This window comes from Schistocerca gregaria, chromosome 6, assembly GCF_023897955.1.
Source record: "Schistocerca gregaria isolate iqSchGreg1 chromosome 6, iqSchGreg1.2, whole genome shotgun sequence".
Lineage (NCBI taxonomy): Eukaryota > Metazoa > Arthropoda > Insecta > Orthoptera > Acrididae > Schistocerca > Schistocerca gregaria.
In genome coordinates, this window is record NC_064925.1 from 542254348 (window position 1) to 542326436 (window position 72089).

Below are 72089 nucleotides of genomic sequence, written 5' to 3' on the forward strand. Positions count from 1 at the left end.
TCGCTGGTGTACGCAGCAGCGTACAGATTCTTTTGATTAGTATAGCTCATTTTCGTGTGTCAGTTTTCCTCTCACTATTTTCAATAATTCAGTTATCTAATACTCGATAGATCCTCTACGTTGACTGGCGAACCGACGTAGAGGGAACACTAACTAAATTGTTTTTCTTTGCTTATGACTGTCTTGTCACCTCGGAATACTTATGCTTCATGGAATCCTAAATATTAGATTCATTGTTAAAAAAAGGCAGCTGTTCTTTGCAGCGAGCAGTACTAGGTTCATAATTAATTGAATTATGTGAAATTTCCAATAATTTTTTAAAAACTGAATTGAAACCCATCCTATAGATGCGAGTCGTAATACTATAATGAATCTGGGGTATTTAGTCTTAGAAGTCGACTCAATTAGCATCGAGAACTTGGCGTATCATTGTAAGCACAAAATTTCCCGTTGAACGTGTCATTTGGCGAATGTTACGCCGAGAAACATTAAGATGTATCCAGAGTCATCGTAGAGAAGAATGCTGAAGCTTCGAAGGGTCGAAGTGGAGAGAAAAAAACATCGTGACGCGGGCTTACTAAAACAGGAAATATGTTGCACAGGACACATTCTGGAGCATCAAGGAATAGGTCCCTTACTATTGAGGGTGGTATGAGAGAGAGGGGCGGAGCGGAATCAGAGAGATATTTGTACACAGTAAGCCAGTTCAGGTGATGTAGTTACGCAGATTGGAAAAGATTTGCGAAGATACATCAGCGCGAGGAGCGGCAATCCAACCATGTTTTGGGCTGAAGCCTACAATACTGTGGTCTTATATCTTTAGGAACAAAATTATAGAGGACGACAGAGCAGTCTAAACTCCGTATTTTTAGCTAAGAAACTAATGGCTGGAAATTAATATCTGATTTTTATTCACGCAAACAATTTACACTTTACCTCAGCAACTTATGGATCAGAGTTATTGCCTCCAAATATCAGTACTTGCACCGTAAAGGTGCATAAGATTTTGCCGCAAAACTTCAAACACCCCAGATATATGTTTTACATTCAGACTGACACCAAGGTCGCTACGGACCTAGACAGTGTCCGTTTGAAGCTGGTTGTCGTCAGTATTAAATCGCAGTGATGTGCCCGGCAGCAGTGGCGGATCATGGGCCTAAATTCTGGAGAGGCCAGGAAACATATTGGAGAACTCCCTTTCGTTCCGTTTGAATGTACATGTACTTAGCGTAACTAACGACGACCACTACCGCTAGTAGACTACTACTACTACTACTACTACTACTACTACCGCTAATAATAATAGTGATGATGATAATGATAATAAAACTAAAACTGTCCGAACGGTACTCGGAAGACCCAAAGGTGCTGACCGACCGCCGTGTCCTCCTCAGCCTATAGATGTCAATGGATGGAGATATGGAGGGGCGTGAGGTCAGCACACCGCTTCCCAGTCAAGTAGCTCCTCAGTGTGCCTCACAAGGGCTGAATGCACCCCACTAGCCAACAGCTCTCGGCAGACCCAAGTGCTAGCCAAGCCCGACAAGGCTTAACTTCGGTAATCTGATGGTAACCCGAGTTATCACTGCGACAAGGTCGCTGGTCACAGTAACAATGACACTCACTTTTATTTGCAAACAAACTGGCAGATTGGGCGTTTGAGCGTTGTTACCTGTAAAACAAGTTAACTCGACGATCCTTCTTCTTTTCGTATTTTTCTTTGAAATCGTCATACCATGTGTCTTTGCTTTCAAGTATACGTAGTATTGGTTTTTCAACTGAGGTAAAAACAAGAGCTGATAAGCGATCCTGGGCCATATTGTTTCTTCCTTCCAAATGAAACACTTGTTGCAGGAATGGAAGCAATTAGACAGAATAGTTTGAAAGCTACTGGAAGAATGTGGCCCGTCCGATCCTCAGTCATTCTTTTGACAGCATATCCGATGCTGACAGATTGAAATGTTTGTTCATGGCGGGAAGAAATTACAGTCTCCAGTTTTTGTACGTATAACCGCGAGCGATTGAAGGATGCCCTATAATGAATTCAGACTGTCTACAGAGAAATACTGAGCATAACTGGCGAACTGAGTAGCATCGCCCAGTTTAACGACGAGCTGTTTATCACGCTATGAAAATCTTTGTCTCCAGCTATGTTACAATATCATCCAGAAGTACACCTGTTTGTATTTTGACATCAAAGAATTGCCAACGCATTCATCCATCATTTCACCTCTGTCCGTAGAAACTTCGGGTTGCAAATTAGTCGAGCGTTTCATAGAATTTAAAAAGGCGATCAATTTATATTCATTTCTTCAGTTGTTCATGTAAGATATGCATTCTGAGACAGCATTGTAGCACAATTGCGGATCATTGGTTTTGTTCTGAAGAATGATGAAAAGCAGTTCAGTTTTCAAAACCATGCTTTGAAAAACAGAGTGAAGTAATATGCTAAAGGCTAGGAGATTTTTTTGCGAAACACAGACTTGTAGTCGTTGAAGTAGAGTCTGGACTGCCGATTATTTCATGTAAAACCTCAATTAGCCTGGGAAGGTTTTCGTGAATGGCAGACAGTGCACTGGCGCTATAGTTCCATCTCGTTTCGCAGTTTGAAGGAATGCGTTTACCAACAACAGTGTCGAGAATTGCTGTGCGTTTGGAAGACCGCTGGAAGAAAGCGGGAAAAATAAGGCTTTGTGATTTTATACAAAAATAGATCTGCTGCATAACAAAATCCAAACGATGTGCAAAAAGTGAACGAAAATAACATGGGGGGAGGGGGGGGGGGGGCAATTTCACAGATCTTAGTTTGCAGGTAATTTAATTCCCCATATGCACTGCATATGACACAAGTAACGTATGAGGAACCTAGAGAGGAGGCACATTGCTGCTGGCCTCCTGTGCCACCGAGCCGCACGGCAACACTGCTACGCCAGCCTCTGCCACCTCTTCTGTTTCTAGCAGTGGCATCGTGGTCACCAAGGCAACTGAGCGTTCGCAGGTGGCCTGGAATGGCTCTGGCCTCCTCGCCACATGCTTTGCATCCCTGGCAGCCTTATGTTAAGCTTTCGCACTTTGACTTGCTTTCTAGAGTGATGTAGCCAGAATTTTATCAAAAAGAGGGGGGGTCTGATGTGTTAAATAGGATCTTAAAATGGCTTATGTTTTTCATTTTATTACGAAAACACATTTTTTTTAAATTTTTATGTGTATGCTTTCGAGAGGCCATCATAAAATAGTATTTGGTCTATAAAATCAAGCAGAAAAATCTTTTTCTTAAAAAAGTATAACTGTCAAACAGATATCAACTGCGTTTTTTTAAAATAGGAACCCCCATTTTTTATTACATATTCGAGTATTACGTAAAGAAAAATGAATGTTTTAGTTGGAATACTTTTTTCGCTTTGTGATAGATGGCGCTGTAATAGTCACAAACATATGGCTCACAATTTTACACGAACAGTTGGTAACAGGTAGGTTTTTTAAATTAAAATACAGAACGTAGGTACGTTTGAACATTTTTTTTTCGGTTGTTCCAATGTGATACATGTACCTTCGTGAACTTATCATTTCTGAGAACGCATGCTCTTACAGCGTGATTACCTGTACATACCACATCAATGCAATAAATGCTCGAAATGATGTCCGGCAACCTCAGTGCATGTGGCAATACGTGTAACGACATTCTTCTCAACAGCGAGTAGTTCGCCTTCCGAAATGTTCGCACATGCATGGACAATGCGCTGACGCATGTTGCCAGCCATTGACGGTAGATCACGATAGAGAATATCCTTCAACTTCCCCCACAGAATGAAATCTGGGGACGTCAGATCCGGTGAACGTGCGGGCCACGGTACGGTGCTTCGACGACCAATCCACCTGTCATGACATATGCTATTCAACACCATTTCAACCGCATGTGAGCTATGTGCCGGACATCCATCGTGTTGGAAGTACATCGCAATTCTATCATGCAGTGAAACATCTTGTAGTAACATCGGTGGAACATTACGTAGGAAATCAGCATACACTGCACAATTTAGATTGCCATCGATAAAATGGGGGACAATTATCCTTCCTCCCATAACGTCGCACCATACATTAACCCGACAAGGTCACTGATGTTCCACTTGTCGCAGCCATCGAGGATTTTCCGTTGCCCAGTGGTGCATATTATGCCGGTTTACGTTACCGCTGTTGGTGAATGACGCTTCGTCGCTAAATAGAACGCGTGCAAAAAATCTGTCATCGTCCCGTAATTTCTCTTGTGCCCAGTGGCAGAACTGTACACGACGTTCAAAGTCGTCGCCGTACAATTCCTGGTGCATAGAAATATGGTACGGGTGCAATCGATGTTGATGTAACATTCTCCACGCCGACGGTTTTGAGATTCCCGATTCTCGCGCAATTTGTCTGTTACTGATGTGCGGATCAGCCGCGACAGCAGCTGAAACACCTACTTAGGCATCACCATTTGTTGCAGGTCGTGGTTGACGTTTCACATGTGGCTGAACACTTCCTCTTTCCTTAAATAACGTTAACTTTCCGGCGAACGGCCCGGACACTTGGATGATGTCGTCCAGGATACCGAGCAGCATATATAGCAGACGCCCGTTGGGCATTTTGATCACAATAGCCATACATCAAGAGAATATCGACCTTTTCCGCAATTGGTAAACGGTCCATTTTAACGCTGGTAATGTATCACGAAGCAAATACTGTCCGCACTGGCGGAATGTTACGTTATACCACGTACTTATACGTTTGTGACTATTATAGTGCCATCTATCACAAAGCGAAGAAAGTGGTCCAACTAGAACATTCATATTTCTTTACGTACTACAAGGATATGTCATAAAAAATAGGGGTTCCTATTTAAAAAAAACGCAGTTGATATCCGTTTGACCTATGGCAGCGCCATCTAGCGGACCAACGATAGCGCCATCTGGTTTCCCTCTTCAAGCTAGACGAGTTTCGTTCTTTGTAGTTTTTTCGTTTGATGCTTATTTCGTGAGATATTTGGCCCTGTCGCTATCAATGGACCATCCTGTATATATATATATTTGGCAATACGAAATCTTAACTCTGCTGCCAAACGAAATAAAATTCGAATATAATGCAATGCTTCTTTTCTAATAAAACACATCTCAGTCTTCTAATATAAGTTTCACTGTAGCAAGCAGAATAATCTTGCAACATTGGGCTGCGTTGAATAATTTATACAGTTAAAGGGATTCAGATCTGTTTTGACAATACGTATCTTTCTTCTACTACAGTTGTGTATTTGAATTTACAACTTACCTAAAATCTATCAGAATTGCTTCAGCACTTCTAAGCTTTCCAAGTACCTCAAGTCAAACACAAGTTTTATTACGTATCTTCCATTTCATAAAAAATCTTCATTTTCTTTGACTGATCAAGAATTTCTTTCAAATCATTATTTCAACAGTGAATCTTAAGCTATAGCAACCAAATTTGTTTATAATATGAAACGGAATGCACAAGTATTGTGACGTAAAGTTTTGTGCCATTAACAATGATTCAGACATTAATTTCAAATAGATTTCTAATCAGTTCGTATGTATTCATGACAATGCTGTTATGCAGTCTTTGACGTTAGTAAACTCGATAGAATTGTAAGGAAAATCAGTATTGGCCGTATTTTGCTGTTTTATTGTCAGCAACGTCGATTTTCAGTCACTTAGTGACCATCCTCAGAGCTAGAAGTTAAAAAATTTTCCACATAACGTTCAGACAGTAAAAAACAGAAAATCACAACTACACCTGCATTATGAACATAACAGTTAGTAGGAACATACCTGTAATATACAATTAAAATTAGTAGGCACTGGTATCAAGCTATGACCACAAGCTTAAAGCGGTCACATAAACTGAGGCCGCTTACATACACCTGTACAACAGACCGCGATGTGCCAGGGTTTGGATCGCCCTTTGTGTGACTTGTGTCACGTGAAGACTTAATATTACTGGTTTTGCAAGATATTTACACAAAATACCTCTTGTGCATTTGTGAATCATGAAGTAATTCATATTTAAAATGAACGTAAAAAAACATAGCTGACGAAGGGGGAGGAAACATCTAAAATACACTGGCGTATTGTTTTTAAAAAAGCAACTTAAAAAACATAAAACAGATCGATAATAAGTTGTGAGGGTGCAGGACAAGTAAAAGAGAAAAAAAGGAAAAAGAATAATATATGAATAACATGAAATGAGGTATGACACAGTTTTTTTAAAAAAAAAAACATAGTACCCACCATCTGGCGTGGGAAGTTAGAAGTATAACGTTCGTGATTTACGTAAAATGCTGCGTTAAGACTAAGGAGTCAAATATATAAAATAGTAATAGTATGAAAATGCCACTAAGTAACAATTCAAATGCCATGAAACAATATTCATGACAACAGCAAAAAAAGGTTTGAGGGTGTGGACTAACAATTTTGCTATCATATTTAACGACGCGATGATGTACATATCATTCGTCCCCTTTGGACAAGCTAATACTTTTTATAACACTGGTTGTACGTTTCTACATACGCCCTGGGTCAGAACCCATACATACATTAACAGGTTGATAAAACAATAATAAAATTGTCAAGCAACCGGTTCTGAATACTAATAAAAATAATTTGTTTTTACATAACTTATGGCAGCAGTGGGACACATATGAAATAAAAGCAGACTTAAGAAATACCTATAATTCTAATTGTGTTATTGAAATAAATTTAAAATACAAGGTGTGAGCAAATAGTATACATCATACATCGGGAAACCATCATTAGGAAGGACAGATAATTCTATCCACTATTTGGTCGTGGTGAACACAACACTCCATGGAATCGCCAATCAATAAAATTTTGCCTACCTGGGCATGTGCAGCGTATTTTAAATACAAGAAGTTAAAAATCAAGCTGGCGATCACAAGTCAACATATCCAGTTCAACAAAGAGTGTATCAAGAAAAATGTTCCCCCACGGTATGAACAAAGTTACTTCAATAGACGAAGACAAATGTGCGCAGTTACAATGACAAAATGCGAATAGGTTTTGATGAGAAGTGAAATTAGGAAACTGTTTTTTTTAAGTGTTGTTAATTCTCAGCTGTTCGAAGCACACACCAATTTGGTTGAACTTGTTTCTCCTTTAACCTTAGATTTGTTACTCTCAAGCGTGAATGAGATCGTGTATAATGCAGTTAGCAAAGTAAGAGATAAACATGTCAAAAATAGCTAAGCTAATGGGACAAAGGAAAAGACAAGTGTTAAATGGCGAACATAAATATAGCTTTTATCCTACAGTTAAAAATTTAACCGATATAGTATTTAATCAAGAAGAGGATGAACTTTTGAGGAAGGGTTTAAAATAGAACGCACATAAACAATTGGATAGTAGGGCAATTAAGAATACACTGGTGCAGATAAAATTCGCGATGGATAGTTGTCAAATAAATAAGGTAGAACATAATAAAATGGCTGTAGCAGTAGAAAAGCTATTAAAGAACGAGGTAGAAAAAGCAAATAATAAAAACAGGATGGATCGTTTGATAGTAAAAAGCTTGAATAATAAATTACAAGAAAGTAATGCAATTGTCACAAAAGCAGACAAAGGGAATTCTGTTATTATTGTTACAAAAGAAATGCATGTAGAAACAACTTCACATTTTTTTCAAGAAAACGGTATTACATCAGTTGCGTGAGACCCAAGGAATGAGATTCAAAGAAAGTTAAATGAGAAACTCAAATCACTTTCAAATTTAATAGCCCCTCGTGAGATACAGTATCTCAAGGTAATGAATCCAAATATTCCTAGGCTACGATCACAAGTCAAGATTCATAAGGAGTTTAACCCCATTAGGCCTGTAGTTGATGGGAGGGGGGGCCCATTGGTGAATATTGCGAAAAAATGCCTTACTATTTCGAATAAGCATTATAAATTTGAGCAACAGTTCTCGGTTAGATATAGTGCCCAATTAGTAGAGAAAATAAAAGATATACCTATTGAAGACTCTATGACGCTTCTTTCGCTAGACATTGTCAATTTATATACGAATATCCCGATTGAGGAAACAGTACAAATTATTGACGCTAATCTCAGAAACCACAGTAATATGTCCAGCGTGGAAGTCAATGAGTTCATAGAACTGTTATCATTCTGCTTAAAGTATGACTACTTCTCATTTAATGACAAAATTTATGTCCAAAAGGACGGACTCAGCATGGGAAACTCTGTGTCAGGGATCATGGCAGACATCTTTATTAACTATCTTGAACTGAAATTACTAAAAAATTTTCCCACATTAGCTCAAAAGATCGTATACTACTATAGATATGTGGACGACACACTATTGCTAATTAATGGCAGTGAATCTGATATTGAAGAAGTCGTCAGTACATTTAATGGTTTACGCAACAAGATTACTTTCACAGTTGAAAAAGAACAGAATGGAGTTATTAATTTTTTAGATCTAACCATTAGAAGGTAAAATGGAAAACATACATTTGCCATTTACAGACAGTCAACATTTACAGATATCATCTTAGATTATGGTTCACGACACCCTGACCAACACAAAAAAGCGTTTATCCATTTTGCATTTAATCGTATGTTCCGATTACCATTATCCACTGAAAACCATGATAAAGAGTTAAACATAGCCAAACACATTGCAAGAAATAATAATTACCCGTTAAAATACGTCATGGACATTTATGAAATGGTATCCAAAAAATATAGTAAAGATAATTTAAGTCAGAATAAGACAAGCGAAACTAAAAACCAAAAATTTATCACTTTGCCTTTCTATGGTCCCATTAGCAATAAAATTGCCAGAGTATTCAAGAAGAGGAATATTAATGTAGGTTTCTCAACGACGAACAGACCAGGCGTGCTTTTAATGAATAACATTCATGAACGCAATTTCTTGCATGAATCAGGTGTTTACAAGCTTGTGTGTGCCACGTGTAATGCAGGTTACATAGAGCCAACGGGAAGAAAATTAGAAACGAGGTTCAGTGAACACGTAGTACTTGAGAGGAAAGAGATAGGGGAAAAATAGAATTTCGCAGCCCATCTGATAGCTACTGGTCATACAACTCCAGATTTAATATCGCATTTGAAGTTGTTGCACAAGGGTGAAAAGGGACGCTTTCTCGACCTTATGGAAGAGATGGAGATTTTTTGCCACGAGAAATCTCCAGATATCCGGCTACTTAACGAGCAAACGATATCCATGAGCACGCATTTTTGGAAATGCTTCTGCGATTTCCTATGAAAAAAGTTGTTAACTTATTGTCAATCATAACAATTGGAAATTCGTAGTCAGTGGCTTGTTATCCCTTATATACAACGCCTCAGTCACAGTCGCTACGAGAATACTTACAATGCTCGCAATTCCAACTATCTCTACACATAGACACAATCCTCTCCGTTCCACTGCATCGCTCAGTCACCGTCTCCAAGTCCTTTACAGTAGCGGGAACCCGACTCTGGAATAACCTCCCTCGTTATGTTAGAGAACTTAAAAACATGTCCAGCTTCAAAAAACAGTTAATGACGTATCTACTTAAGCAACAGTAATGCCTTCCTCTGTACATGAATGCACTTCACCTCATTACTTCCCTCTTTCCCCCTCCTTAAATCTCCATTCCCCAAAACACGCTAAACTAGTAAACATCCACTTTACACACATCTGCACAAACCTTCATTACTATTGCCAATCCTTCTCATGTTTGTCATTATTATTTGATTTTTTTTACTGTTATTATTATTGCTTATTATTGCTTTTATCATAATCTGTATGTATAGACCTGCTGTAAAAATACTGCCAGCATTTAATTTATTAAGTCTTAGTCATGTTTATCATTACATTTTTTACTGTTATTATTATTGCTTTTATCGTAATCTGTATGTATAGCACCTGTTGTAAAAATACTGCCGCATTTACTTTATTAGGTCTTAGTCACTACTCTTTATTCATATTGTCACTAGAGTAAGCTAATATTCTGATTTAAACTATGGTCATGAAGTAACTCTGATGTGTGAAATGCTGCATGTGTGGAACACTGGTCCGATGTAAGAGAGGGCCTGATGGCCCTAATCTGATCAGGTTAAATAAATAAATAAATATGTTTCGGTTTGTTCTAATAACGTTACTAATTTTTTTTAAAGTATGCTCCCTTTTGTTCCTCAATTTTTAGAACTTCTGAACGCCTATTGGACATAATTTTACTACAGTCGACATCTCTTAGGCGTTGTCACAAAGTGATTTGAACCTGTTTTCACTTTTACGTAATTATTTTTCATGTATGTTAACAATTCCTTTTCTATTTGAATAAGTGCTGGATATCGCGCATAACCTGTTTTTAATTTCTCTACAGTACGATGTACATTTATGGAATAAGTGGCACTATTACCTGTCTTTCCTAATGATGGTATCTCGATGTATTATGTATACTACTTGTTCACACCAAGCGAGGCGTCGTTTTACCGGCATGATGTGTGGCTTATGAGCAGCCGCTCCACCATGAAATCCAAGTTTACTTACCTCCCGCCTGTCATAGTACTTGCAGTGGATCCAGATGCAGTTTGGAATTCCTGTGTGATGCTCTGGATAGATGCCTGTCTATTAAACATTACGACCCTCTTCATCTGTCGGTGGTCTCTGTCATCAACGTACGATGTCGGACTGTAAGCTTTTCTCCCTTCACGTTACCACTTCACTATCACATCGGAAACAGTGGACCTAGGGATGTTTAAGAGTGTGGAAATCCCGCGTGCAGACGTATGACACAAATGACACCCAATCACTGACCACGTTCGAAGTCCTTGAGTCTTGCGGAGCATCCAATTCTGCTCTCTCACGATCTGTAATGACTACCAAGGTCGCTGATATGGAGTACCTGGCAGCAGGTGGTAGCACAATGCACCTAATATGAGAAACGTATATTTTTGGGGGTGGCCGGATATTTTTGATCACATAGTGTATGTCTCTTGGGAGGTTTTTAAAAGTTAATAATAATCAACATCTATATTATAATATGTTCTGCCATCACACGTTGTGATTATTTTGATACCATATTTATCAGCTTTAGAGGTAATCTAAATACGGAAAGGACATTTGACACGAAGTCGTAGAAGCCGCTCATCAATTGTTGCGTACTTACGGAGAGAATATCTTGACTGGGCAATTGGTTGCAGAGTTGAACAGGGCTTATGGACGGGTGAAAATTTATCGTACGCCTATCTGTTTGTCTTATCATCAAATCTCGGACAATTTAGACGAGAGAGAATGTATTTGTACACTCATGAGCAAGACATCAATGTTGAGGTGATCATCTATTCTGCTACCTTATTTGGGTTTCCTCATTAAAATATGATACAATCATTCCAGCTATACTTAAATAGCTGGCAGCGGGAGTAGACAACATTCCATTCACTCCATTAAAACTGCTTATACCCTTCGGAGAGCCAGTCCTGTCAAAACTCTACTATCTGGTGAGCAAGATGATGAGACAGGTGAAATACCCTCAGACTTCAAGAATAATATAATAATTCCAATTCCAAAGAAAGCAGGTGCTGACAGGTGTAAGAATTAACGAACTATCAATTTAAAAAGTCATGGTCGCAAAATAATAACACAAATTCTTTACAATCGAATGGAAAAACTGGAAGAAGCCAGCCTCAGGGAAGATCAGTTAGATTCTGTACAAATGTTGGAATTCGCGAGACAGTAGTGACCCTACGACGTATCTCAGAAGATAGATGGTTCAAATGGCTCTAAGCATTATGGGGGAGTTCATCAGTCCCCTAGACTTAGATCTACTTAAACTACCTAAGGACATCACACGCATCCAAGCACAAAGCAGGATTCTAACCTGCGACCGCAGCGGTCGCGTGGTTCCAGACTGAAGCGCCTAGAACCGCTTGGCTACCGCGGACGGCAGTAGACAGATTAAGGAAAGTAAAACGTGCGTTTCTAGCATTTGTAGACTTACAGAAAGCTTTTGACAATGTTGAGTAGAATACTATCTTTCAAATTCTGGAAGTGGCAGGGGTAAAATACAGGGAGCGAAAGGTTATTTACAAATTGTACAGAAACCAAATGGCAGTTATAAGAGTCGAGGGGCATGAAAGGGAAGCAGTGGTTGGGAAGGGAGTAAGACAGGGTTGTAGCCTATCCTCTATGTTATTCAATGTGCATATTGAGCAAGCAGTAAAGGAAACAGAAGAAAAATTTGGAATAGGAATTAGAATCCATGGAGAAGAAATAAAAACTTTGAGGTTCGCCGATGACATTGTAATTCTGTCAGAGACAGCAAAGGACCTGGAAGAGCACCTGAACGGAATGGGCAGTGTCTTGAAAGGAGGATATAAGATGAACATCAACAAAAGCAAAACGAGGATAATGGAATATAGTCGAATTAAATCAGGTCATGCTAAGGAAATTAGATTAGCAAATGAGACACTTAAAGTAGTGGATAAGTTCTACTATTTGGGGACCAATATAACTGATGATGGTTGAAGTAGAGACGATATAAAATATAGACTGGCAATGACAAGGAAATTTGGTAACATCAAGCATAGATTTAATTCTCAGGAAGTCGTTTCTGAAAGTATTTGTGTGTAGTGTAGCCATGTATGGAAGTGAAACGTGGACAATAAATAGTTTAGACAAGAAGAGAATAGAAGCTTTCGAAATGTGGTGCTACAGAAGAATGCTGAAGATTAGATGGTGGACTACATAACTAACGGGGAGGTATTGAACAGAACTAGGGAGAGGGGAAACTTGTAGCACAATTTGACTAGAAGAAGGGATCGGTTGGTAGGACATGTTCTGAGGCACCAAGGGATCACCAATTTAGTACTGGAGGGAAGCGTGGAGGGTAAAAATAGTAGAGGGAGACCAAGAGATGAATACACTAAGCAGATTCAGAAGGATGTAGGTTGCAGTAAGTACTGGGAGATGAAGAAGCTTGCACAGGATAGAGTAGCATGGAGAGCTGCATCAGACCAGTCTCTGGACTGAAGACCACAACAAGAACGACAATAAACTTATGGGCGATGTTCCCTTTGAAAAGTCTAAAGACAGATATTGTGTAGCAGGGAGGCTGTAATAAACCGTAGATGGGTTGCCATCGCTTCCGATATATTGGGACTGTCACAGTTATGGACCTTCTTGTCCCAACATCCCGACAAGACACAATTTTGTCCAGATTTTCGAACTGTTTGGCTCAAGTATGGAGGTAACCCCAAATGTTCACGCAACATGCAAATGAAGCCCCAGGTTTATTTATATCAGCTAGTTCATGTTGACAAGCTCATCTCGCAGTTGACGTCGCATGTTGCGTATCCTGTATCGACGATGCGAGCACCTTCTAGATCCAGCGCCAACATTCCGGAAAATACTAGATTTCTCCAGTAATATGGGGCTATAACTATTTACGCAGCGCCACGCGAAAGAATCGGGCAGCCGCCCCCGCCCCCCTCCCCCCCCCCCCCCCCCCCACACACACAGCAAAAAAAAAATGGCTCTGAGCACTATGGGACTTAACATCTGAGGTCATCAGTCCCCTAGAACTAAGAACTACTTAAACCTAACTAACCTAAGGACATCACACACATCCATGCTCGAGGAAGGATTCGAACCTGCGACCGTAGCGGTCGCGCGGTTCCAGTCTGAAGCGCCTAGAACCGCTCGCCCACACCGGCCGGCGGCAGTTCCCATTTGAATAGCTATCTGATAAGACGATTCTTTCTAAACGTAATACGAACAGTGAGTCGAAGTTAGTAATGTTTGGAAGTCTAAACACTACGTGGAAGAAATGTGGATTTACTTCCGAAAGGAAATCGAAAATCCTGAATGCGAATGCCAACAGATAGAACTATACGAGTACTTGTTTTGTATACCCGCATAAAAAGCCACTGTGGAAAGAGTATTTTCGTTGCTGTCGGCCTTGTAGACTCATGCAAGAAATCAATTGCTGCCAGGGACTGTGCCATCCGCCTTAGAGTGCCAGTTTAACTACACTAACTAATACGTAAAATGGAAAAAAAGACTTGCTGAAGAAGGTAAAACATTCCGAAAAATATGGTGTACCAACTACTTCTGCCACAATAAGTACCCTGCAACTGGGTTATAAATAAATAATAGCTGTATTACATAAATTTGTTACTTCATTTCTGCACACTCATCTCAAAGTGTCTCGACGAGGTCCCACCTAGACATGGCAACCCTAACCGTAGACCATGGGAATAAGTATAAATTTAGGTGAGATAAAATATCTAAAATAGTGTGGACAACTGTAATAGAGAGTCAAGGGCTCCCATTCGATAGTTCGTAGGGTGTTGTAAGGGATGGTTAATGGAGGTATGGTGTATTTTTAATATTTTGGGAGACGAATGGCGACTTGGAAGTAGCCATAAACAATTTTCATGTCCGACCATGTTGAAAAACTGTGAGTTTTTAATCGTTTTCTTGAAAGAAAAAATTCCTGACATCCTAATTTTTTCCTTTTCCCTAGAGCTAGAGGGAGCTGGGGGACTCCCTTTTTCCCTAGGTATGGGCGTCCTCGTAGAGAGTAGCGGTGATGCTTCCATACTTAATCACGTAACTCCGTTCCAGCTGTGCCTTGGGCAACAAATCCTTTTGGAAATGCAGCATAAAATAAAATATTTCAGATCTCGCTCGTATGCTGCGTGTTTTGGATCCCTGTTACTGGATAACTGCATCTGCCCGCCAGTCATCATTTTCATTGTTACACTTTCGTTCGCAAATATGTATCTGTAGTTCTTTACGTTTACTTTATCTGATGCGTTAATAGTTACGTATCAAAGACACAAATTCATTCTATTTCTGTGTTAATTCTCTATGACAATTTCTCAAAATATGTTAAAAATTAGATACATTTTAGTAGCACTGTAATAAATCTATTTCTTTTGCAGGTTGTGCCGAACCCGTCCGGCCTTGACCATGACTAGAAATGAAGAACAAAAATTCAAGAAAAAAATACGTCTCCAACGAAATGTTTTCGAATTCTGTGTGATTTATACGTTAAAGGTTTTGTAACGTAATACCCATATTAAGCTGCGAATTTACAGTTCGATATTACCATCAGTAATATTAAAATGTATTGTCTGTTGTAAAATCTGTTGAATAAACGAATAAACAGAATAATGCTACCAAGAGCTCCTCAAAGAAATCGGGCCACGTTAAGTTGGAACGATCAGCTGGCTGCACGCCGGTGACTAACGACTATTTCCGTAGGCGTCATTAACGTAATTATGGCTTAGCGGCACTACCGCCGTCTGCCGTTAAGACGGAATACAACGGCGATATTTTTGTCATTGATGAACAGGACTAGAGTGAAGGAATAGTGCAGAAATTATACACAATAATCAGTGAACCAACTGTATTCGATGTACCTGCTAAAATTACTATTCACTCTACAATGAACTTGTTGGAGATAATAAATTTCTGTAATAACACGAAAGGGTTTCAGCTGAGTTAATGAGGCTATCTTCTGTAACATTTCCTAACTCTTTGCAGGTTAATCCTGATGGGAGTGTATTACGCAAAAAACACTCAGTTTCGGACTTCGTATCAGCCGGAGGCCACGCAGGCAGTGTGGAATTGTGAGTGGCCTGCTCTTGGGTTTCACAGTAGTATTAATCAGTAGGTTAGTCGTTCTGTTGCAGTGTTTATGAACATGTACGACAGACATGGGTGTACGGCATTGATGGCCTGGGGAAGTTCAGCCGGCGAGTTGCAAGTCTTTTGAGTTGATGTCACATTGGGTGACTTGCGTGTCGCTAATGATGAAATGGTGATGAGATTAACACTACACCCAGTCCCCGAGCGGAGAAAGCCTCCGAAACTGACGGGAATCGAACCCGGGCCCGCTGGCTGGCAATCAGAAGCGCCGACCACTTAGCTAAGAAAGTGGAAGACCTTTCACTCACAAGTAAAAGTATGAATTTGTGACTATTTGTAGACGAACAAAATTCAGACTAATTTCATAACACAAAGAATAAACGTTGTTGCAGATAGGCACAACAAAAAGACTGTCACAAAATGAACTTTCGGTGAGCTTTCGGCCTACAATGCCTTTATCGAAAACAGGCAACACACACACACACACACACACACACACACACACACACACACACGCGCGCGCGCGCGCGCGCAAACGTAACTCGTACACACGTGACCACAGTCTCTAGCAACGGAAGCCGGACTGTGTACATAGCTTAACGCATTTCCAATATCCTGAAACAAATGTAAGTAATTTTCATTGTGACAATAGTATAATTAAAAGAATTAACATCAGGCGTCAATGATATCGGACATTTACTTTTTCGAATCAGTGCTTTGTTATTGATATAGACATTACTGTATCACAACCCTTGTACTGTTCAAGAGGTACAGCTTAGCGAGCATTCAAATTTTCTGTAGCTATTGGTTCTACAATGTTACTGAGTGGCAGAAATGTTTTCCTTTTTTTGTATTTTATTTCCCATTAAATGTAGATTGTTTCTGACAAGTATCAGATAATTGAGGAGCAATAATTACTAATTAATTTCTTGCTATTCAGAACGGATTGCTGCATATACCTACGCGACGCGCAATTTTTTTAAACTGATCCTCACAGTAAGACCGATGACTGTTTTTTTGTTATTATTCTTTCTGCAGCAAAGGATCCCTTAATTAAGGACAGAGTTTGTCTGAAAAGGATGGTGACGCAGTAGTTAAATGAGAATTAGTCTCAGTCTGCAAATCCAAAGGTCGGTGCTCAGCGCTAAATCCTCAATGATCCTAAGATTTGTCTGTCACTAATACCGCCTGTTCTCTCTGATAATGATTTGTGTGTGCGAAAAAATGCGAAATTTCACTGAGGTTCTGAGTCGACGTAGAAATGTAGGGTCTGCCTACAACAGGCAGGATAAATTATTTCAGAGGTGGAAGGAAGGCAGAGGCTTCGCCACCCTCAGTAGTATCCTGCCTGGTAAAGAATTATTAAATCAGTCATCGGTTATCTTATGATTCAACTACAAGGTGGTAGCTATTAGCCTGTGAGGACAGAAATCTAAGGGCGTGGTTTCCCGATTACATTCTCCACCGCAGGTGTCACATGTGCTTATTCAATCTCATGTGACAAGATAACATTCATTTCTAAAATGTTTGCCTTTATGTAGTATATAAAGCTGTCATCTTTGTTCATCGTGACAGTAACATTTTCCTAATTATCGCTGAAGTTTATATCTTTAGGCTTCCTTCTGTTCCAGGTTAATTTATTGCAAGATGAATATGTGTAAATGTCCTGACGATTCGTTTGCTTTCTTTCTATAAGTTACTCGGGACTACAGAGGTTCAAATCCCCGCCACGTCACCAGATTTAGGTTTACAATGACGTCCCTAAAAAGCTTCAAGTGACTGGACGGATGATTCTTTTGATATAAACTTATTTTCTTCCCTCCTACCCTGCCTTTAATGTTGTTGTAATTAAGAAGACTCTATTTTACATTCTAACGCTGTTGGAAACCATTGAGGTACAACAAGGAGATATGGCGCCACCATGGAGGTGCATGGGTAGTAAGGGGAGCTGCCGTGCCTTCACAGACGTCCGCCATGTTAGTGCGCCCAGACATTTGCTTCTAATGGAAGTGATCTGCTCAAAAATGTCAGTTTATATCATTTACGGGTGTACTAATCGATCCGTCGAAAGCGTAAAGGAGTCACTTTTCATTTGTATTGGACTCGTTAAAGCAATATTTTCTTAGCGTAAACGAAATATGTTTGGCTGTTTACTTCTCCTGTAGCCGTTTTATTTGTATCATCTGACTTTAGATTTCCTACCAGTCCAATTATAGAAGCTCTCTGAGTGAACACTGTGAGAAGGGGACTGAAAACTGGCCAAACATAACAAAATATGTTCTCAGCATTTTCGGTGCGAGGACGTAGACCGAACATCAGTCTCGTCAATCTATATTAAGAAAAATTCTGGGTTATAAGGCAGCTTTTTCACGTCACGCACTTCTCCTTTTGATTATTCGAAACGTACAAGAAAAGGAAAGTTACGTTAACGAGGCGAAATGCATCGCATGACTGGACCAAATATGAATTTGAGACCAGAAAAACGGCTGAAAATACCTTGCTGACGCTGTATTATTCACGAAAGCACTGCTACATTTTCTGTTTGAAAAAACAGCTGTATGTGCATGAAAGAAATTAAGAACGAGAAGCAATCGTAAACAATAGTTTGGTACCCCTAGAGTTGCTACATTTCACCCTAATGTTACTTTCCATTGCAGGAATGTACAAAACCATAAAAACTTGTGTTATGTGGTTAAATCCTGCATTGCAAGTTTAAAACACGCGATTCCTTGTGACCCTTTTGTCCCTTTCGGCCACACTCGTTTATTTCAACTCCGTAGCGCTCATGGAAATGTTAATAAGGGGAACCATGAACCGCCATGTCAGTTCCCCAAAACTACTTTTTACACTTGCTTCTTGTTCTCAATTTCTTTCACGCGTACCCTGTGTTTTCGTGAATAACACAGCGTCAGGAAGGCATTTTCAGTCGCTTTTCTGGTCTTAAATGCATATTTGGTCCGGTAACACGACACATTGGCGTCGTTAATGAAACTTCTTCTTGTTATACGTTTCGAATAACCAAGAAGTGAAGTACGTGATATAAAAAGGCTACTTTCGTAATCCAGCAGTAATGACTAAGCCGGCCGGAGTGGCCGTTCGGTTCTAGGCGCTACAGTCTGGAGCCGAGTGATCGATACGGTCGCAGGTTTGAATCCTGCCTCGGGCATGGATGTGTGTGATGTCCTTATGTTAGTTAGGTTTAATTAGCTAAGTTGTAGGCGACTGATGACCTCAGAAGTTAAGTCGCATAGTGCTCAGAGCCATTTGAACCATTTGAAGTTATGACTAACGGAACTGATGTTCCGTCTATGATGTCGTGCCGAAAATGCTGAGAAAAAATTTTGATATGTTTAGTCGGTTTTCAAGCCTTCCTTCTCACAGCGCTCACCCAGAGAGTTTTTCGAACGGGACTAATAGGAAATCTAAAGTCAAATGACAGAAATAAAACAGCTACAGTAACAGAAGACAGTGCAACCAAATTCGTGAACCTAAAAATGTCCGCGTGGATTAAAATGTGATTAGTTTACATTCTAGACTATAATCAGAATGATTAGTACACCCGTAAAGCCACGAAATCTGGCAATTTCAATTAAAACACTTCCACAGAAGCTAATTTTTGGGTCAACGTGACGGACGTCGCCTTCAAGTTTGTGACGTCATGACAGTCCCATTATTATACCTCCATGTTGAAAAGTGATTGATGTTAAATAGCGAACTCTTCTAAATTCAATATACTACTCCGAAGAACTCAAGTGTTAACATCTGTTTGAATATGATAAATGAGCAACAAAATTTTAACATTATCGTTTCAGGGAATTGCACTGTCTCGACGCGATTTCTCACGTACGATAGGTATCCTTCATTGGACATTCGTAGCCAGTTAAGTAAAATTTCAAGAACTGCAGATACCAGTTATTTCAAAAATTTAATTGTTTTGAACGCAATCTGTCTTCCACAACTGGTTTCATTTATTTTTAGTATAACGACTTCAGGAATACGATTCCGGAATTTTCGATGGTTTGTACGTTACCTTTTCTCCGCAGAAGCACAGATCTCTAAAGTACTTTCGTAAAGCGCATGTCTTTAAAAGCTTATCTACTATGCTTATTAAAGGACATATTCGCTATTTGTACATCGCACCATTAGAACTCGGCATCTGAAACAATTTAGCTACCTGGCGAGCACGCAGATCCGTTCATCCTATTTACACGTACAATGATCTTCTTCTCGAATTCGATAAAGCGCTTTAAAAATGGTGTGGTTATTCGAATACCCTTGTTGAGTGGTTAGTACGTATTAAGCAATAATTAAAGCGCTTTAAATCTCATTTATTGGTATCGTAAAATTTTCCAGAACTAAAAATAATCTGGAATATCACTTAGCCTTCACGTACTTATGAGCCCCAAGGATTGCCGCATTTCACGCAAATGTGCACAACCATAAATAACGTCTGTGATGTGGTTAAATCTTGGTCATACATGCATTCTTTGTGACCCTTCGGTCCCTTTCTGCCGCCTTCGTTTATGTCAAGACTGTATGTATTCTAAAGGAATCATTATTTGCAAAATTCCAGACAAAAGGTTCCAGCTGTAGGTTTTCTCATTTTAATAATTTGATAGAATTTAAAAATTCAATAAATTAATTCAACTGAGATCACAAATCCTATTTTGGTGTCAATAACGAAATTTTCTCACTTTATTGGGGTGGTATTTCCTTACTAGGAACAATAATTGATCCTGATACAAACAATGCACAAATTACCACCTCATTGTTTGTAGTTTGCAGTTTGAGTTCGTGTCACGAGAAAGTGCGAGAACAGGTAGCCATCCTTATACACAATTGACCTCGTGTTACGCCGTGCTCTGTTAATCACTGAAGACAGAATTTGTTCATAGGTACCCTATCATTTTTCTATTTCAGTTACTGGTAGTGATATAAAATCTTACAGGCAGAAGACAGAAAAAATACTTTGAGAGGTGACGATACCTTAACTATAACGTTTCCACATTCTTGCAATGGCAACATCTGTAATGTAGGGTCAGATACACACTCAAGTTAGTATACAACTGACGGGTTAGGAAAAAACAATCCATGCAAGAATGGCTGAAAGCCACAAAAATCTGCACTTGCAAATGGCCTAAGTCCGAAATTGCAATCGTAAAATAAAGAAACTGTTGCAGTCACTGTCGTAAATATGATGTCTTTTATAAAGTTTTACATGACTGTGAATCCCAGGTATAAAATGTTAATTAATTTTCTTGATGTTCCCATTAATTTTGCCTTGCACTTGCTCCTTCATCTGCACCAAGATACACGAAAAGTGTTAAACTGTGATGGGCCAAAACATTTTGACCACTGCCAACCAGGTCGATTTAAGAGGAAGAGAGACGAATGGACAGTCATTATAGCGAAGATACGGGCCGCAAATGCGGAAATTCGCTGATATAAGCGGTTTTGACAAAGGGCACATTGTTGTGGCGCTGCGGTTGGAAACTGCGATCTGGTCGGATGTTGGCGTACTAGTGTCGTGAGGACCTATGTGAAGTGGTTGAAGGATGGTGTTAGACGACCACTCTCATAACAAAACGTACAGGTTGGAGGCTCCAAGATAGACAGCGGTCTACGGCAGAGTGCAGCGATGGGTCAGGTCATTTACACGTTCCTGTTCCATCGTATTTCTTAATTGATTTTTAATGCGCTTTAATATTGAAAAAGAACGTTCTCCACTGCAGTTGGTTATCATTAAAGATAAGTAAATGCGTACGGTTATTTCTAAATTTGGAAAACACGATCCAAACGAATTTCCCATTAAAAATTTGTAAAATTGTAGTTCCAAAGCTTCGTACCTTTTGATGTCAATGGCAGCAGCGATATCCGTTTTCAGCAGCTCAGCGAACTGCACCAGTTCGTCGCCTAGCGACTCTTCTAAATCATCTGGGTAAGCATTCACGATATCAGGAGTTCTTTTCAACATCTGTTTTGCTGTAAGACATTTAAAGTCCGGTCATATTTCATACTAGGGGCACGAGACGAGCATTTTTTTTTGTCGCGATCTTATTTTAGCAGACAGGTCATTTTATAGACAAGGTGTACTGACGGATGTTGTGAGAAGAAGTGTTTTCCAAAATCATTCAAGATTACAGTACATTAGTTTTCATTCCATAATAGTTTTCAGGTCACGAAACCCACTCAATAAATGAAGAACGTGGAACTAAAGTAACTTCCTGGCAGACTGTGTGCCGGAACGAGACTCGAACTCGCGACCTTTGCCTTTCGCGGGCAAGTGCTCTACCAACTGAGCTACCCAAGCACGACTCACGTCCTGTCCTCACAGCTTTACTTCTGCCAGTACCTCGTCTCCTACTTCCAAACTTCACAGAAGCTCTCCTCCGAACCCTCCACACAGTTTTGCCAGGAAGTTTTTTTATCAGGGTACACTCCGCTGCAGAGTGAAAATCTCATTATTGAACTAAAGAGTCTGCCGTTTCCGGAATGGTGATAAAACCAGGTGGAAGAAGATTGCCTATTGCTTTAGAGTTGCCATAAGTCTGGCTTTCTCCGGAGTTTTCTTCGCATTGAATGTGTCCAAGGCTGTCCGTTGCGGGAAGGGAAAACTGTCGGGAAGGGAAAACTGTCTGAGATAAGCCCCGACTTGTTTCTGTTGTTAGAGAAATCAGAATGATTGAAAACAACACATTAATAAACACTCTTTGCTAAAATTTACTAAATGGTGACAGTTGTGTGCATTGTTTCGTTCAACTGACATTAAAAAAAAAAGCCGGCCGCGGTGGTCGAGCGGTTCTAGGCGTGGAGTCCGGAACCGCGCGACTGCTACGGGTGCAGGTTCGAATCCTGCCTCGGACATGGATGTGCGTGCTGTCTTTAGGTTAGTTAGGTTTAAGTAGTTCTAAGTCCTAGGGGACTGATGATCATAGCTGTTAAGTCCCATAGTGCTCAGAGCCATTTGAACATTAAAAAAAAGCCAGTGCCACGCACATTTAATCGCTCTCCTGTACACGAATTTTCACGCCACTTCCCATGAAATATAGTTTTGAGACTGTTCACGTGCTTTATTAGTCTGTAACAGGTGCCAGAGACATATTTGCTTTGTACATTTTTATACTGCGATACTCGTGACTTCGTCTGCGAATAAAAGACGCCGGCGCTGGTGGCGGCTCACAGAGCCTTGCCGTCCTGCCGGCGCATTTGATTGTTAGCAGCAAGCGACAATGTTCTATGGTGTGTAACAGCACGTGCTTTTATGGCAAAACTGCGACAACTTTGATTCAAACCGGTGTGACCAAATGAAAGCTGTATCACATTTTAAGTTAGACAACTGAAAATCGCATACAATTCCGTGCATTGGTTTTTTCGTTGTGTGCGTACAGACATACCCAAAAAATGCTAAAAAATATTTTTTTCGCTTCGATAGCTATTGTAAAAAAAAACACCCTCATATTCAGTTTTCTTCAATATCTCCTACGTGCAGACGTCTCCAAGTTATAATTTTATTATTTGTGTAAATTCACAATGCAGTGGAAACCACTTAGCGCATCAATCAGAGTACCGGTTTATTTGCAACAAAGCTGTGTCCAATATTGAATGGCTTTCACTGCCAATTTCTTGAGTAGCTGGATGGACGTCACTCTAGACGACCATACTTTGAAAAATTGTTAGAGGTACCGTTAAGGGAACACTTCCTTTGAATTGTAAAACTGAAAATATTAACGTGAAGTACAGTTTGAACAGCTACACCATTCTTCAACTCTACAGATTTGTAAATTGTAAATCATTAACCTGTTATTAAAACAAAGGTTTAACCAATTAGCTGTGTTCGTGCTTCACGCTTTATCATTAAGAGGGTACAGTGGGGTGGGGTACGGAAACGTGCTAATGCTTAAAATGTACGTCAAAGGTGGTCAAAGCTGCCCATTAGCAAAATTATTGCTGAAATTTTGACGCAAAATCGATTGCAGGGTTGTTATTTCACCATTGATCTGCTTTTCTCTTTAACTTATGACTTCAAGTCGATGACGTTCGCCGGCCGGGGTGGCCGAGCGGTTCTAGGCGCTTCAGTCTGGAACCGCGCAACGCTAAGGTCGCAGGTTCGAATCCTGCTTCGGGCATGGATGTGTGTGATGTCCTTAGGTTAGTTAGGTTTAAGTAGTTCTAAGTTCTAGGTGACTGATGATCTCAGATGTTACATTCCATAGTGCTCAGAGCCATTTTTTCGATGACGTTCCATTGTGATATTAAAAACTCTCATGTACATACCAGTAATCAGGGCGAACAAATTCCGAGCGCTAAATAAATGTCTGCTGTATTCGAAATCATCCAAATAAAAACCAGTGTTTTATGATGATGTCAAACACAAAGAGCTGATTCCTTCATAGTTGCATGCGGTGAACCAACATATTTTTTTATTGTTTAGACTTCGGGCTATGTATGAACAAACAAGGGCTTCAGTGGATCCCTCTTTTCAGTCAGCAACTCTGGAACCACTATATCAAATCGATATCACCCACTTAACAATCTTCAACTTTGTAAAAGAAGTTTGCGGATTGGCCTCCAAGCACCGATTGTTAGATGTCTGTACCTCTTGGGACTTGTGTTGACTGCCCTTTTTGAATCGCTGTTGTCAACGTGAACACTCCGCCGCTTTTACATTTCTGTTGTTGTGCTGTGTGGTGTTGGTTGCATGCAAGGGCTTTGTTGCATGAACTAAATGTCACTAAGAAGCTATTGCTGGCCGTCGAGGTTAGCTCCGACACACCGATTATCCTGCTCTTCGTCGTGACGCCGAAACATTATTAACGAGTTGGCAGAATGTTGCGAACTTAACCAAATTCTAAGATAATTCACCTTTTTCACTAGTCTACTTGCAACAAATAAATGCTATACTTTAAATGAAGCACATTACAGGTGCTAGAACTTCGATAACAGCTGAGGGTTAAACCCTCCACAATGTGCGCGGCGGCGGCGGCACTGTTGGGAGCACACCGTTCAAAGGCATTGTTGAACATGGAGCTCCACATCACACGATCCCTACGTGTTCTGTTGTTCATCCAACGACATCGTCACTTATGATTGCAGTTGGCATAGCATCACTGAGAGTTCCCCGTGGATAAATAGAAACGTGTCACCTGTCGAAAATCGCATTTCTTGTTACATCAGGTCGATGGTTGCGTCCTTATATGCTGTCATCTAGGCGAAAGGTTGCACGAAATATGCACCGCGCCACAGACGCAGGCCGGGAGGGCAGATTTATGCTATGGGGTACACTGAGTTGGGCTTCCATGGGATCTGTGATGGTAGTCGAAGGAATCACGGCAGCAGTGAACACCTGCAACGCTTCATGCTTGAAGTCTCACTCTACGGCGACATCATCCAGCAGGATAACTGTCCGTGCTGCGAGACCAGAATCGTGCTTCAGTGGTTTGAGGGGCTTGATAGTGAACTCACATTGACGCCTTAATCAGCAAGTTTGTCGTATCTGTACCCATTGGAACACATATCGAGCGCCAGTTGCGTGCTCGTATACCACCAGCTCGCAATTTGTGGGGATTACTTGACCAGTGTGTAGCCATCTGGAGTCACATACTTCTGGAATCCTGTCAGGGACTTGTGGAATCCATGACAAACACAATCTCTGTTGTACTGTGTTCGAAAAGTGGAACAACACGCTACGAAACAGGCAGTCATAGTGGTGTTAACTGTTGTGTGTAAAACCTTGCTTTTATTAATAATAGTTCCAGATTTCCACATTGTCTCTCTACACAGTCATTGGTACGAAGAGTTTGAGATGTAGGAGACTTAGTTGTAGTGTGCAGGGGTGCTCTTGTGAAGGATTACGTAATAAGGGGCAGGAGATGTATTGGCGGGAGAAAGGGACATTTAATTAAGACTCTTTCATGCTACTGCAGAATCTGTGCACGAGACACGATAACGCCTTAAGAGGAGGGACAATTAGGACCCTTAAGACGCAGTTGCACAATACGCAATTGCTGTTCACCTTCGGCTACCATTGCTGCATCATCAATGAATCGTATCTGATTTTATCAATTGGAAATGTGAAGGCTTGTGACTGTAAAACCAAAGGGTTTGTTAAAAAAAAGCATTTCTGCTTCTGGTTCCGGTTTTCTTCTAAAATATGAATAAAAGAAAATCGTGACTGTTAGCAGAAAAGCTATTTATAAAAAAAAACAATGAATCGAATTGTACTAATTTAATGTTCTAGACGAACAACAATCTCTTTAATTCCCTCATTTCCTTCTCAACGACAAATGAACAACAGCAGTGACTATGAAATTGCCCTACACCTTTCACGGTTTAGACTTATTATTTAAATTTTGATCATGATGAGCACCACAGCTGATACTAATTTTAATGATTAATGAAAACCACCACAGCTGTATTATTACACATTTATTGTGTTACGACCTGTTTCATTCGTGGAACGTCTTCAGATTGCCCACAGTTGAACAAAACAGGAAATTAGGTTAAAGCTCCAGTACCTTAATGAAAAAAATAAACAACTCACACTGCTAACAGCACTACACTAAATCCTGACCGATTTCTGCCGAAGTCATGACACAAATTGTTGGTGAAGAAACAATACCGCGTAACTAATAGATTATCGATTTTGCGTTTTTCAGTCAGTTGATATCCTTGACTCTCAGCGCATCTGCTCTTATCGCCAGAATACCGATTTTTAAAAATTGTCTACAATTAAAATGAACTAAAACAATACCGCGTATATGACACAGCGAAAAAACAGGTGGAAATACCGCGTAAGTGCACAAGAAAGAAATACTGCGTAATGAGATTGCTGCATAACTAGACTGTTTTGGATGTAGTAAACAATACCGCAGAGTTGCCAAGTTAGCGGAATTGCGGCTAAATTTGACGGATTTTACACAGTGTCAGCGGGTGAAATTTGCATTTAGCGGTCAACGGTTTTTTAACGGATGTGTGGATTGATGTCTGCAACAATATTTTTCCGCTTAGTTCAGTCATTCCATTATACGATCTGAAATTATATTTAGCGTGAAAAATCCTAAACTGGCAACAATATGGCTCCAGCTAACTCTAAATAATAAGCTATTGATATAGTGTATCCCCTGCCTTAACGCAACAGAACAATCAGTTCCTGTCTTAGTTCTTTGCTTTTAGCATTGAAGTTACAAGTTACCGTGGATCGAAGTCGGTACAGTGCGTAGTGCTGAATTCTTTATGTTTATGGTGCAGTTAATCGCGTCGTAATCAGTAATTTTCTTTACTTTTTTATTAGTTTTCTCATCAAGATGTGGAAGCAAAATGACAAAAAATATATCCAAAAGTTTAGAAAAGAGTGGCTTAGCAACAAACAATTGAAAGACTGGCTTCTTGAGATTCCCGCCGATCCTTCTAGTGTGCCATGTAGATTTTGTCAGTTCAATTTAAATTTGAGTCTGTCGGATTTATTGAATCATTCAAAAAGCTAAAAGTATGTAAAAGCTACGGCATCCTTTTCTTCGCAGGGGCAGTTGAAACTAGATGTACATGCAATTAGGCAGTTCAATGAACTCTCTGTTGCAGAAGCTGCGTTATGTTTATTTGTGGCTAACCATTCCACAATAAGATCTGTGGCTCACCTCCACAGCCTTTCAAAAAGGTGTTTTATAGGTGCTGACCATGTCTCTCAGATACGTATGCATAGAAGCTAGTGTAATGGTGTGATTAAAAACATTCTATGTCCACTTTCAGTGTACTTTTGGATGAATCTACAGACATTAGTGCCAGTAAATTGTTAGCTGCGTGTATGATATACTTTTCTGAAGCCCAAGGTCGCATTGTTTCCACATTCTTGAGAAGGGTAGAGCGGCAGTAGCCAATGGTTTGAAATCTTTGCTTAATGAGTACGGCTTGAACAGTCATTTAATGCACGGCTCGGGTACTGACAATGTAGAAGTTGTGGTAGGCATCAATAATGGTGTGTATCAGAATTTAAAAGAGAAGTTCCTCATCTTGTCTTAATTCCTTGTGTCTGACATTCCGCACAGTTGATTGTATCTTCTGCCGCAGCTGAAACTTTTCCCCGGAATTAGGAATTTTTGTTGTCAGAAACGTATTCTTGGTTTTTCAAGTCTTCATCTCGTCAAATTGCTTATAGAAGGCTATTCAGTGCAATAAATGACGGAGCTAATCCATTGAAATCGCATCAAAAAGTTTTGCATCATCCCAGTTCCCAGAACTCATGAAGATAGACTTCGACTGTGGATATTGTATCACAGACATAGTCCCTTTGACTGTTCAGAGATCTAAACAACCATGCAAGAGCAGGGCCTATTAGACGGAGGTTCCGACAGCCAATCAGTTCCAGTCATTCCACCAGGACGGAAGTACCCGGCTCGTGTTATCTGTAGTTCAACGATATTTAGACGGTTAAAACCGCCGGACGATCGTGTGCGCATTGTTACTTTATGGCAGGAAGGTCTCTCAAGACGGGAAGTGTCCAGGCATCTCGGAGTGATGTTGTCCGGACATGGAGGAGATGCAGAGAGACAGGAACTGTCGATGGCATGTCTCGCTCAGGTTGCGCAAGGCCTACTACTGCAGTGGATGACAGCGGAACCCTAGCAGCGAAGCCACCATGTTGAATAATGCTTTTCGTGCAGCCACAGGACGACGTATTACGACTCAAACTGTGCACAAAGGGCTACATGATGTGCAACTTCACCCTCGACGCCCATGGCGAGGCCCATCTTTGCAACCACGACACCATGCAGCGCGGTACAGATGGGCCCAACAATGTGCCGAATGGACCGCTCAGGACTGGCATCATGTTCTCTTCACCGATGAGTGTCGCATATGCCTTCAACCAGATAATCATCGAAGACGTGTTTTGAGGCTGAACGCCTTAGACACACTGTCCAGCGAGTTCAGCAAGGTGGAGGTACCCTGCCGTTTTGGGGTGGCATTATTGGGGCCGACGTACGCCGCTCTTGGTCATGGAAGGCGTCTTAACGGGTGTACGATACGTGAATGCTATCCTACGACCGCTAGTGCAACCATATTGGCAACATATTGGTGAGGCATTCGTCTTCATGGATGACAATTCCCACCCCTATCGCGCACATCTTGTAAATGACTCCTTTCAGGATAACGACATAGCTCGACTAGACTGGCTAGCATATTCTCCAAACATGAACCCTATCGACATGGCTGGGATAGATTGAAATGTGCTGTTTATGAATCACGTGACCCACCAACCAGTCTGAGGGATCTACGCCGAATCGCCGTTGAGGAGTGGGACAATCTGGACCAACAGTGCCTTGATGAACTTGTGGATAGTATGCCACGAGGAATAGAGGCATGCATCAATGCAAGAGGGCGTCCTACTGGACATTAGAGATACCGATGTGTATAGCAATCTGGACCACTACCTCCGAAGCTCTCTCTGTATAGTGGTACAACATACAATGTGTAGTTTTCATGAGCAATGAAAAGGGGGAAATGATGTTTAAGTTGATCTCTATTCCAATTTTCTGTACAGGTTCCGGAACTCTCGGAAGCAAGCTGATGCAAAACTTTTTTTTGATATGTGTAGTTCAGAAGTGTAATACACGTTGGATATCTATTTTAGATGCTGTTTCTCGTGTTTTGTCTCAGTGGCTTGAACTAAAAACCCACCTTGTGATAGCAGGGCTTCATGAGAAATGCTATACTACCGAAGTCCTCCACAATATGCCCAGTGATTACGTAAACAAAATTTGTCTTACTTTTCTGAAACCTTATTTGCAAGATTGCCAGCTGGTAAATAAGGAATTCCAGTCAAATTCTGCCGACCAATCACGGTTCCTAAGCGATTCTGTTTTACTAATCAGTGGGATCATAAGGAGAATTGTTGTACCAGGGTACAGAGGCGATCTTTTAACAGCAGTTGTTCGCAAATATAAGTCGCCAAGAATATACTTAGGTCATGAAGTCGAAGTCTTACTGCAGGATATGAATACTTCCAACAAAATTTCATCAATGTTTGAGAACGCCATAAGGAAAAGATGTGAACATTTTCTTGTTTCCTTTGCTTCCAAGTTGCAACGGCGCTAGCCCCAAAATGTAAAGGTGTTGCAAAAAGTATCCTTAATTGATCCAAGACAATGTTTGAGAGTGATAAAAGTACCAATAGTATAGCTGGCTAAGGAAATGGGCTTGTCAGACAGCACAGCAACAAAAACTGATTTTCAGTAGTCCAAGCTCACTACTGTCCAATGGAAACAAATCAACAATACTGCGGCTTTCTGGAATGAAATTAGTTCATACAGAGATGCAAGAGGCTTAAATCCTTTCCAAGAACTCTCACATCTGGCTATTATGCTATTGGTTTTACCGTGGCCCAATGCAGAGTTGGAAAGGGCCTTTAGACCAATAAATTTGATAAAAACGTCTCTCCAGATCAGACTAACTACTATTATGGTGAACACCATAATTACAGTAAGAGCTGGTCTTAATCGTGTTGGTAAGTGCTGTCACAATTACGAGGCACCGGAGAATGTTCTCCAAGAAATCGGCACCATGAGAGCGTATGCCCCAGGGACATCTTCGGCCCCAGTACTTCAGCAGTGAACACAGAAGACAACCTACTGCACGATGAGGATGAAAATGAAATACTGTGGCTTGAACTACGTTAATGTGGCGAATGGAATCTGAACCTAGTAAACTTCCTTTTAGTAATGATAATAATAATAATATCATGATGATGACAAAAAATTTCTTTGTAAGTTATCTGTGCATTGAAATTTCGTTTTTAGTAGCATAAATTACAATAATAAGCATTTAGCGGATTTTAGCTTTATTGTAACTTCAGTTTAGCGGAATAAATTTTCCTTTGTTGGCAGCGCTGCAATACCGCGTAAATCCAAAAGAGCGCGCAGCCACAGCACATTGTTACTGTTCATTGAGTGTCCTCCAGTGTTCGAAAGTTGGTTCTATCTTGAGTTCTTGAAAATGGACGGATTTATACAAGATGCTTTCTTTATTGTGGAAGAAATTTTTTGTCAGCTGAAAGCGGAGAATCCTTCTTGAGAGCGATTGAAAGTGATAAGAAAATTGTTATGTTTTTTACCTCGCATTAACAGAAGTTCGCTAAAACTCTAAAATTTAGTAGTACCACAGCTGCTTCATTGCAACGCTACACTTCACTTACTGTGCGCGTCCTTTTTGCTAAGGATGTTTTGAATACCCACTTAATTATAAGTTCTCATGTAAATCCAAAACGAACACAAAGCGTGAACGTTGGTAACAGTGAAATTTCGTATATTGGGTTCTCAGTCACTTTTCCTGGGCCATCTAATTACACAGATAATTTTTATTGCGACTGTTTGTGTTATCAATGATATTTTAATCGTCGGTACCGTAAAGACATGAATTTGCACAATTCAAATTTGGTCTTCTTCAGTTGATTTACACACGTTTCTCGTCTAGAACGTCAATGACACAGAAGTCACTGGAGACAACAGTACTTCTTCACATTTATTGCTACACGATGGTGCTGATATTTTACCTTTTTTACCAGACAATTCAGATAACTTACCGGAAGTTGACGGAAGCAAGGGTGTTGGAAGTGGAGGCAAAGAATTTTGTTCAAGTGGTTCAAATGGCTCTGAGCACTATGTGACTTTAACATTTGAGGACATCAGTCCTCTAGAACCTAGAAATACTTAAACCTAACTAACCTAAGGACATCACACACATCCATGCCCGAGGCAGGATTCGAACCTGCGACCGTAGCAGTCGCGCGGTTCCGGACTGAAGTGCCTAGAGCCTCTCGGCCACCGCGGCCGACAAAGAATTTTGTGGTGACTTAAGCAGTGACAGGAAAAGGAAATGTAAAGCCTGCCCTGAAGACTGGAAGGAAAACATCAACAAAATTCTGAGAAATCGAGGACAAGCGTGCACTGGATATGAAAGAAGCTGAAGTGGCAAAATTGCTCATAATAGTCCAAGAGATGTACGAAAATGAGTTCCGATGTGTACTTCAAAGATGTTTCAGAAGTCCGTTTAAAGGAAGTTATAACACTTCCGTCTGCTACCGCTGTACCATAACCTTAAAGCTGGAAGCAGGTTGTGTGATAAAACTATTTTATTAAAGCAATTATAGTACAACGCAACAGAGCAGTGTTACCCTCTGAGAGGAATTTTGTTGTGTTGACCGTGTTGTACCTAACGGAGGTGGCTTATCGGAAGTGAAAGTCAGAGTTACGGAAATATTTGAACAGTAACAAACAAAATTTTGCCTATCTGCACTGTTTAACAGGTAAAGAAAACGGTCGCCAGCCTAACTAGGCAAGAGAATGATTAACATTCTCGTTCAAGAAAATAGTTATTAGTAACTTGAATGGATAAACACAACCTATACTTTGTCACACGCGAGTGCAGTGAACTCTTGACACATACATATGTGTACGGTAAGATTAAAACAAACAGTTAAAGCAGCACAAACTATTTGCAAAATGATAACAGATACCGAAACACACTATTACTTTCAGAGCTTACACAAACTGAATGGTCTTTATAACGTTATTATTACTATTAACTGCAGAATCATTAATTGGATATAGGTTAAGTCTCTCTCAGTTAAATACGTTACTATTTAAAATGAAAGTTAATTTGAATCCACTTACAGGTTGCTCCTCACTATCATTTGACTAAAGAAATTAAGGTTTTCCTAATTAGTGGTCTTTCCGTTACTTGTTACCAAGCATTAACCCAATAGACAAACTGTGGATCCTGTTATATTATTAATAAGCACTTCTAATACACAGGAGAGACAAACACTTAGCAAACTGGAGTATATAACGTTCCACACTGCAGTTTTCCACTTTTACTACATTGAGACACAAAATTAACATATATGTAAGATACTGACTCACCTTCTGCGATTTACAACAGGCAGTAATGTGATCATTTACTAAGGAAAACTTTATAAGCCTCAGTCTTCAGAACTTTTAGCTTGAAGTTGGCAACAACACATTAATAAGCAGTTTTAATAAAAAATTATTTTCTGCAAGCATCAATTACTTTAGTTCACTTTCTTGCCACTTTAACTTTCTTTTTACTATGTTCAAGAAGCATCAATTAGCAAAACACAGGGCTTTAATGTTCTTTCAGTAAGGACACTTGGAAATCACTTTAGTTCAAACGGAGAGGAACCTGAGAGGTGTTATGATAAGGAGAAAAATCAAGGTAGGTACATAAATGCAGTTATAAATTACCTTAGATTTGAGCACACTAACACATCCATTTAGCTGATCCTTCACTGTACATTATTATAGTACTCTTTTACAGTGATTGCGCAATGTGGTGGCGATTGCATGTCGGTAGGTGGAAATGCAGGTAGAATTGCTGGACTCAGTCATTTCTTGGTGGCGATGATAGATACAAATTCCAGAATAGTTCCAGCTATTTATCCATCCATCCGAGGCATTGGAAAGTAGCAGAAAAAACCTCTCTCGGAACCAGCACAGTATGCAACATTTACATGGCAGTGCACAATTTGGTAGCTCGTCCCCGACTGGTAGCTTGTCCACGACTGACTCTTGTTCCACCTTTTCTACCTAGGCCAACCACAATTTGCGCGCGCTACACAGTTCCGTCGCCGAGGGGAACCACAACACCTTTTACATACAAACTAACTAAGAACCCTAAGTGAGGATCAGCAGTTTACATAACAGCAACCAAATTCATTGAATAAAACAGAATATTTGCACACATTGACATTTCTACAAAAAAATTATTCACACAGAAATTACAATTGTATACAGTAAGATTTGTTCCCTCCAAATGGGACAAAGAATTTAAATGACAGTTACACTACTTTGCATAGAACCAAATCATGACATCAAAGATTGTACAAACAAAGGAGTATACAATTTTATGTTATCGATTCAAACAGACACATTTACAGAAGCTCAATGATGTAACATTAAGTAAAACAAGCAAAATAAATCAGTGGAGTAATAGAGCTATGGTGTTACAAAGTGTCATCAAATTTCTGCTGGTAAGGCGGGCAATTATTAACACTTTCTGGGAAATGACGTTATCGGTCCAGAGGAAGATTTACGTAGTCAGTCTTGTGAACATAATTCCAGCCAAATGTCCAGTGAAGATCACAAGTGAATCCACGAGAAAAGGCACTCAGGTTTATTACCTGAGAAATGACACTGGAAAACATCATGTACGCAAAAAAAGCTTCTCAGTACACTTGGCATTGACAGTGAGGTATTTTCTGGATAATTCCAAGCATGGGATGAGCCCTGATTCATAATAAAACAAACGAAGAAGAAAGATGAGAGAAACTTTGTAAAAGAATTCCTGGATTGACTTCCGAACCTGCCATCACATTACTGCAGGAGATCCTCCTTGAAGCTGTATCTTGAGCATGTTGTACAAAGCAAACAACAGCTGTATGTGCTCTACACTGAAAAATGTAGTAACGAACAGGTTTCAGGATTACATCAGGCCACCTATAGCTTAATTTTCGAAGAGGGTAGTCTTATCTCATTTTGCTCCAAGAAAGAGAAGAGCGACTTGTAGTTACAGTCTCGGAAACTTGAGTGAAGACATGTGGAAGCAGTGCATACAACGGAAAGAGTAGACAAGATTGCAGAAAGGTCTAGATAAGAAAGAAGCCCAGCGGAAACGCTGCACGGTATACACCATGGACTTACAGGCCGTGAGAGTAGCGCCACTCTTACAGGAAAGTGTACATTATTATAAAACAAAATTGTAGGTCTGAATCTTAACAATGCATAATTTAGAAAGCCATGATGCAGTGTGTTACATGGTTCACATGGCTCTGAGCACTATGTGACAACTTCTGAGGTCATCAATCGCCTAGAACTTAGAACTAATTAAACCTAACTAACCTAAGGACATCACACACATCCATGCCCGAGGCAGGATTCGAACCTGCGATCGTAGCGGTCGCTCGGCTCCAGACTGCAGCGACTAGAACCGCACGGCCACTGCAGTGTGTTACTGGTTCGATGAAATGCAAAGTGAATTGGTTGCACCAAGTTTTGCCTCGTGTGTCGTGGACACACTGTCCTAAACGATTAAGGAAAATCCTGTTCAAAAATGGTTCAAATGGCTCTGAGCACTATGGGACCTACCTGCTGAGGTCATCAGTCCCCTAGAACGTAGAACTACTTAAACTAACCTAAGGAAATCGCCACACATTCATGCACGGGGCAGAATTCGAACCTGCTACCGTAGCGGCTGCGCGGTTCCAGACTGTAGCTCCTAAAATCGCTCGGCCACCCCGGCCGGCCGAAAATCCTGTCCCAGTCATTTTGTATTCTGATGTACATACAAGAATAGAAACGTGATATTATCAAACGCTCTTTTAAGTTTAACTATTGATTCACGACTATTGATTATGCAAATTTTTGGAGAAAAGTCATAATCAGATGGAATGTGATACAGTTCGCAGTTCCATCGAGTGCAAGCACAAAAAACGTAAAGTTACACTTCCTAGCCAATACGCCTTGATATCTAAAGATGCGAGACGAAAGTCACGACCCTGCGAAGCATATCACCTAGATTACTTCGTTTTGACTAACTGTCCAGAGAAACGTTTGTGGTTGTATGACTCAATTAGGAATGGAAGAGTTGCAAAGAATGAACGAACAGTTACGTACCTGAGGGCCATACTGTACTGTCCACTCGGTAGTATTTACTGCAAGTGTACTTTCTACGAGGTGTGGCAAGAAGTACCAAGATGTCCGGGAAAAGTTTCTGGAAAACTTTACTTCCCCGAAGCTATACAAAGAAAGATTGGGAATCAAGAAAGCGAAACAGGATCATTTAGAACAATTTAAAGACGTTGTTTGTAAGGATAGTCATTGCTATTATGTATTATGGCATCGTTCCTTACGAATGAACATCGTCTTAGACGTTACTGCTTCAGTGACAGTCCGATGTAGTTCTTTTGTTCAGCAGTGTTTTCTTGAATAAATCTACAGACATTATCCGACCTATGTGAACCGCGTACCTGAAGTTGTTTCCCTGAAGTCTTTCAATAAAGTCTTTCTAAAACGATGTTGTTATTGTTTTTTCAGCACCAAAAACAACGTAAAAACGGTAAGTCGTACAGGAGAATGACAAACAAATACCACGAAAATAACATTACTCTTCCATAAATACTGAGACACTCCGCGTATCTGCTATGATTAAACCTTCTAAAGAGTTTGTTTCAATTTTTGTAACGATTCGGAATATCACTGTAGTGCAACAATGAATAGTTCGTCTCTTTATGAAACTATAAAGTATTCAAGACATTTTTTGTCTCTCCTGTAAAGTTCGTGTTTTGGTACTTACGCGGTGTTGTTTCTTCACCGACGAAATGTTCTGGTTCTCGTATGTAATTTAAAGCCCAAATCCGAATACACTGATTATGAACATTCTGCTTACTATCTGGCGGAAGTACGGCGAGGAGAGATGGCATGCTGCGTACAGCAAACTGTCCGAACAGGGCCACTCCGTAGCAGAGGAGAACATGTGAACACAGTACTTGGCCTCCGTCGAGTGCAATAGTAGACTGTGCCATCGTAATCGTTAACAAGTAATGACTAAACCTTAAGTACCACCATTTTTTTTTTTTTTTACATTTTCAGAGACAATGGATCTTTCGTAACAACTACTTTAATGACACATGATCGTTCTGTGGGATCAAAATTAGCGTTTCTGATATATTTGAAAAGAATTTTTTGCAACTTTACTTTATAATTATTCGCTTACTGTCGTAGCGGTCAAACGACGATGTAGTGTAGTGTCACCTGTTCCCTTGTTATTTTGCGTAATTGTGTTGTTAACTTTTATTCAATTATGTTTTTCTATTCTTTGGATTAATTGTGCACTCTTCAATATCAGTACTGTCCTCAGGGTTTTGTCATTGCCTGTAATGATTTTGATTCCACAGTTCAGTATCGCACTCGACAGAGGCCAAATTTTATGTCTAGATATTTTCCTCTGTCTTGGAGCGGCCTTGGCTGCTAAATATACAGGTTGTTTATAAATGAATATAAGGGTTTATAATATTTATTACATTAAACTCACAGTTATAAATGATACCTCAAGTGAAAGAACAACTCAAACAGTTTGTCACACGGCACACATCAAGTCTATAGCCGCGTTCTTCCCAAACGTTGATAAGTGTGTCTTCAGTGATCGTAGCAACAGCTGCTTCAATCTGGTTTCTTAATTCACGAGGTCTGCTGGTAGCGGAGGCACGTACACACGCTCCTTGATGAAGCCGCAAAGGAAAAAGTAGCATGGCGTAGGTTTGGTGAACGTGGAGGCCTGGCAAAGAGAGCCCTGTCATTGGGCCCCTTGCGGCCTATCCAGCGCTTGGATACAGTGACGTTCAACCAATCGCGTACTTCGCTATACCAGTGAGGTTGCGCACATTTATAAGGTTCTACGTAAAACTGTTTGAGTTGCTCTTTTATTTGACATATCATTTATAACTGTAAGTTTAGTGTAATAAATATTATAAAGCGTTAAAACCCCGATATTCATTTATAAACACCCTGTACTATACGCCAGGCGATAGGCAGATGCTTATAATCAGTGTTTGTGGATTTGGTCTTTAATACTGCATGCAACAACCAGACCACTTGTGTCACGACTTCAGCACAACTTCGTGAGAATGTAATACACTGAAACGACAAAGAAACTGGTATAGGCATGCGTGTTCAGATAAAGAGATATGTAAACAAGCAGAACACGGCGCTTCGGTCAGCAACGCCTATATAAAACGACAAGTGGTTGGTTGGTTGGTTGGCTTGGGGAAGGAGACCAGACAGCGTGGTCATCGGTCTCATCGGATTAGGGAAGGAAGGCGGCCGTGTCCTTTCAGAGGAAACATCCCGGCATTTGCCTGGAGTGATTTAGGGAAATCACGGAAAACCTAAATCAGGATGACCGTACGCGGGATTGAACCGTCGTCCTCCCGAATGCGAGTCCAGTGAAAACGACAAGTGTCTGGCGCGCAGTTGTTAGATCGGTTACTGCTGCTACAATGGCAGGTTATCAAAATTTAAGTGAGTTGGAGCGTGGTGTTCAAATGGTTCAAATGGCTCTGAGCACTATGGGACTCAATTTCTCCGGTCATCAGTCCCCTAGAACTTAGAACTACTTAAACCTAACTAACCTAAGGACATCACACACATCCATGCCCCAGACAGGATTCGAACCTGCGACCGTAGCAGTCGCACGGTTCCAGACTGTAGCGCCCAGAACCGAGAGCCTGGTGTTCTAGTCGGCACATGGGCGATGGGACACAGTATCTCCGAGGTAGAGATGAAGGGGGGTTTTTCCCATACGATCATTTCACGAGTGTACCGTGAATATCAGAAATCCTGTAAAATATCAGATCTCCGTCATCGCTGCGGCCGGAAAAAGATCCTGCAAGAACGGGACCAACGATGACTGAAGGCCGGCGTTCAACTTGACGGAAGTGCAACCCTTTCGCAAATTGCTGCAGGCTCCAATGCTGGGCCATCAACAAGTATCAGTATGAGAACCGTTCAACGAAATATCATCGATATGGGCTTTAGTACCCAAAGGCCAATACGTGTACCCCTGATGACTAAACGACGCAAAGCTTTACGCCTCGCCTAGGCTCGTCAACACCGGACCACTGATGACTGGGTTTATGTTGCCTGGTCCGACGAATCTCGTTTCAGATTGTATGGAGACAATCTCAAGGATTAATGGATCCTGCATGTCAGCAGGGGACTGTTCAGGCTGGTGGAGGCTCTGTAATGGTGTGGGACACATGCAGTTGGAGTTATATGGGGTGCCTGATACGTCTAGATACGGCTCTGACAGCTGACAATGACGTAAGTATCTTTTCTCATCACTAGCATCCATTCATGTCCATTATGCATTCCGGCGAACTTGGGGTATTCCAGCAGGACAATGTGACCCCTGCTGCAGGAATACTCCTCTGTATTTAGCCACTTCTGCTGGCCACTAAACGCCCCAGACATGAACATTATTGAGCATATCTGCTTTGCAACGTGCTGTTCAGAAGAGATCTCGACCCCCTGCAGATTCATGGTGACAGCTCCCTCCAGCACTACTTCAGCCCTTATCACGTCGTGTTGCGGCACTTCTGCGTGCTTGCGGGGGCCCTACACGATATTAGGCAGGGGTACCAGTTTCTTTGGCTCTTCAGTGTATAAGGCACTTATCAGTTGAGGTACCATTTCATTTGTTTTGGTGTTTTAGTTTTAATCTAGTTTTCTGTTTTGTAAAACTGCAACCAACCTGAAGACGTTCAGCGAATGAAACCGATCGCAACATAATAAATGCGTAAGCCTTAATAGCACTAAAATGATCTCCGAAACACGATCTCAGTTGCATTTTGAATGTGATTGTCGATTCCATTAAAACAAGATACAGCAGTTCTACATTGTGTATATAGTTAAACCCTATCTTCCTTCCTGTGTGTTTATAAATGGTACCGAGGTTGCAGGAAAGTGGTGGGAGTTTCGTCACTCGTTATCTTGGACTCTTGGCATGACTCCAGTAAGCAGTTTCAAATGGTTGTAGGTTGTACAAATTATGCACAGGTGAAGAGGCTGCAGAAGATATAGTAGCGTGGAGGGCTGCATCAAATCAGTCTTCGGACTAGAAAACACAATAAAAATATCTCACCGGACAAAAGAATTACAGATGGCGTAACGATCGAACCACGTGCTCAAGCGCGAGCGCAATGCCTCTACGTGAACACAAGGCAATACCAATCAGTGAGACATTTATGCTTCAACCGGACATCGTACTTAAACATGGGTAAATATAAGGACGTGACAGAGTGGCGAAAAGAGGCAATCGTATTGGGCCGCATCCATGGCCGAAAGGCGTGTGAAGTTGCTGGATTCGTTGGCGTTTTGCTACTGTTCGACGTCTCTACAAGCAGTGGTGTAACACTTGTGGCCACGAAATACGACGTCAGAAATGTGACGGAAAAAACATCCAGACTGAGAGGGACCGGAGACATGTTTTATGACTTGTGAAACAAAATCGCTACCAAACGCGACAGGAATTGCTGCAGGCAGGTCTATCCCCACCTGTTAGTGAGAGAACATTGCGACGGCATGAACAGTTGCAGTCGGCAACATCGCAAGAGGCATTTGCTCACACAGGCACATAAAGCTGCACTTCTTCCGTGAGCTATAAACCGTCGAACGTTGACAGTAGCTGGCTGGCGGAACGTAATATGGTCTGACGTTTTTTCCTATATTCAGTTGACGCACGTCGTTTAGTGGACAGAAGGTCAAATGAAGCATTTCGTCTTGAATGTGTGAAAGGTCAGGTTTAAGACGGACGTGGGTCTGTGACGTTTTGGATCTGTTTCTCTTCTCATGAATCGAATTGGCTCACTGAGGTGACCTCTAACATTAAGCCAGCGTTTTTGTTTAAACATTCGGAATGAGAAGGTGTTGCCTTTCAGTCAACATTATTTTTCAAGACGACAACTGCCAAGTTCATAGCGCTGGAAGAATGTGTGACTGGTTTCCTGAATTTTCCCCCACCCTATTACATCTCGAGTGGCGTACAAAGTCACCTGACTTGAACCCTAAAGAAAATTTGTGGGACCTGTTGTAACAACGGGTGAAACGCCGACATTAGCATAACCACAATTTTATGGAAGTTAAGCAATCAAATTTTCAGCGAGTGGCTAAACCTGGGTGCAACATCCCTGCAAAATTATGTGGACTCATTCCCTAACCGAATGCAGGCGGCTATCAAGCCCAGGAGTGGAATTACACGAAACTGAATGAGGCGTTTAATGATTTCTCAAAGGGGTGAGCTTAGTTATGTTCCTGTTATTACTAGGATACCAGCCGCTTCATTCTACCTTCCTTAGAGCCTTAAAAAAGGTTCCCAACAATTTTGGCTTGCGAATATATTCGTCTTTTTTATGCTGGGAGGAAAGAAGACAGTCGCAGTGGTGAAGAGACGGAAAAGCAATAAATAATGAAAGATAGTAGACAGTGGTTGTGTTATAGAATGAGCAGAGGAGACAGTGGCAGAATGAGAGAAAAAGAGGCACATAGTGGTAGTGGAACATAACGACAGTGACAGAACATTTGTAAGTAGGCTGTTTAGGTTTTTTTATTGGTAACGCCACATAGCGCTCTGAAAATCACTGGCTGTGCCGTGTGCAGTCTGTGGCTGGTTTGCATTGTTGTCTGCCATTATAGTGTTGAGCAGCGGCAGCTGGATGCTAGCAGCGCGTAGCGTTGCGCAGTTGGAGGTGAGCCGCCAGCAGTGGTGGATGTGAGGAGAGAAATGGCGGAGTTTTGAAATTTGTAAGACTGGATGTCATGAACTAGCATATATATTTTGACTATTAAGGTAAATACATTGTTTGTTCTATATTAAAATCTTTCATTTGCTAACTGTGCCTCAGTAGTTAGTGACTTCCGTAGTTTGAATCTTTTAGTTAGCTGGCGGTAGTGGCGCTCGCTGTATTGCAGTAGTTCGAGTAACGAAGATTTTTGTGAGGTAAGTGATTTGTGAAACATATAGGTTAATGTTAGTCAGGGCCATTCTCTTGTAGGGATTATTGAAAGTCAGATTGCGTTGCGCTAAAAACTATTGTGTGTCAGTATAAGACCTTCGTGTATAATTGTTCAAAGAGGACGTTTCACATGGACCAGTCTTGTATAATTTTTCTAAGGGGTCGTTTCATATGTCGACCCTTAGCCAAGGATACCTCACTGGAATATTCTGATTTTTTCTTGTAGTTTGTGTAATTAGTGTACATTTTGTTTATTGCTAGCGCGTAATTGTAGAGAGAATCTCCTTTGTAGTTGCAGTCTTTCATTGTTGTACAGTAAAACAGGTGTGGCACGCATGTAAATTTGCACCAAGTATTTCGCAGCTGCGTTTGCAATTAACTAGTTATTATTTTCAGTGCTATGTTAATGTGTTCTCTTATTTTTGCTCTTCAAATTGTGCTTTTATGTGTTATCGTGCGAAATATTGTGACAATAATGGCGTGTGAAAAACGTAATACTAGGCTACAAAGTAAACTGAGAAATGACAGTGAAGACGGAAGCAATGTGTTAGCGCCATCATGTAATGAATTCACAAATGTTCAAAGTAGTAATCTGGTAATAGTGCATAGGGAAATGGAGCGGGCTGCAAATAATGGTGTAGGAAGTGAAACAGTTAGTGAACAGGGAAGCGTTATCGAACCATCGGTCGGCAACAGCTCGCCTCAGGAATCCGAAATGACAGAACACAATATTGCAAATACTGTAGACTTAGGTTATGGGTCCTCACCGTTTTCTCAAACGAGTCAAGACACATTTTCTGCCTGTCAAAACGTAAATGTTGCCGGTGAAAATGCACTGCCAAAAAGCATAGAAAAACAGATTCCAGACACTAATACACTATTATTGCAATTAATGCAACAAATGGAACAAAATCAGAGACAAACACAGCAAAAGCTTCAAAAGTTAGACACAATGGAACAAAATCAGAGACAAACACAGCAAAAGCTTCAAAAGTTAGACACAATGGAACAAAATCTGAGACAAACACAGCAAAAGTTAGACGCAATTGAGCGAAAGCTTCAAAAGTTAGACTCAGTGGAACATGCGCTTGAACAAACACGTGAAGATTTAACTACTGAATTACATAAAATCGAATCGAAATGTCAAAAAGTCTGTAATGATGTAAAAACACAAATTTGTGAGCATTTCCAACCTATTTTTTCGCGGCATGAAAATGCATTACAGAATCACGAAGCAGCCATAAAAGAACTGCAAACAATTGTTCATGAAAATCATGAGACCTTGCAAGCTAAAATTGACTCAGTTGCATCTACCGATTCGGTTACGCAACTTGCAAAAACTCAAGAAAACTTAAAGGACACAGTAGATACTCTGAAAATTGGTTCAGAAAGACACATGGAGGACATTAGTTCATTATCAGAGAAAGTAGTTGAACTTTCGGATCAGCTAAATAATTTATCTACGAAGGTAGATGATAATCTGAATGACACAAAACCGGTAGTCTTTAATGACACAGAAGAGTTCGAACAAATTAGGAAATTCAAACAAAATCAAAATCAAATTAATACGCAACACCAAAGAGAAGTCCGGGAAGTACAAGATCAGCTGACACAGGTAATACAAGAATTACGTATTTCAGAGGACTCTCGCACACCAATACGGGAAGAGGGACATAAAAATACGGAACTGACACAAACTAATAACACAGGGCACTTTAGAGATTATGAAAGAAATTGGCAAAGTACACCGAATTTTGAGATGGAACCGCAGAAAAGACGTAACAATGACCGACATGCGACCCGCCGACACGATGATTTTGACTATAAGCTGTTCATTACTACACGTAAATTCAAAACATTTAAGAATTCTGGCAACGACATTCATCCACAAGCGTGGCTTCATCAATTCTTTCATTGTTTCCCCCCCCAACTGGTCATTAGAGCACAGATTAGAATTTATGTGTGGATATTTAGAGAATGAACCAGCTGTAAGAATGCGATAGGTCATTCACGATTGTCACAGTGAAGGAGAATTTTACCATGCCTTCCTCTCAGCATATTGGTCTCAAGCCACACAAGACCGAGTAAAACATGGCATCATAATGATGAAAAATTTCGAACAATCTGAATTTTCAAGTCTTGTGAAATATTTTGAAGACATGTTACATAAGAATCAGTATCTTTCAAACCCATACAGCCCGTCAGAACTCATCCGCATTTGCTTAATCAAATTGCCTGAACATTTACGGCATATTATTTTGGCAGGCCGTTGCAAAGACGACATTGAAGCTTTTCAGGGACTCTTACAAGAATTAGAAATTGACACTGACAGTCGCGGGATGCGAAAACAGGAAAAAAATCACTACAGGTCACATCCGTCACAATTCCGCGATGAACGAAATAATAACTGGACACGACAAGGCTATTCTTACAACGCAAATCGTGACCAAAACAGACACCACCCGTATGACAACCGTTGGCAGGTTAGTAATAATTATAGATAAAGATCGCATTTCTGTAGTAATGAATATGACAGAGACAATCATAGAAACAGACAATATGGCAACCAGAACTATTATAATCATGGGAGACGGAATAACTTCAGACGCAACGGTCCACCACGCAGTGATAATTCATGGAGAAATTCTCCACCACTTAACCGACAAGAAAGAAACTACAGGAACTACCGACATGACGACAGATGATATAATCATAACGACAGACCGGAATTTCGTCAGAACTGGCGGGATTCAAACAGAGCTGGGCCCTCTCGGCAAGGTGAATTTGTAGAAGTTAGGTCTCCTAATCCCAATAACGACGCACGCCAACAAAGAGATAGCAGACAATGACTCGCACCGCAGGCAGCCAAGTGCGCTGGCTGGCTCAGAGAAAAATAACATAGGCGCTAACCTTAAGAAAAACTCCAGTACTCTTTACCGACGTATACCGCATGATAATTGCGTTCAAGTTGAAACTCTGTGTACTAGGAAGAGTAAAGGTTTACACTACATTTCACATGTAAAACCGTTTATTGAAATATAATCTGCTTTTTAACTTTGTCTTTGCCATAAAACATTTCACTTCACATTTCTAGTATGCTTTGTCACACTGAGAAACTGTTAACATGCAACAATGTTTTGAAGTTAACTATACAGTCTTGAACCAAGAGAACTTATTTAAACAGAAATTACGAATGCATTGTTATAGTGAACAGACGTCACAGTGTTATTGTGCGTGTACATTCTTGCTTGTTAGTTGCACGATTACGTAATGACTATAAGGCTGACGTACTTAGAACATTTACCAGTACTGCTAATGAGATTTTAATGCAACATTTGGGTTTACTTGAAAATAAATTCTTGATTTGAAGTACTTTCTGTGAGATTAAAGATGACTTAGCATTTGGTTTCTTTGATAGCTACACGATTATATCACGACGCTACTAATGTGCACAGTTTTTCTGAATTCTTCTGGAAAGGAAAACATGTTTTAGTAGTAACTTTGTGGTATAGCTACAATGCAACAGTCTTTTCTGTAGCGCAACAATACGTTCCAGTGCAGTACTTACTTCATCACAGGAATAAGCGTAATAACTAAGATATTTATACGCAAAGCTTCACTTCGTTTATTACGAGGTAAGTACATTGACTTCAGCAGAACTTTGCTTACAGAGGACGATAACTACGACACTTCCACATAATTATCTTACAACAAGACGCACATTTAGCGCTACAGGACACACATTTGAGAGATTAATTTTGTAATTGAACCATTTATTTTTCAAGATTTTTGAATTACAAAGGTTTTCCGCGATACATTTCATTCCATTGCTGTAATCTGTAACATCTGAGGATATAATTACATTAATCCTCAGGGGGGTACACGCTTACTTTGTGTACCATGTGTATGGCAAGCACAAGGAGCCCTAGCTAATATGGTATTTGCTTATACAACTTTACACATCGGCACCATATTTCTCTAACACATAAATTACACAGCTATCTGGTTATTTAACGGAGAGAGACAAACATTTATTTTACTACATCAGTGACAGATGGTTACGTAATTGCACCGTGGGATAACTTCACACGTATGAAATTGTATTTTGTCTGTACTTTGTGAAGAGTTCATATTGTTTCGGAACCATTGTGATACTATGAGAGCTTTGAATGATGTATTTGGTATGGGATCACGATTTTTAAAGTACGTTTGAGGTGGATGACACTTTTGACATGAGCAGAGAATTTTTTTAGCTTTTGAAATTATTGGAGGAAGCTACGACGATTTTGAGAGTTGACTGAGGTGTTATGATGTTAGTATTACGATGACTATACCTTACGACTTATCTTAGAAGAAAGATTAAGAAAAGGCAAACCTACATTTCTAGCATTTGTAGACTTAGAGAAAGCTTTTGACAATGTTGACTGGAATACTCTCTTTCAAATTCTGAAGGTGGCAGGGGTAAAATACAGGGAGCGAAGGCTATTTACAATTTGTACAGAAACCAGATGGCAGTTATAAGAGTCGAGGGGCATGAAAGGGAAGCAGTGGTTGGGAAAGGAGTGAGACAGGGTTGTAGCCTCTCCCCGATGTTATTCAATCTGTATATTGAGCAAGCAGTAAAGGAAACAAAAGAAAAATTTGGAGTAGGTATTAAAATTCATGGAGACGAAGTAAAAACTTTGATGTTCGCCGATGACATTGTAATTCTGTCAGAGACGGCGAAGGACTTGGAAGAGCAGTTGAACGGACTGGACAGTGTCTTGAAAGGAGGATATAAGATGAACATTAACAAAAGCAAAACGAGGGTAATGGAATGTAGTCAAATTAAATCGGGTGATGCTGAGGGAATTAGATTAGGAAATGAGACACTTAAAGTAGTAAAGGAGTTTTGCTATTTAGGAAGTAAAATAACTGATGATGGTCGAAGTAGAGAGGATATAAAATGTAGACTGGCAATGGCAAGGAAAGCGTTTCTGAAGAAGAGAAATTTGTTAACATCGAATATAGATTTATGTATCAGGAAATCGTTTCTGAAAGTATTTGTTTGGAGTGTAGCCATGTATGGAAGTGAAACATGGACGATAACTAGTTTGGACAAGAAGAGAATAGAAGCTTTCGAAATGTGGTGCTACAGAAGAATACTGAAGATAAGGTGGATAGATCACGTAACTAATGAGGAGGTATTGAATAGGATTGGGGAGAAGAGAAGTTTGTGGCACAACTTGACTAGAAGATGGGATCGTTTGGTAGGACATGTTTTGAGGCATCAAGGGATCACAAATTTAGCATTGGAGGGCAGCGTGGAGGGTAAAAATCGTAGAGGGAGACCGAGAGATGAGTACACTAAGCAGATTCAGAAGGATGTAGGTTGCAGTAGGTACTGGGAGATGAAGCAGCTTGCACAGGATAGAGTAGCATGGAGAGCTGCATCAAACCAGTCTCAGGACTGAAGACAACAACAACAACAACAACATGTGTATTATGCTGTTGTGGTATGTTTATGGTCAATAAGCTGATGCTATATGAGCTATTTCATTATGCTACGTATCTGTTATGATGAAATATTGAAGAAGTGTCGACGAATAAGGTAAGGAATAATGAGTAGTGGTTAGGGACTTTGGTTTGTGAAAAAGGTTGTTGGAAACCAAGAATCGTACTTTAAGAGTTATGAAATGTGTGTATATGCGTGAATGTATCACTATGCTGGCGAAATTTTTTTGGACACTATTATATTTAAATGATTTTATTTCTACAGATTTGTAACGCAAATTCTCAACATGTGAAAATATTTTTATATGAGACTGCCACTGTAGCGGAAACTGGTGTCGTAAATATTTCGATAAGACAGTTAAGTGACCACCTGCACGTAATGCGTCGTGAGCACCCTACTGCGCGACAACCACCTGACAAAAGAAAGCCATTAGTGTGTGCCTTTCAGAGGCACAGGTAAAAAAAAAGAGGCCATTATCCTCGCTATTGACAGTCCTTTGTAGAAAGCATCGCAAATACGACACGCTCATTACTTGGAAAGATACTTACATCTGCACACTTGATTATTACAAGCGTCTTTCTACGAGAGTTAAGAGAATTTCTACTAACTTATGACATGTCACATGACTATTGAATGATATTTTTGTGCTTTGCTTTTCATGGTTGCTTATTTCATTTAATATCTGTTTTCCAGCTGCGTTGCATCATTGATTTTATAAAATAAAATTAAATGCATTTGCTAATGTGAACACTTTCTGCCAACAGATCTATTAAATAATAATTTTATGATCCATATTCTTCGAAAAAGGAGCACTTTGAATAGAAAGAACAATAAGAAGGGATTAATAACAGTAACTGAATACATAATTTTATTTTCAAGTACATGGTAATATCTTTTTACAATAAGTTTCTGTGGTGCACCATTTTAATGACATAGACATTAAGATGTGAATAGCCATTGTCCTTATCTGCATTGTTGTCTTCAGCTTAATATTTTTTCTGTTTGAGCTTTGTCATGTTTAGTTATAAGCTATTGCATTTGCTGCTGATATGTGCCAGGCATAATGTTACTGAATTTGACTTTTTATTACTCTGTTAAGCTAGTTTTACTACTGATTTATTTTTCTTGTTTGCTGCTCATTGCCTTATATTAGTTGTAATATTGCTGCTTGCTTTAACAATTCCCATTTTTTACATTGCTGTTTGTATTACATGTTTTGTGCTGCTGCATTGCGTCGTCCCTTAGTTTAGCATCTGAGCTCAGTAGGTTTAAGTTAGCTTAAGAGGGGGTAGACTATGTAAGAATCTAACTACGATGAATTGGAAGAAAAGCATTGAGAAGCTATAAGAAAATGGTTTGGCCCAAAAAGGAGTGTACAGTGGAGAAAAACTATTTTTGAAAGAGGATGTGAACAGAATACGGAAAGCATGCTTGGATATTAGTTTTTTGGAGGAAACAGATGTTGAGATACGACGAAAGATCTACAGAATGAAGTTTTGGGTTGAACTGCAGTACCAAAGTTACCCTGAAAACAAACCCTGTCCTTTCCTTTTGTGTATCCCACTATATGTTTGTGTACCCTTGTGTATTTGTTTTCTTCCTGTCTCTGTGTACTGTTTCATAGAATTTTTTCTCTTATAATACTAAGCTACATTCACTATGATGAGGAATACTGTTATCCTCAAATATAATTTACATTAATAACATGTTATTTACTTCGTAAAGATGTTTACCCATTATTTATTCTGTTTTGTTCTAATGCTAATCTGTGAAGTTGAGGTTTCAAAAGTTATTCTGATCTTTTATGTATGTACTTATGTCATAATTTTTGTAACACAGATGTATTTGTTATTTCGATTCTTTTGTAAAACCTGTATTACAGCAAATGTTGTCTGTACTATTATGTTCTTTAATGATATATTTTGTACCTTTGTAATTGTATTCCTATGTTGTAAATTTATAACTGTATAGACACCAGTTCTTCAAATTAAGGTAGATTTCACTGCACACATTTCTGTTGGTCATAGTATATGGACAATATGTGAGAAGTAGGGACTGATAGTGTTTGCACGTGTGTTAATAATTCAGCAAGGGACTGGATAACAGCATTGCTGGTTCTAAGGACATTTCAAACAAATTCTTTGTGAGTGGACAAGTGGTGGTTTATGGACTTGCTGTATTCTCTGCAAGACTATTCGATGGTGATTGTGCACCTGCACATCTGCAACAGATGGCTGCTAGCCGTCTCTACAAGGACTACAGTGGGTCTGCACCTTTGATGACTCACCAATACCATTATTTCTACAAGAACTGTAGTGGGTCAGCACCTTTGATGACCTACCAATACCATTATTTCTACTAGGTCTACAGTGGGCCTGCATCTCTGGTGGCCCACCAATACCGTAATCTCTACCAGGACTACAAGGGGTCTACTCTGTCATGACCTACCTACCAATATTCTTCAAAACTTCGACTGACTCTGCTGTGGGTTTGCTCTGTTGTGGCCCATTGCCTGTCTGCATGTCAAGAGTCAGCACTGTCTTTCCGTTGGAAGGACAACACTACTTCTTCAAGACTGCATGGAAATCCACTACTTCCGTGTGCATTTTCTTTTACTGCTCAGACATTGAGCAAAAACACTGCAATTTTACTTTGATGAATGATCAGGACTGTCTTTATGGACTGTGAGAAAATTTTAGCTTTTGACCAACATTGTATCGATAAGTGTGTGCATTTCATTTCTTTGTCATTGTAATTATGAAAAAATTTTTCAAATCTGTATTGGCCACTGCCCAAAACAATTTGTAAATTTTTTGGGGGGAGCATGGGGGCTATGTACGTAGGCTGTTTAGGTTTTTTTATTGGTAACGCCACACAGCGCTCTGAAAATCACTGGCTGTGCCATGTGCAGTCTGTGGCTGGTTTGCATTGTTGTCTGCCATTGTAGTGTTGAGCAGCAGCAGCTGGATGCTAACAGCGCGTAGCGTTGCGCAGTTGGAGGTGAGCCGCCAGCAGTGGTGGATGTGAGGAGAGAAATGGCGGAGTTTTGAAATTTGTAAGACTGGATGTCATGAACTAGCATATATATTTTGACTATTAAGTTAAATAGATTGTTTGTTCTCTATTAAAATCTTTCATTTGCTAACTGTGCCTCAGTAGTTAGTGACTTCCGTAGTTTGAATCTTTTAGTTAGCTGGCGGTAGTGGCGCTCGCTGTATTGCAGTAGTTCGAGTAACGAAGATTTTTGTGAGGTAAGTGATTTGTGAAACATATAGGTTAATGTTAGTCAGGGCCATTCTCTTGTAGGGATTATTGAAAGTCAGATTGCGTTGCGCTAAAAATATTGTGTGTCTGTTTAAGCACAGTCTTGTATAATTTTTCTAAGGGGACGTTTCACTTTGCTTGGGAAAGAGTGAAGGAGACAATACCAGTGGGAGGGGAATAAAGAGAAGGAAAAACTGGAAGTGGGTAAGAGCCAGTGATAATGAGAGACAGAGTATATGACAATGACATTGAGGAAGAGAGAGATAGTGACAGTGAGAAGATACGGCAGTAGTAGGGAGGAAGGAAAGAGGTATTAGGAGTAACAGGGAGACAGTGCGAGTGAGAGGAGACATTAAAGGGAATTGTCCGATTTGCCATGTCGATTTTCAAGAAGTTTTGGCCATAATTCTGAATGAAGTTGCTAATCTGATAAATGTACTCAACATCTGATACTCTTTGTAAGTCTGCATTTTGAAACCAAAGACGTTAGAGTAAGTCAGAGAGTAGCAGTGTGTTTTGGACAGTCTGGCAATGTACTCTGTTCGAAAAGAATGTAAGCTGGTCTATGTAAGGCAGCATTATTTAATAAAGATTTTGTGCAAATATGTTTTGAGGATAGAAAACGAGATTATATCAGTAGAAGAATGTTAAAAGAGGAAAGGTAGTTCAGCCTTATATATATATATATTTGTAATTACGTATGGTTGAAGTTTACTGTAGAAATATAGTTTTGTCTTATAATTGAGACAATTGTCAAGGAAAGCAATTGTACACAGTAAATTCATTAAGAAGTATTGTGCTAACTTGCCTAATTGTGATAACTTTATGAAAGGTTATAAAGCATAGATAATATTAGGAACAGAAAGTGGGTAGAATCTGAACATTAATGACAACGATATCCTAAGTTCAGATTGGAGTATTTATTGTAAGGATAGGTTAGTCACTAATGGTAGCGGCATTTTTGTTGCAGTAGAGAATTCGATAAAATCTAGCCAGGTTATCACGGATTCCGATTGTGAAGTAATCTGGGTGAAATAAAGTATCAAACATCGCTCAAAAGAACCATCGGATGCTTTTATAAACCTCCTGGGTCAGTAGCTCTAGTGGTTGTAGAAAGCTTCAGGCAGAGCTTGCAGAATGTACTTAGTAATTTTCCTGATCATGCTGTTGTAATAGGCGGCGACTTCGACTTGCCAGGTATAGATTGGGAGTGTCATGCTAGCAGAACAGGTGCAGAGACAGCGATTCGTGTGACATTGTTCTGGATGTCTCGTCAGTAAATTACTTTGAGCAAATAGTTAGAGAACCAACTGGTGAGGGTAACGTCTTACACCTCCTGGCATCAAACAGACCTGAACTTACCGAATCACTTGATGTAGAGGAAGATATCAGTGAACATAAGGCTGTGATAGCATATGTGACAACGGGTCTGACAAAGAATCTTAAGAAAGGTCAGAAGACATTTTTGGCTATCAAGAGTGACAGGATACAAATTTCGGAGTATCTGAGCAGTCAGCATCAAATATTCGGTGATGAGGAAGAAGATGTGGAAAACAAATGGAAAAAAATTCAAATGAACCGTGCAATGTGCCCTAGAGAAATATGTTCTGAGTAAAAACGACTATGTAAACAATGAGAACTTCACCCCAGATTCAAGAGAAGTAAAAACTGTAACGTATATGCAACAAATATGTAACGTAGCTACAACCAATATTGCCTATGTTCGTCCGTGAAAATGGATTCGATAAGCAACCTGAGCTATCAGTAAACGGAATGTAACCTGCATAACACTGTCTGAGTTGTATGAGGGTCAGTTTCACTGTCATTTAAGTCCTCAACGGATCGTTATATGAAAAACTTAAAACTAACATTTGGATAAGCTATCTGACTGCGTATTTTAATATGAAAAACTACAGGCACAAATGAATCTGTAACAATGAATACCTAAATTAACTGACTGCGTTTCTGAACACGAATTTTTAAGTGATACAGAATCTCACTTGTGCAACGGTATTTACTATACTAGAGTACATGACATGTTGTGGTGTGTCAGTGTCTGTTTTGGCACTAAGTTTTGCACTCACCTCTTTAGATGACTGCCTTTTTCCATGTGGTTTACAGCAATGCGCAGCAATTTGCAGCAGCTGCGGTTAAAGCTTATTGTTACTAAGAAGTATGCCTGGGTCCTGTTAACTACTAAATAACTTTTGAGAAGGGCTTTCATTAATTAAGTCTATTTAAAATTTCAGAATTATCATGAACAAGTATTGATAATGACAATGACGAATGACATATGTGTCAATAATGGCTGTGTGTCAGATTAACAAGTTATTTCACTTTCGAAGTTACGTTAACATTTAGTAACCACAGCATATTATTTAGAAGTGGAGAATAATTATTATTATTTGGAGGATAAGAAGGCTTCTTTCACTGACAAGCAAAACATGGGATTACTGAAAACTCCGACTAACATTCACGAGCCTAAGCCTGCATTTGCTTGCGAATTTTACGTTGAATACCATCTTCAAGCGTAGTTAAGCCATCTAAATCTCTCTTGGCTATATAAATGAAATCAGGCCTTGAGTCTGGTAGGATGTGCCATCACCGACGTTAGGGCAGCGTGACACGTCTTCTGTCTCTGAGCTCTCGACCGACACCACTCTTACACTCTCGCAGACAGATCTCGTCTCACAACAATGCTTAGAATCGCGTTCGACCTCAGATTGTTACTATCGATATCTGAGTGCTTACACAATGCAAGGCATCAAGGGATCACCAATTTAATATTGGAGGGCAGCGTGGAGGGTAAAAATCGTAGAGGGAGACCAAGAGATGAGTACACTAAACAGATTCAGAAGGATGTAGGTTGCAGTAGGTACTGGGAGATGAAGAAGCTTGCACAGGATAGAGTAACATGGAGAGCTGCATCAAACCAGTCTCAGGACTGAAGACCACAACAACAACACAACACAATGCAAAGAATAGCGTTAAGTTGGATATATTGTTTTATGTAATGGAGAGTTATGACACAATCCTTACAAAACATATTTGACAAACAAAAGCTGAACGAAGGTTAATGAGCGTATGTATAGCAGTGACAGAACCGCTAAATGACTTTGAAAGTAAAGCTTTTGTCAACTGATGAGTAAAAACCCTTGAGGTTTTGGTAATATGTAAAAACAGAAGTGGGTCAAAATCATCTACTCATTCACTCAATGGCCACAGTGGGACGGAACCAAAGATGATAGAGAGAAATACTGAATTCGGTCTTCCAAAACTGTTTTACATCGTGACACGGTTCCACCTTTCAACCGTCGTACGAATGTCAAAATGGCAGATACTGAGACAACCGATCACGGAGTAGAAAAACAACTACAATCGCTTAGTAGTGGTAAGGCGTCAGGACCAAATGAGATTCTACAAAGATTATGTGAAGGAACTTTTTCGCCTTTTAGCAGTAATTTATTGTAGATCGCTTGAGCAACTAAGGAAACCTAGCGACTGAATGAAAGTGCAGGTCATTCCCGTTTTTAAGAAGGCCGTAGGACAGATGCACCCAATTACAAACTTACATGATCGACGTCAATGTGTTGTAGCATTATGAATCATGTTTTATGCACAATTATCATGACGTCCTTGGAGAAGGAAATACTCCTCCATTAAAATCAACATGCATTCCGCAAACAAAGATCCTGTGAAACTCAGTTCGCTCTGTTCCACTATGAGATGCACAGTGCTGTAACAATGGCGCTCAGGTTGATACCGTGCTCCTTGACTTCTGGAAGGAATTTGACACCATCGCGCACTGCCGTTTTCTGGGAAAAAAACACGAGCTTATCGAGTAATGGAGCAGATTTGCGACTGGATCCAAGACTTCCTTGCAGACAGAATTCAGCACGTCGCTCTTAATGGAACAAAATCGACAGATGCAAAAATACTTCCGGGTACATCCCAAGGAAGTGTGATAGGACCGTTACTGTTTACAATATATATAAATGATCTAGTAGAAAGCGACGGATGCTCTCTAAGGCTCTTCAAAGAAGATACGGTTGTCTAGAACAAACTAGCAACGTCAGAAGATCGTAACGATTTGCAGAATGAGCTCCAGAGAATTGATGAACGATTCTGGCTCTGTCAGTTGACCCTGAACGTACATAAATGTAAGATATTGCGCATACGTATGGAAAGAAATCCACTACTATATAGCTACGCTATTATCTGTAGATTAGATGGGTAGATCACATAACTAATGAGGAGGTATTGAATAGAATTGGGGAGAAGAGGCGTTTGTGGCACAACTTGTCAAGAAGAAGGGACCGGTTGGTAGGACATGTTCTGAGGCATCAAGGGATCACAAATTTAGCACTGGAGGGCAGCGTGGAGGGTAAAAATCGTAGAGAGATGTAAGGTGTCAGGCAAATCCAACACCTTCCATGAAAACCCTGACATGATAAGCAAATCTACTAGTATGTCACATAGCTCCAAATAAATCGTGACATTAAATTAACCAAAGTAATACGAGTAACGAGTGAGCAAATGGAATACCAGAGACTAACACAAGAATGCCTAAATGCATGTCGTACCTTCCCACCGTGAGGCAGACGCAGTTCCGAGGGGAGAAACGAGGACAGAAGCCGAGAGCAGAACCGTGTTAAGCTAGAAGGCCCTACGATAAGGGATGGACACCCACGTCGGCAGCCTACCTGTAAGTCTACCACCCGCACGTTTTAGTGTGAGGCTTTTTCGCTTCTCAGGTACGTCAAGGACCACCCTCCCCCCCCCCCCCAGCCCATGTTAAAAGCTAGAGCCCTCCAGAAAAACATTATAGATCTTACGATAACACAAAAAGGGCCACTACCACCCGCAAGTTTTAGCGTGAACTTTTTTGCGTGTCTGTTACATTAGGATCACTCCCCAGCCCATGTTAAAAGATAGAGCCCTCCAGAAGAACAATATAGATCTTACGATAACGCTAAAAGGACCACACTAGCTGCAGGTTTTAGCGTGAGACTTTTTAGCGTCTCTGTTACGTTGCAAACTTTAAAAACATTGCCCCACCACGAAAAGTATAACGTTTCTCATTGGATAGACAGAATTTTTGTAGGCGGAGCTTAAGGTTAACATTGAGACCCTGATTGGTCAGATGAAAACATAGCCAGATAGTTTTTTTAAACTAACTTCGGTAAATTGTAGTAAGGAGAAGTTAGAGGAGAGTTAGTTCCGAGACGGCGAGCTGGATGGATGGTGCGCCGGCCGCTGTCGCCCTGACGCTGCCTAAACACCGACAAGGTAATGAACGCACGCGATGCCGCATTTTTGAGCGCATAAGGCTTCACTCAGAACTGCAGAAGTCTCATCTGTTACACCCCCTTTTTGCTTAATACTAGTGTCGATCGTTAATTAAAACTCATGGTGTTCACATTTGCCACTTGAAGAACAGATCTGAAACGCGATGATTTTTCTTTTATATAGTTATTGAGAAGCCACATCAGCCACTGTAATTTACGACAAGTTAGATAAGTAATTAAAGATAATTGAGGGTCACTGTAGACCATTTTGATAGTTTTTTCTTTTGTGAAACTTAAATTTAACCTTGATTATAGATGTGATATGGCATAGGTCATCCTTCGATCGATAGTAGAACTTGGAAACCCATTCAGGGAATATTCGTTCACATTTTTGTTGAACGCAGTTGGTTTTTATCATCCTGTATTAAAACATTTCTTTTATCAATAGTGCAATTTATAAACGATGTCTTGTGAGTAGAATAAAATTTCCAATGGTAAACTTAACTGCTTTTTCGACGTTATTTTACCAGCTAACTAAAAATAGGAAAGCCTTGAACCCTTTCCACTATACTTAGTTAGTATTAAGATTCTTTTACAGGGAGTGCAGTGGAGCTGACGCTGAGATCATTTAGTATTTGGTTATATCATCGCTAGTCTCACTGAACTCTTCTGAATTCTACATGTCATGTGTGGTCTGGCGTCTCCTTACCAGCAATAGGTCCCCAGTTCAAACTAGTTAATTCCCTAAAAACCACACTCAGAGCGTCGTTGCGCGAAAGTGGTAGGGAGACACGATATAGTACAAACAGACACCACCATGAATGTTTAGAAAATGGCGACCCTGCCAGGATGGTAAAACACCATGATTGAAGGTCGACCACATGCCTAACTAGGTCAGAGAAATATCCTGTTAAAAAATTGTCGTAGTAAAAATTTTTTTTTCTGAAGTTATACATAGTCGAAAACAGTAGCTGGACCGATAGATAGTTAAAGTATTCAAGAAAAAGTAAGAATTCTAGCAGAGACAAAAGCATAATTAAGTTATGAGTTTTGAAAATTGTTAGAATTAAGTTTTCTCTTCAATGCAAGCGCGCAGGTGGCGGATACATCGTTGACAAGTTGGTTCTGACCCAACAAGTAAGTGAATGGATTGTCAGTCTTGGTAGTGTAAAGTCGTGTGAACAAAAAGTTTATGAAACGCGTGAGATCGTATGTGCGCCTGTTGACGCGACGTAGGGCGCGTGAATTTCTTTTAAAACAGAAAATAAGGGATTCGGAAACATTAACAATGACAGATCGAGACCTTGACCGAAGTGAGGTAGAGACCCAGCATGAAAATGGACAGAGAATAGAGGACAGTACAACAGACGATGCAGTATCGCGAGAAATAGGACTTATAACGCACCATAACGAGGATAATGTACGCCAAGGCACAGAAAACCTTGGTCAGCATACGACAGAGGAGCAAGAAAGTAGTGAGACAGTCGATGAGGATTCTAACTTGCGTCTTGAATATGTAGAACCCATAGTACAAGTAATCAGAGCTCCCTCACCACAGAGTACAAGAAATGCGAGCAGAAACGTGTCACAACAGAGGTCAATGCAATCGGTTGCGAACCAACACTTGGGCGAAAGCACAGAACGTAGGACGTCGGAAGAAAACGCAATAGGACCCACCAATCTGGCAGAATTATTACAACAAATTACGGAAACAATGACAAGGCAAAATAAAGACATAGCGAACCAAATTCAAATTCAGAATGCAGAAACCACGAGACAAATGCGTGAGATTATAGAACAAAACAAAAAAAAATCAGTTACACCTGAGTCATATAGAATACGAGGCAAAAGAATCTCGAGAAGTGATAGGACACTTAATAACAGGTCACAATCAATTGAGAACAGACATTGACAAGGTACAAGTGGACGTACAAACACTGCGTAATGACACTGAGGACGAGATCAAAACATTACGTAACAACACCCAGGCAGAAGTCAAGAAACTAAAGAAACAGATAAACGTAATTACTAGACAAGCAGCAGGTACAGCGCGTGAAATTGTTGAAAATAGTGTGTTACACAAACGGATCACAAAAGCAGCGCTGAAAAGATATGATAACCGCATAGTCAAAATAGAAGCGCAAACGGAGCGACAATTTCAGAAATTGCGAACAGAGTTGTTGCAAACGATTGAAGAGCGTAGTGAACAGGATCAAACAAGCACAGAGTCTGCAACCACATCCGTATCTGTAACAGCACCGGAAAAACAAGCAATTAACGAAGATATTACGCATTTTCGATTCCAATCACAGGCGGAAATCAGACAGATAGAACCGCGGGTACGCGAAAGTTACAGTGGACAATATCCAATGCGTCTACCACAACCGGAAAGAACGACGGGAGAAATGATCAGGAACAAAAGTGGCGAAGAATCGCGAATTTCATATGGAACTATGACGAAGTACGACAACGATCATTTCCTCACAGTCAGAAAATTTCAACACTTTCGAGAAGGAAACTCATTACATCCACGAACCTTTATTGATCAATTCCGAGTAGGATTACCAGAACACTGGACGCTAGCACACAAATTAGACTTTATATGTGCACACATGTCAGGAACAGTCGCAGAAATCATGCAGAATGTTGCAGTGACATGCCGATCGTACGAAGATTTCAGAGAGAAGTTTCTCTCACGATATTGGTCCAGCGAAGCACAGAACAGAGTGAAGTACGGATTATTACAGAACCCATATTTTGAAAATTCAGGAGAGAAGAGTCCCGTGAAACTTTTCGAAGTAATGGCAAACAAAAATCAATGCTTAGATGTACCATACAGTGACGGAGAGTTGATTAAATTATGCTCGATGAAGCTACCATTGAAATACCAGCAATCATTAGTAGGTCGCGGAGGCAATGACGTCGAAGCATTTAAAGGTATTCTAAGGGAACTAGAGTTCATATTTTCGGAAGATGACACAAGAAAAAGACGAAGCGCACGTGAAAACGAAAGCAAAAAGCAGTGGAATCTACAAGACACAGTACGAAGAAACAATAATCACGAACCACGTGATAACTTCGCACCAAGAAACGACAATAGATTTCAACAAAGAACCGGTTATGGATTTAGAAGAGAATATGGCAATAACTATAACTCACCCAGGAACGGAAACAACTATTACAGAGGGAATAACGACAACCGGAACGGGTACTGGAGGACCAATAGATCGCCAATTATCAACACAGAAACCACTATCAACAAGCTGAACACGAAAAGCGAATACAGATAGAAGAGGTGGAGGTAAGACCACCAAACCCCAATATAATTTCGAGCTGACAGCTAAGCGCCCATGCCAAAGAGAATGACGCACCGGCCCAGGACAATTGCAGCACCTTGAAAAGAGAAGTAAAAATCTTATTACGAGAAGAGAATAAGGAAGAAACAAATCCCCACGGACCAGATGAAAACGAAGACAAGAAAATAACAATATCGTGTTGGGACGAAATTAATTGGGAGAATACTGACGAGGAAGATGAATTACCAGAAGCATGCACAAAGAATGTAGGAGGAAAGGACAAAGTAATGAGTATTGCAGAGCTATTTGAGATGGAAATGAGGATAATACGAAGTCGACAGAAGTTGACAATAAGTTACGAGTGGGCACAGAACCCAACGTATATAATGAAGGAATTTATGAAGCGATAATTAGAGCATTTAGATGCGATTATGTGGAAGTAGCGAAGAAGAAGGATAAGATAGACGAGGATGAGGAAAAAGTAGGCGATGTAGAAGAAAGCGTAAATGAAGGAAGAAATAGAGAAGAGGAAATAAAAGAGAGAGAAGTAGCAGTCGAAGCTCATCCTACAGAATGTTCGAATTCACAAGGGAAATTCCTAAAAAGACTCATGTATGATTCAGTGGAGCATTCGTTGATGCAAGAAGAAGAACAACAACAGAACCAACCCTTTCAAATTCAACCAATTGTGAAGGCTATGGTAAAGAATATCCCAGTCAATATTGTAATTGATAGCGGAAGTGAACTGACTGCGATCTCAGAAAATTTGTTCATGCATTGTAATGCCAATGAGGAACTGCCAGTTCTGAAAACACGTAAGATTAAAGTAAGAGGTTAACTCTTTCGTGCCAAGGTCAAAAGATAGAAGCCAACTTCATGATTATACCTAAACTAAATGTAGATTTGATAATAGGTGCAGATTTTTTAAATGAGAGACGAGCGATAATAGATATGGGGAAAGGTAGCGTAACATTCGGGAATGTCACACTTCTCTTTGAGGAAAAGCTAAAATTAGAAGAAATACCAGTTATAAACAAACAATTAAGAATGACGCGAGATAAAGAGGATGAAGAATTACAATGGTATGCACAAAAGGGGGAATCGCCTCAACTCATGTTATAAGTCCATAAAGAAATCGACAAAAAATTACAAGAAGTTCAAGGTATTTCGGAACACAGTAAAAGAGAATTAGAAGATATTTTACGAGATAAAGCACAGGTATTTTTACCTAAGACTGGCAGTATTAAGCACTTTCAGTACAAGTTTGAAGTAAAACAGCACAAACCAATTAGAGTGCCACCCTATACAATCCCATTAAGCTACAGAAATAAAGTATTCCAGGAGATATCCAAAATGTTATATGACGATATTATTGAACCAGCTATCTCCACATATAACAGCCCGCTCCATATTGTACAAAAACGAGATGGGAGCATCAGGTTAGTGCTTGATTCCAGACAGATCAACACAATCATAATCACTGAGACAGATCGCCCAGAAAAATTAGAGGAATTGATACAATACTTCCACGGTGCTAAGATATTTTCATCAATTGATTTACGGAGTAGTTTCTGTTAGATAGAATTGGCCCCAGAATGTAGAAAATTTACAGCATTTATCTTATTCGGTAGATGTTACCAGTTTAAACGATTGCCATTTGGTTTAAACATATCATCAGCAGCGTTTATTAGGGGATTTAATACTATACTCAGTCCTGAAATTTTACAAAAAATTACTTGTTATGTTGATGATGTGATTATAGCAGAACCCTCTTGGGAACATCACAACGACACATTAAATCAGTTTTTACAGATCATGAAAGAGCATGGGGTCACAGTAAATATAACAAAATCCAAATTTGGAAGGCGAGAGGTCAAATTTCTAGGACACATAATTTCCGAGAAAGGGGTAATGCCTGACCCAGAAAAACAAACGGCAATCAAAGAATTCTGTACTCCATATAATAAGAAAACTCTCAGAGGATTTCTAGGTCTCACCAGATTCTATAAAAAATTTATTTGGATCGACTCTCTCGCAACACCACGCCTATGAGCATTGACTGGAAAAAACACGCCATGGGTATGGGATCAACAAGCCAATGAAGAATTTTTAAAAGTGAAAAACGCACTAACAACAGCAACGATTTTAGCACATCCTGATCTAACCCAAAATTTTTGTATGGCCACTGATAGGGCGAAAACAGGTTTAGGAGTTGTTTTATTCCAAGAATACGAACAGGCAGGGCTAAGATCATATAGGACATTTGCCTTTGCCAGTCGGGTACTCACAAAAAGCGAAAAAAAATATTCAGTCACGGAGCTTGAAGCATTGGCCATTGTATGGGGCTTCCAACGTTTTCGATATTTCCTATTCGGAAGAAAAACAAAAGTATATACTGACCACAAAGCATTAGAATTTCTGTTATCCGCCAAACTAACTCATGGGAGGTTAGCCAGATGGATGTTAATACTACAAGAATTTGACTTCACTATTACACACATACCAGGACCAGCGAATGTATTAGCAGATGCTTTATCACGATGTCCACAGGGTGCATCCAAAAACATAGGCTTGGAAGCAGCAGAAGACCAGTTTACAATGTACTATATGAAACAAGTACCTTTCGAAAACTACATTACGACAGCATTGAAAAACATAGGCAAAGAACAGGACAAGGATCCCGAAATACTAGGAATCAAACACAAGTGGAGAAGTAAGGATTTTCCAGACATTCGACAGCACTATCTCGTAAAAACCAATGTTTTATTTTTTAGACGAAATGTTGCAACGAATGAATGGCTAATTTATATCCCAGATGAACTTATTAATAAGTACATATGGTATACACATTTAAGTAGTGGCCCCTTGGGACCAAAGATGTGCTTTTTAAAAATAAAACAAACATGCTATTTTCCTAATATGGAAAGACGAATTAGAACAGTATTAGTCAAATGCAAAAAAATGTATGAGGGCTAAACACGTCACTTTCGAAACCAAACCACCTATGTTTCCAATAATCACTAAAAGATTAAAACAAATAGCTGCAACAGATTTGATGGGGCCCCTCCCACGCACAAAAAATGGATATATTTTCATATTTGTCGTTTTGGAACTTACTTCTAAATATGTTGCCTTGACACCATTAAAACGGGCAACAGGTCTTGCAATAAGTAAAGCATTTAGACAAGATTTTCTCAGACAAGTAGGTCGAGTGGAACGAATAATTTCCGATAATGGCCCACAGTACAAATCAGTGCAATGGCAGAACACGTTAAAACAACACAAAATAAAACCCGTCTACATATCTAAGTACAAACCTAGCGTAAATCCAGCAGAACGATCTATGAAGGACATAGGTACTTTATGTCGATTATATGCAGGCAAAAGACACTACACTTGGGATATATACCTTAAAGGTTTTCAAGAAGAAATAAATGAAATGCCACATAGCACTACACTACTACCTCCAGTTACTGTACTTAAAAATATTGAACCCCCCAACATAACCAGAGAAAATGTTAGATTTCCTATTGTACCACGTAGACAGCACAAACAAATCATAGCAACAGCACTCTCCAACACCAGAAAAGCAACCATTAAAAGAAAAGAAAGAGGAGATAGAACAGCAATTAAGAGAACATTCTCAGTAGGCCAGAAAGTATTTGTAAAAACACACCATCTCTCCAGCAAACAGAAACACAAAATACATAAGTTTTACGCTGCATACAAAGGACCTGTCATAATTAGCTGAATTGCTCATGATAATGCTGTGGAACTAATGAACCCAAAAACAGGCAAAACCTTAGGACTTCACCATGTGAGCCATATAAAAAAGTTTGAAGATTTTCTATTATTGGTAAATAATCAGCACAATATTTCAAGATTATGTTGCAGATAAGATCGTCAGGTGAAAGAAGAATGTAGAGAGAGGAAGGTGGGTAAAAGAAAGTAGTTTCAATAATAACACCAATAGTACCATAGACTAAGGTGAAGGGATAAAGCGTAGATAGTCTAACTTCATGAAATACTGAAATGCTATACACCACGACACTACACAAAAATAAAAATAAAAACGAATTTGAGGATTCTTGACTAGACGTTAAGACTCCAAATATCTTAGAATTGTAACATGGAAAGGGCGCCGAAATTTGTAAAGCTTTTTAAGAAGGCGTATAGCAAGTAGATACTAGACATATGTTAGATGATTGTAAGTAAAACTTTTTGTAAGAACCATTGTAAAAACTCCAGCAAGGAAGAGATGCAACGACCCACAAGTTGCAACGCGAAATGTATCAAGAAAGAAAAGGACATAATTAGCAAGACACGATTCCTACATAGCAGGAGCGTCAAGAGAAGGGAATGGACATCGAAACCAACTGAAGGCCCTTGTAGCGAAAGTGGGCAATAAATTTGCCCTCTAGGTGGAACCCTGCTGGGATGGACAGTGACAGAGCCCTGCAGAGACGCGCTGAACGTCAGAAGGGGCTGCTTGCACAGACAGACAAGAAGACACCCCACTGTCGCCGCTCGTAAACCCCGGGGCGGCCCCGACAGAGCGGAGCGAGCAAAAAACGGCCCGACGAGAAGAGCGCTTGGGCAAGCCACCGCTGGCAAAAAATATGTGTAAAAGTCACACTACTGCTATTAAATAGCACGCTGATGCACAAAACTGAAGAAGAATTTCCACAAATTAAAAATGACACGCCCAAACAATTTATCAAACTGTTACTAGGAGGAGAACTTCAAAGCAACTAGTTATTAATAAATATTTCCATATCCTGCCCAGAGAAGAACCAAGAAGCAAGTAAGAAGCAGAGAAAAAGCTGGAAGAACAGAAGTTGAAAATTCGCAAGATTGAGACCAAGAAAGAAGATGGGTGAAGAATAGACGACATACCTTCCCAAATCCCTATCCTATTGTAAACTAGTCGTCTGCGAAGTATTACAACGAAAAACGACCTCATTCAGCGACACATAACGATGACTTTCACGCATACAAAGCCAGTAAACCACGAGATTCTGCACTCACAGCTCCATTCCATTATGGGACCTCTACAACAGCAACACACTTGCAAAGCCAACAAGGAACGACGAAAGAAGCTGTACATCAAATACTTGCCCACATCCATCTCGCTCAAGTCCATCACCTTCGTGCAAAAACATTCGCCAACCTCTTGCTTAAACATTCACAGGATTGTGTGAACGTGTGAAATCAAATTATGCGATGTAGGAGTTGTGCAAAAGAAACGTGTGAAAAACTAAAGATCTGAAACGCGATGATTTTTCTTTTATACAGTTATTGAGAAGCCACATCAGCCACTGTAATTTACGACAAGTTAGATAAGTAATTAAAGATAATTGAGGGTCACTGTAGACCATTTTGATAGTTTTTTCTTTTGTGAAACTTAAATTTAACCTTGATTATAGATGTGATATGGCATAGGTCATCCTTCGATCGATAGTAGAACTTGGAAACCCATTCAGGGAATATTCGTTCACATTTTTGTTGAACGCAGTTGGTTTTTATCATCCTGTATTAAAACATTTCCTTTTATCAATAGTGCAATTTATAAACGATGTCTTGCGAGTAGAATAAAATTTCCAATGGTAAACTTAACTGCTTTTTCGACGTTATTTTACCAGCTAACTAAAAATAGGAAAGCCTTGAACCCTTTCCACTATACTTAGTTAGTATTAAGATTCTTTTACAGGGAGTGCAGTGGAGCTGACGCTGAGATCATTTAGTATTTGATTATATCATCGCTAGTCTCACTGAACTCTTCTGAATTCTACATTTCATGTGTGGTCTGGCGTCTCTTTACCAGCAACAGGTCCCCAGTTCAAACTAGTTAACTCCCTAAAAACCACGCTCAGAGCGTCGTTGCGCGAAAGTGGTAGGGAGACACGATATAGTACAAACAGACACCACCATGAATGTTTAGAGGGAGACCAAGAGATGGATACACTAAATAGATTCAGAAGGATGTAGGTTGCAGTAAGTACTGGGAGATGAAGAAGCTTGCACAGGATAGAGTAGCATGGAGAGCTGCATCAAACTAGTCTCAGGACTGAAGACAACAACAACAACATTATCTTTTAAACGGCTCGAGAGCGTTACAGAGATCCTCAGAAAACTCCATTGGCAGACGTTACAAGAGAGGCGTTGTGCATCACAGAGAGATTTACTATTGAAATTTCGAGAGAGCACTTTCCGGGAAGAGACGGACAACATATTACTTCCTCCTACATATGACTCGTGTAATGACTACGAGGAAAGAATTCGAGAAATTAGAGCCAGTACAAAGGTTTACCGATAATCATTCCTCCCACGCGCTTGTCGCGAGTGGAAAAGGGATGGAGGGCTTAGTTAGTGCTACAAAAAGTACGCTCCGCCACACACCGTTAGGTTGCTTGTGGAGTATGACGCAAATGTAGAGTGTTGTTATGGCTTAATGAAGCACAGTTATACACTCCTGGAAATGGAAAAAAGAACACATTGACACCGGTGTGTCAGACCCACCATACTTGCTCCGGAACTGCGAGAGGGCTGTACAAGCAATGATCACACGCACGGCACAGCGGACACACCAGGAACCGCGGTGTTGGCCGTCAAATGGCGCTAGCTGCGCAGCATTTGTGCACCGCCGCCGTCAGTGTCAGCCAGTTTGCCGTGGCATACGGAGCTCCATCGCAGTCTTTAACACTGGTAGCATGCCGCGACAGCGTGGACGTGAACCGTATGTGCAGTTGACGGACTTTGAGCGAGGGCGTATAGTGGGCATGCGGGAGGCCGGGTGGACGTACCGCCGAATTGCTCAACACGTGGGGCGTGAGGTCTCTACAGTACATCGATGTTGTCGCCAGTGGTCGGCGGAAGGTGCACGTGCCCGTCGACCTGGGACCGGACCGCAGCGACGCACGGATGCACGCCAAGACCGTAGGATCCTACACAGTGCCGTAGGGGACCACACCGCCACTTCCCAGCAAATTAGGGACACTGTTGCTCCTGGGGTATCGGCGAGGACCATTCGCAACCGTCTCCATGAAGCTTGGATACGGTCCCGCACACCGTTAGGCCGTCTTCCGCTCAAGCACCAACATCGTGCAGCCCGCCCCCAGTGGTGACGCGACAGGCGTGAATGGAGGGACGAATGGAGACGTGTCGTCTTCAGCGGTGAGAGTCGCTTCTGCCTTGGTGCCAATGATGGTCGTATGCGTGTTTGGCGCCGTGCAGGTGAGTACCACAATCAGGACTGCATACGACCGAGGCACACAGAGCCAACACCTGACATCATGGTGTGGGGAGCGATCTCTTACACTGGCCGTACACCTCTGGTGATCGTCGAGAGGACACTGAATAGTGCACGGTACATCCAAACCGTCATCGAACCCATCGTCCTACCATTCCTAGACTGGCAAGGGAACTTTCTGTTCCAACAGGACAATGCACGTCCGCATGTATCCCGTGCCACCCAACGTGCTCTAGAAGGTGTAAGTCAACTACCCTGGCCAGCAAGATCTCCGGATCTGTCCCCCACTGAGCATGTTTGGGACTGGATGAAGCGTCGTCTCACGCGGTCTGCACGTCTAGCACGAACGCTGGTCCAACTGAGGCGCCAGGTGGAAATGGCATGGCAAGCCGTTCCCCAGGACTACATCCAGCATCTCTACGATCGCCTCCATGGGAGAATAGCAGCCTGCATTGCTGCGAAAGGTGGATATACACTGTACTAGTGCCGATATTGTGCATGCTCTGTTGCCTGTGTCTATGTGCCTGTGGTTCTGTCAGTGTGATCATGTGATGTATCTGACCCCAGGAATGTGTCAATAAAGTTTCCCCTTTCTGGGACAATGAATTCACGGTGTTCTTATTTCAATTTCCAGGAGTGTACTTGGAGTCTTTGTTCTCATTTATCAGTCGTTAAGATTAGTTCCCTATGTTCATTTTTTTGGACGACAGTGTACGAGTATGCTTACTTGAATTGCACATGCAAGTTGTTTACTGAGAAGCACTTTGTGACGATGCGACACCGGCTGCAGGAGCACTCTTCTGTGTTTAAATACTTCCGCTGGTCACTAAACTCCCCAGACATGAACATTATTGAGCACATCTGGGATGCCTTGCAACGTGCTGTTCATAAAAGATCTCCACCTTCTCGAACTACTGCCGTGCAGGATTCGTGGTGTCAGTTCCTTTCAGCGCTACATCAGATGTTAGTCGAGTCCGTGTCACGTCGAGTTGAGGCACTTCTGCGTGCTCCCGGGGCATTACAAGATATTAGGCAGGTGTACCAGTTTCTTTGGCTCTTCAGTGTAGTTCTGACACAGTGATTATGTAGTAGACTAGGGTAAAGATTAACAATATTCGCCGGCCGGAGTTGCCGAGCGCTTCTAGTCGCTCCAGTCCGGAACCGCATGACCGCTACGGTCGCAGGTTCGAATCCTGCCTTGGGCATGGATGTGTGTGATGTCCTTAGGTTAGTTAGGTTTAAGTAGTTCTAAGTTCTAGGGGACTGATGACCTCAGATGTTAAGTCCCATAGTGCTCAGAGCCATTTGACCCATTAACAATATTCAGGGCCAACATATTAATTTGCATCATTTATTTAACAGTCAAACAGAATATGAAATTTTCATTGAAAACGGATTGCTTTCTCGCAGGCGAATTGTTTACTGGCTAGTCCGGATTTCCCATCCTGTAGCAGGAGCTTCAGATAGTTTCGTTCAAAATTTCCTTTTAATCAATTCTGTTGCCGTACAGTGAGATTTACGTATTTATATATATGAAAATAAAGTTTTATACATTGATCTGATACCAACTTGACACATATAAACACGAGTTTATGTGTTAACATGAGAAACTTTCAGACTGTAGTAGTAGGAGAGAAGGAAGGAGACTGGTTTTGACGAAGGAGGCACTGACAGAGAGACACAAAGAGGTACTGAGAATAAGTTGGGCTGAATGGGTGTGTGGGAGTGGATGGGTATGAGCGACTTACAGGGTGTGAGTGAGTTACTGTTGGGGCAGCTTGCCGGAGTCCGAGGTGAGCTGGACGCTAAAATAAGCGCGAATATGTTACCTCGCCAAAATTTTTGGGAGTATTTTTAAAGGTGGTGAGGAATGTAGAATAATTGTAGTATCCAACTTTCCAGTAGTCTTTGAAATGAACAGAAACATATTTGTATTTATTGTGCTCCGATAGGAGCATTTTCCCTCTAGTTCCCGTCTTTTTCCTGCTCATATGAAAAGAACTATATTGGTCAGTAAAATATAGATAGTTTTCTTAGGTGAAATTAAAATAACACGAACCAGTTTTACACCACAGACTGATTTTACGTGCAAAATAACTTTGCATGCACTTCAGTACTGCAACGTAGTGTTCCAAGATAACGGAGACGGTTTACGTCATATTTCTTCGTGCTACGTCAGGTTGTAAATCACGTTTTCTCCTAGCACCTGATTTTCGAGCGTGTTTTACGTGTGCAAATAGGGTAATTTTGAACCTCCGTATCACGGAAATGGAGAAAGATATGAAGAAAATGTTCAAGATTGTTCGGGGTCGGGATCATAGGAATACACCGTAAAAATTGCAGATATTTTCTGTGCATAGCAACCTCGGAATCCATAGCTGCGTTTCGATACCCAAAAAAACAAGTTTTTGGTGTGTTTCTCGATAACGGATATAGATGGATCTTCTACATAAATGCCTAAAGAATGTTGTTATTGTTGTTGTGGTCTTCAGTCCTGAGACTGGTTTGATGCAGCTCTGCATGCTACTCTGTCCTGTGCAAGCTTCTTCATCTCCCAGTACCTACTGCAACCTACATCCTTCTGAATCTGGTTAGTGTATTCATCTCTTCGTCTCCCTCTATGATTTTTTCCCTCCACGCTGCCCTCCAATACTAAATTGGCGATCCCTTGGTGACTCAGAACATGTCCTACCAACCGATCCCTACTTCTGGTCAAGTTGTGCCACAAACTTCTCTTCTCTCCAATCCTATTCAATACTTCCTCATTAGTTATGTGATTTACCCATATAATCTTCAGCATTCTCCTGTAGCACCACACTTCGAAAGCTTCTATTCTCTTCTTGTCCAAACTAGTTATCGTCCATGTTTCACTTCCATACATGGTTACACTCCATACAATTACTTTCAGAAACAACTTCCTGGCACTTAAATCTATACTCGATGTTAACAAAATTCTCTTCTTCAGAAACGCTTTCCTTGCCATTGCCAGTCTACATTTCATATCCTCTCTACTTCGACCATCATCAGTTATTTTGCTCCCCAAATAGCAAAACTCCTTTTACTACTTTAAGTGTCTCATTTCCTAATCTAATTCCTTGAGCAACACTCGACTTAATTCGACTACATTCCATTATCCTCGTTTTGGTTTTGTTGGTGCTCATCTTATATCCTCCTTTCAAAACACTGTCCATTCAGTTCAACTGCTCTTCCAAGTCCTTTGCTGTCTCTGACAGAATTACAATGTCATCGGCGAACCTCAAAGTTTTTATTTCTTTTCCAAGGATTTTAATACGTACTCCGAATTTTTCTTTTTTTTTCCTTGACTGCTTGCTTAATATACAGATTGAATAACATCGGGGAGAGACTACAACCCTGTCTCACTCCCTTCACAACCACTGCTTCCCTTTTATGCCCTTCGACTCTTATAACTGCCATCTGGTTTCTGTACAAATTGTAAATAGCCTTCGCTCCCTGTATTTTACTCCTGCCACCTTCAGAATTTGAAAGAGAGTATTCCAGTCAACATAGTCAAAAGCTTTCTCTAAGCCTACAAGTGCTAGAAACGTAGGTTTGCCTTTCCTTAATCTAGCTTCTAAGATAAGTCGTAGGGTCAGTATTGACTCACGTGTTCCAACATTTCTACGGAATCCAAACTGATCTTCCCCGAGCTTCTACTAGTTTTTTCATTCGTCTGTGCAGAATTCGCGTTAGTATTTTGCAGCTGTGACTTATTAGGGACGGTATAACCACCATTCTTGTGCCCCTCCCATCTCTTTCTTTCTCCTCTCCATCACAGCTTCGAATTTTACCGTTCTATTTCTCTTCCTCTAACCTATCTACCTCTTATATATCTCTTTCACCCCATTCTATCGTCTTATGTCTCTGCTCGATGAGAATAACTCACAAGCTGCAAGAACATAACGAGAAAATTCCCAACTAACAATGGGACTGACATTCAGAAAAGAAAAGTATGTTTACTTTCATATACATAGTCATTATTATTACTATTATTATTATTATTATTATTATTATTATTATTATTATTATTATTATTGATTGTTATAATTATTTTTTATTGTTATAATTATCATTATACTACTGTTATAATATCTATTTTTTTCTTTAACATCAATACAGCATAATAGGCTATATGTCCTTAATGTTAAGTAGAAACTGTAACTCGTTCAACCTGAGTATGCCTGGTTAGGTGTAAGAGAGGGCCTGAAGGCCCTAATCTTGCCAGGTAAAATAAATGCATAAATAAATAAATATACTGATAGTTCGGTAAATTTCACATCTGTCAACACCTGCTTTCTTTGTGAATGGAATTATTATATTCTTCTTGAAGTCTGAGGGTATTACGCCTGTTTCATACATCTTGCTCACCAGATGGTAGTGTTTTGTCAGGACTGGCTCTCCCAAGGCCGTCAGTATTTCCAATGGAATGTTGTCTGCTCCGGGGGCCTTGTTTCGACTCAGGTCTTTCAGTGCTCTGTGAAACTCTTCACGCAGTATCGTATCTCCCATTTCATCTTCATCTACATCCTCTTCCATTTCCATAATATTGCCCTCAAGTGCATCGCCCTTGTATAGACTCTCTATATACTCCTTCTACCTTTCTGCTTTCCCTTCTTTGCTTAGATCTGGGTTTCCATCTGAGCTCTTGATGTTCATACAAGTGATTCTCTTATCTCCAAAGGTCTCTTTAATTTTCCTGTAGGCAGTATCTATCTTACCCCTAGTGAGATAAGCCTCTACATCCCTGCACTTCCTGTCGATCTCATTTTTGAGGCGTTTGTATTCCATCTTGCCTGTTTCATTTACTGCATTTTTATATTTTCTCCTTTCATCAATTAAATTCAATATTTCTTCTGTTACCCAAGGATTTCTACTAGCCCTCGTCTTTTTACGTACTTGATCCTCTGCTGCCTTCACAACTTCATCCCTCAAAGCTACCCATTCTTCTTCTTTTGTATTTCTTTCCCCCATTCCTGTCAATTGGTCCCTTATGCTCTCCCTAAAACTCTGTACAATCTATGGTTCTTTAAGTTGATCCAGGTCCCATCCCCTTAAATTCCCACGTTTTTGCAGTTTCTTCAGTTTTAATCTACAGGTCATAAACAATAGTTTGTGGTCAGAGTCCACATCTGCCCCTAGAAATGTCTTACAATTTAAAACCTGGTTCCTAAATCTCTGTCTTACCACTATATAATCTATCTGAAACCTGTTTGTATCTCCAGGCTTCTTCCATGTATACAGCCATCTTTTATGATTCTTGAACCAAATGTTAGCTATGATTAAGTTATGCTCTGTGCAAAATTCTACCAGGCGGCTTCCTCTTTCATTTCTTTCCCCCAATCCATATTCACCCACTATGTTTCCTTCTCTCCCTTTCCCTACTCTCGAATTCCAGTCACCCATGACAATTAAATTTTCGTCTCCCTTCACTATCTGAATAATTTCTTTTATCATCACATATTTCTTCAATTTCTTCGTCACCTGCAGAGTTAGTTGGCATATAAACTTGTACTACTGTGGTAGGCGTGGGCTTCGTATCTATCGTAGCCACAATAATACGTTCACTATGCTGTTCGTAGTAGCTTACCCGCCTTCCTATTTTCCTATTCATTATTAAACCTGCTCCTGCATTACCCTTATTTGATTTTGTGTTTATAACCCTGTTGTCACCTGACCAAAAGTCTTGTTCCTCCTCCCACCGAACTTCACTAATTCCCACTATATCTAACTTTAACCTATCCATTTCCCTTTATAAATTTCTAACCTACCTGCCCGCGTAAGGGATCTGACATTCCACGCTCCGATCCGTAGAATGCCAGTTTTCTTTCTCCTGATAATGACATCCTCTTGAGTAGTCCCCGCCCAGAGATCCGAATGGGGGACTATTTTACCTCCGGAATATTTTACCGAAGAGGACGCCATCATCATTTAATCATACAGTAAAGCTGCGTGCCCTCCGTAAAATTTATACCATTGGAAAAAATTATACCATTAAAATTCGAGCAATTTGCTGCTGTTATTTATTATTTAGATCTCGTCTCATACCAATTTTAGGTGTATAAACAGGGTAACTTCGAACCTTTGTGATCTGGAAACAGATAAAGATATCAAGAAAAATTTCAAGGGTGTTCGAGATAGGGCTCTTAGGAGCACATCGTTAAAAATTACAGCCACTTACTCTGCATAGCCGTCTCGTAATGTTCGGCTGAATTTTGGTCCGCAGGCAACGGCGACAATACAG

At 40.4% G+C, this 72089-nt stretch overlaps 1 protein-coding gene across 1 annotated transcript in view; it reads right to left on the bottom strand.

Moving 5' to 3' along the window:
* LOC126278931 (dynein axonemal heavy chain 1-like) overlaps window positions 1-50 on the bottom strand; it is an 825957-nt gene extending 825907 nt beyond the window's left edge. Inside the window, 1 exon segment of the mRNA XM_049979209.1 lies at window positions 1-50. This exon segment is cut by the window's left edge and continues 184 nt beyond it. Within this exon segment, the coding sequence (XP_049835166.1) occupies window positions 1-50 (50 nt within the window).
* Window positions 51-72089: the final 72039 nt, after the last annotated feature.